At 37.2% G+C, this 72089-nt stretch overlaps 1 protein-coding gene across 1 annotated transcript; it reads right to left on the bottom strand.

The window, feature by feature from the left end:
• Positions 1 to 14451: 14451 nt before the first annotated feature.
• Positions 14452 to 70370, bottom strand: LOC149159149 (ATP synthase subunit d, mitochondrial-like). Its single transcript, XM_089436410.1, has 5 exons — positions 69920 to 70370; positions 55159 to 55240; positions 38939 to 39003; positions 15295 to 15381; positions 14452 to 15133 (listed from the first exon to the last, which is right to left on the bottom strand). The coding sequence occupies exons 1-5, from the start codon at positions 70073 to 70075 to the stop codon at positions 15032 to 15034; spliced, it is 492 nt and encodes a 163-aa protein (XP_089292536.1). The 5' UTR covers positions 70076 to 70370; the 3' UTR covers positions 14452 to 15031.
• Between the last annotated feature and the right edge of the window lie 1719 nt (positions 70371 to 72089).

The following is a 72089-nucleotide window of genomic DNA, read 5'->3' as shown; positions in this document are numbered from 1 at the left end:
TATTCTCATATCAAATTAAATTTTACGCATAAAAAAAATAATGTCTAACTGATCCATATAATTTTTAATTGATTAGAGAATAGCCACAGCATCTCTAATTAAATAATATTATATATTATGATTCATTAGGATCGCATAAAGAATATTTAGACATTAATTGTAATTACTTATACTAAATATAATAACTTTTATCCCACAGGAATTTTTATTATATTTATATAATTAATTAGGATAAAATATCAAATTATTCATAACTTACCCACAAGAATTATGAATTAATAGTTTTATCATAAAGCTTAAATCTAAGATAGAATTTATATCAAATTATAATCATAATATACCCTTTAGAATTATGAATTAAGTGAATAATTTGATAAATTCTATCATAAGGAATAATTGAATCTGCTCGAATTGAAAATTTAGTCCACATACAATTTTTGTGTCATTAGATTCAATTTTAAGCATGGTTTACATTGGTAAAGCATGAACTTTTATTTTTTAGGCCTCAATTTTAATATAAGCATGTGATCTTTAATTTTATGTAGTTGTACAACCTACAAATTTCTCTGATTTTCGTTGTGATATCCCTGAACTTAAGGGAGATAACTATAAGGTCTAGAAGGAGAGATTTCTCCTTCATTTGGGGTGGATGGACATAGACTATGCTATTAGGAAAGATGAACCACTGGCACTCACTAATACCAGCACTGCAACGCACATCACGCTTTATGAACGATGGGAGCGATCTAATCACCAAAGCATGATGTTCATTAAGACTAAAATTTCAGCTGGTATTCGTGGTTCTGTTGATCAGCATGAAAAGGTTTGAGACTTGCTAAAATCCATTGATGATCAATTCGTCACTTCAGACAAGGCACTGGCAAGCACCTTAATCATAAAGTTCTCATCCCTAAGGCTCACGAGTGTAAAAGGTGTACGCAAGCACATCATGCAAATGAGGGACACTATGGCTCAATAGAAGAAACTCGAGGTTGAAATTTCGGAGTCTTTCCTGGTGCACTACATCCTGAACACTCTTCCGCACCAATACGGACCCTTCAAAATCTCATACAACACACATAAGGATAAATTTTCAATTAATGAACTCATGACCATGTGTGTTCAAGAGGAAGGGAGACTGATGATGGAACTGGGAGAAATTGCAATGCTGGCAATGTGTGGAAAGGGAAAATCTCAAGCCAATCAAAAAGAGAAAGGTAAAGTACCTCCCCAAGCCGATATCAAGAAGGATTCCAAGTGTTTCTTCTGTAAAAAGAAGGGACACATGAAGAAGGAATGCGCCAAATTTCATAAATGGCTTGCGAACAAAGGTAATCCAATCTTGTTTGTTTGTTATGAATCTAATATGGTTAATGTCAATTTTAACACATGGGGGATTGATTCTGGATCAACAATTCACATTTTGAATTCCTTGCAAGGTTTGCAAAACCTAAAGAAGCCAGTGGGAAGTGAGCAAAGCATCTTATCAGGAAACAAGATGGGCTCGCATGTGGAAGCTATAGGAACATGCTATTTAACTTTAAGCAGTGGCTTTGTTTTAGAATTAGAAAAGACCTTTTATGATCCAAGTTTTTCTAGAAACTTGATTTCAGTTTCAAGGCTTGTACATTTTGGATATTCCTTTAACTTTTCAGGAAGATCTTTCAGTTTATTTTATAAATCTGATTGTGTTGGGAATGGTATTTTGTCTAATGGTCTTTACTGCGTTAATTTACAAAACAATGTCACTTATGATTCAATGCATGTTCACACTGGCACTAAAAGATGTGTTATTAATGAGGATTCCTCTAAATTATGGCACCAGAGATTAGGTCATATCTTCATAGAAAGAATTAAAAGGTTAGTAAATGAAGGGGTACTTAATACTCTGGATTTTACTGATTTTGAGACGTGTGGACTGCATAAAGGGAAAGCAGACCAACAAGTCAAAGAAAGGTGCCAATAGGAGTTCGGACATATTAGAGATCATACATACTGATATATGTAGTCCAGACATGGACTCACATGGTCAGAGATACTTCATCTCTTTTATAGATGATTACTCACGATATATGTATCTCTACATGCTTCATAAAAAGAACGAAGCATTAGATGTCTTTAATATCTTTAAGGCTGAAGTAGAGAAACAATGCGGCAAGCAAATTAAGATCATGAGAACAGATAGAGGTGGAGAATATTATGGTAGATACACAAAAGATGGACAAGCACCTGGGCCATTCGCAAAATTTCTTCAAGAGCATGGGATTGTTGCCCAATACACCATGCCTGGTTCACCCGACCAAAATGGTGTAACTGAAAGAAGAAACCGAACATTATTGGACATAGTGTGGAGTATGCTTAGCAGCTCCAATCTTCCTAAATCCTTATGGATTGAAGCACTTAAGATGGCAGTGTATATATTGAACCGAGTTCCAACCAAGGTTGTTCCTAAAATGCCATTTGAATTATGGAAAGTTTGGAAACCAAGTTTGCGACATATGCGTGTTTGGGGATGCCTGTCTGAAGTGAGAATTTATAGTCCACAAGAGAAGAAGCTGAACCCAAAGACCATTAGTTGGTATTTCATTGGAAATGCTGAAAGGTCTAAGGTTACAGATTTTATTGTCCATCTCACAGCACTAGGATTGTGGAATCAAGAAATGCAAAGTTTCTTGAAAATGACTTGATCAATGGGAGCGATCAAACCAGGAACATAATTTATGAGAAGGATCATTCAGAATCTCAACCTTCCACCTCAAGTGATAGATTGGTTATTGTTCACAGCACCCCTCAAGTACAAACTAATGTTGAACAACCAATTGTTGAAGTTCCACAAGCTGCTAACGACATTCCAGTAGATCAGGTAGTCCAAGAGTTGCCAAGAACTTTTGAACAACGATTTGAACCACATACTTCTTAGGAAGATGATGGTACAACATTAAGAAGATCTATTAGACTAAAGAGATCATCAATTCCTGATGATTATGTTGTGTATCTGCAAGAATCTGACTATAACATTGGAGCCGAAAATGATCCCGAGTCTTTCACAAGCCATGAGTTGCAAAGAATCAAAATTATGGTACGATGCCATGAAGGAAGAGATGAATTCTATAAAGAGTAACGAAGTCTGGGATCTTGTTGAGTTGCCTAATGGTGCAAAAGCCATTGGATGTAAATGAATCTTTAAGACAAAGAAAGACTCATTGGGCAACATTGAGAGATACAAGGCAAGACTTGTTGCTAAGGGATTCACTCAGAAAGAAGGAATCGACTACACGGAGACTTTCTCTCCTGTATCTAAGAAATATTCTTTGCGCGTTATTATGGCATTAGTAGCCCATTTTGACTTGGAGTTGCAACAAATGGATGTGAAAATGGCATTTCTCAATGGAGATCTAGAGGAGGAGGTTGGCATGAAACAACCTGAAGGGTTCCCCTCTAGTGATGGTGAGCAGTTGGTTTGCAAGCTCAATAAATCCTTAGTACGGTTTAAAACAAGCATCCCACCAATGGTATTTGAAATTCCATGATGTAATTTCTTCATTCAGTTTTGTAGAAAACATTATGGATCAATGTATATACCTGAAAGTCAGTGGGAGTAAAATCTATTTTCTTGTTTTATATGTGGATGACATTTTGCTAGCAACCAATGATAAGGGTTTGTTGCATGAGGTGAAACAATTCCTCTCTAAAAATTTTGATGTGAAGGATATGGGTGAGGCATCTTATGTCATTGGCATTAAGATCCATAGAGACAAATTTCGAGGCATCTTGGGTCTGTCTCAGGGATGAAGGATTGTTCACCAAGTGTAGCTCCCATTGTGAAGGGTGATAGGTTCAATTTGAACCAATGCCCGAAGAACGACTTTGAAAGGGAACAAATGAAGAACATTCCATATGCTTCTGCTATCGAAAGCCTAATGTATGCTCAGGTCTACACAAGACCTGACATTGCATTTGTTGTGGGAATGTTGGGACGATATCAGAGTGATCCAGGTTTAGACCACTGGAGAGCTGCAAAGAAAGTAATGAGGTACCTTCAAGGAACCAAAAACTACATGCTTATGTATAGACAGACGGACAATTTGGAAGTAATTGGCTACTCAGATTCTGACTTTGTTGGATGTGTTGATTCATGAAAATCAACATCAGGATACATTTTTATGATGGCCGATGGAGTTATATCATGAAGGAGTGCCAAGCAAACCTTGATTGCCACTTCCACTATGGAAGCCGAGTCCGTCTCCTGTTTTGAGGCTACTTTACATGGTGTACGGCTTAAAAGTTTCATTTCTGGGCTTAGAATTATGGATTCTATCTCTAAGCCATTGAGAATGTATTGCAACAATTCAGTCATTGTTTTTATGGCTAAAAACAACAAAAGTGGGAGTCGAAATAAACACATCAACATTAAGTATTTAGCTATAAGGGAACGTGTTAAAGAAAAGAAAGTGGTCATTGAGCACGTCAACACTAAGTTGATGATCATTGATCCTTTGACTAAGGGCATGTCATCGTTGAAATTCAAGGATCATGTAATAAATATTGGACTTGGTTCCATTATGTAGTTTCTCATTGTATGGACAATGTTATTTTAATGAAATTCTTAATTATTGTGATGTTTCCTCATATTTATGTGCACCTTAATTTTATTTGAGTGAATTCCTCGGTGTAGGACCAAGAATAAACATAAGGTTTATTCATTAAGAAATTGTTGCCACATAAATTTTAATAGAAATAAATACATAGTAATACATGGAAGATAATACTCGTCATTAGAGGACTTATCGCCGTGATTCATATATCTATTACTTAATACAGATTATCAATGGGTTTTAAGATGAGACATTAAGATTGGAAGTATGGACCAAGTGGGAGAATGTTAGCTCCCTTTACGGCCGTCGATAATTTGGAAAAACGGCTCCTTTTCACAGTGGTTGTTGATTTGGAAACTGTCTGCTGCCAATTACAGAAACCGACTGCTGTTAAATTAATTTCTTGTTGGGAGCTCCTGGAGTGGTCCATTACTCCCTCTGCAGTTCTCTACCATGTTCTGTGAAACACTTGACACATAGCCAACAAAAGCTTGATGGAAGCTTGGCTATATATACTTCTATTTACTTGTTCCCAAGCTCACTATTCAATTCCCTTCAGCCTTACACCATCAAATCAGAGTGAGCAGCGCTTGGAAGATTACATATACCAGAATGTTGTCGTAGTTTGAAAGCCCTTCTATAATTGATACTTGCGCTTAACAGGAAATTCCTGAAGGCTTCAATATTCATATTTCTTCCCATCCTCTTACTAGAGTTATTTTGCTTTATAAAGAGACTGTCATGTATTGTGTATTAGTTTCTGGGCATCGTGGCGTTATGTCATCCTTGGCACCGTAGCCTTGAAAGAAATTGGGTTGAGTTAAATATTTTCCTGTCAAGCCCTTCAAAAGATTCACAGATCATGATTTTCGTTGATGGAAGACTCGGTTTCTTTTAAATCTTTAGAAGCTTTGTAATATTTACCATAAAAAATAAAATTTCAGCAATAGAAATTGAAGCCCATGGAGGGAAAGACCAGTGTTTATTAACTTGAATCAAAAACGCGGTCCTTCTCAAATTTCGTTTCTGCAAGCAGAGCATCTATAAATCAAAAGGGAAGGGACTACCTCAAGCATCGCTAAAAGTCTGGTATCTGAGTGTGAGTAGCATCAATGGCCGGAGGTATGATTTCTTGGGTATTAAAGTTTTTCGATTCTTTTAAGTGTTTATTCCGCATTATAGAATCATTATTTTTCTTTCACAAAGGTCTGCTTAAATTTTGAGGGCTTCAAGAAAACAAAGTATGAAACTTTATTGTCACCGAAGTGACAATATTTATTGCAAGTGAACGCTACCAAAATTCATATACTGATTAATATTACCAATTACGATTTTTCATTTCTTCATCAAACTTTTCTTTTAGGCAGAATTGGAGTGTTACAACTAAAACTGTAGAAGTTCTGCAAGAAAACATTTTGCGGTCTCACTAAAATCTAGTAAAAAAAAGTTGTTGCTTGCGCAGGTGAAAGACAGCGAACTGAGATAAAAGGCATCAATCTAAAGGAGATTGAATTTGAGATCGGCGAGATATTCGAGAATAACACAACTGGCCTTTTTCTGTGATAGATTGAAGCATTTAGAATACAAGCAAAACAAATTTTTGAAAACAGAGAGGCCTCATGGAAATTGAAAAATAGAGCTCCTTAGTTGGAATTACGAGATGAAAATACAAAATATTTTCATAAAACACATTACTACCATTAGGAAATAACAATTGAAGAAAAAGATATTGTTAAGAATTTTAATGACTTTGATGAACAAAGAGGCAACAAGAATCAATATTTCGGAAATTATTAAATTGGCTTCATACTTTCCCCAGAGGTGACCCTGATGGTTGGATACATATGAGGTGATATTCTAAAGAATGAATTATCCTGTCCTTTCCATTTTTGGGAGAGACAAAATTTGTGACCCTAATGAGAGACAAAAGTTGTGACCCTGAAAGCCATTCAAAAAGCCAAAAGAAATAAAGTTATTATAGGGATTAAGATTGGAGGGGATGAACACCTTAGTCATGTTTTGGTTGTAGATGGTGTACTACCTTTAGTGATGGTTCTATGGTTGAAGGGAAAAAGTTGCAAGAGATTATTTATTTGCATTACCAAGGTAAGAGAACGGAAATTTATTTATACAAATCTACAATTAGTTTCAATAATAAAAATAAAAGATGCAAGGTGTTTTGAGGCAATTCATCCCATACATAAATTTGGTTTTCAATGTTGGCCTTAAATACTTGGGCTACATTCTGAAACCAAACAGTGGTAGCAAACATGATTGGCATTGGCTTATTGGAAAAATTGAGAAAAATACGCTTTCAATGTAACAAGTTGTTGTCTTGGGGGGTGGGAAATGGACTCTAGTTAAGGTTTTGTTGGAGGCCATTCCTGTGTATTGGCACTTCTTAGTGCACATTTCCAAAGGGATTATCGATAAGGCAAGTAAAAATAGTTTTTTTTTGGACTCTGGGAGGAAACTCATATTAGGGAGATTATCATCTTGTTAAATGGCAAATTCTTGCTCAACAAAAGTGTGAAAAGGGTGGGGGCCTCAAACATATTCATCTATTTTGAAGCTCTAGTTGACAAAAGTCTTTGAAATATATCTTTCAAATATAGCTTTTGCAAATAATTAGGAGTGATAAAAAGACTATTAAAGATGTCTGTAACAAACAAAAAGCCATGGTTTGTCTTCCATGTTATTGGATGATAATGTAAGGGTTTTGTTGGATTGCATAATCGGAGAATAATCCACATACTCTATTTTGCTGATCAACATTTTGAATCTATAACAAGATTCATCATCAAGACCAATTTGTCGAGAAGAAGCTACATAAGTGAAGGAATAAGTACAAGTTGATAAGAGAAAAAGTTCATGTCTACCAGGGAAATCTAAAAACTTTAAAGAAACCAAGAAAAACAAGGAAAAATATAACCAAATAGAGAAAATATATTGTAATAATATTAAAAATTATATGAAATTACAATAATGTATATAATATACTACCTCATATTAAAGCCAAACCCTAAAGATTTATGCAATCCAATAACAACACTAGTCACAAAAATCTACAAACAACCGTGTATGTTTTATTCATATCTAAGTGATGTCACATTTGATGGTGGGAATGGTATCTTTCTTCAAAAGAATTATTCAACATTTACATGATCATGGTATGCTCACCTTAAATCAAATATTTGATCAGAATTCCACAAATATGTGGCATTATGCCTTCAAGAAATCAAATAGTTGATCAGAATTCCACAAATATGTGGCATTACGCTTTCAAAAACATTTTTCAAATTTGTCAAATTCATATTTGAAATGCAAAAAGTTTCAATGGGTTGCAAAGCTATGGTGATTTGATGTGGCTGAAAAGTAGATAAAGATTAGTGGATTTAAGATATTCCTCTTTTCCCTTTGTAAATTGTAGTTATGGTTGGTCTTCATAAATTACTTATTTTCATTCTATTTGAGAAAAACAAAATTATTATTTTTATTTATAATTTCAAGTGGCTCTGCAAGTGCTAGGTTTTTCTCTTCTAGATGATCATGTTGATTTGCCTTGAAACTCTCTCATTCAAATCACTATGATGGCTAGTTGGCTTGCCATGAAATTTTCTAATTCGAATCACATCATGGCTAGTTCGTTTGCTTAGAAACACACTCATTCGGGTCACATGATGGCTATATAGAGGGGTTAATTCACTTTCCTTGCGATGCAATTCGAACACACATAACTTACTCATCAGCTCTCCCTTGCAAAGTGGTTTGAGATTTGTAGATCTTCCCATTACATTTATGGTCTGAAATTAGTGATTAGAGATATGCTCATTATATTTACGATCTAAAGTCCAAGGTTCAAGATCTATTCATTATACTTAGAATATGAAGTCAAAGGTTCGAGAGTTGTTCAGTACACTTATGATCTAAAGTATGGTGACCAAGATTTGATTATTATACGTGTGATTTAAAGCCCGGTGACCAAGATTTGTTCATTATCAAAAGTGTGTTTTGTTCTTGACTAAGACTAGGCCGAGATCTAAACCTAGATCCATGCTCTAATCTGATTGTGATTTTATTTAAGGTTTGAACTTTAGGAGATCTATTACCCGAGCCTTGTTTTCTGTGGTATGGTGAGAGGATCATCCTCTTGGTGGTGAGCTCGTTGGACACTCTATTGGACAACTTATTGACATTGTGTTGCAGATATTTAAATTGGAGACTTAGCACTTGTGGATGTCATCTTGTGGTTAATATTATCCATGTCTTGATGTATTGTTGAAGGATCTTTGTTATGAAGAATATATACATATATAATGTAAACAACAAAAATAATAAATAATGATTAATTAATTAGTAACTAGTTAATGAAGTATCTTCTTAAGTATATAAGCAAACCCTCACCCTCATTATAATCATCTCATTTGTATTCAAATATTCTTATATAGAATTACTTGTCCTATAATGAATGTCTTTGTCTTCGAAGTATTCTAAATATTACTGCATAAGTACAAACTTTGTTTGTAACATTAGTATCAGAGCATTCATCTAAGTATATGAACTTTGTTCGTTATATTGGTATCAGAGTTGTTTGATCTGTTGGCCACTCAACCGCTGCACAAAAAACTAGTTTGATCCGACCTTTGGTCATTAATCCTTCATCAACCTTGTTGTCATCACAATTGAAGTGTTTCGTTACACAAAGTTGGAATTTCTTTGTTTCACCAATTGTCATTCAAGCCTTGGCAATTTAAAGAAAAAAAAAAAGATTGAATAAAAAAATTATATATAAAAAAATAAAAAAAAAATTAATAAATAATAAATAAAGTAATAAAAAAAAAAGTGCATTACATATATATATACGTATAAAATAAAAATAATAAAATAAAGTAATAAAAAAAATCGCATTACATATATATAATTTGAAACATATTTTATATATATATATATATATAATCCAAACAACGTTGAACCCTCGAGAACATGTGCCACATTGTCGTCGCCGCCACAAGCTGTTGGAGCCATTGAACCTCTGGAATCGTACCACGTAGCCATGCTGGTGTAACATATTGTTTTCTTGATGTTCATGTAGCCACCATTCGGAGAACTGCTAGACAACCATCTACATAGAGGAGCGTGTCGATTGCTAACCACTGTTGCTATCATCCTGATATATGCCAGCGTTCTGTCGCTCACTGCATCCATAATCGACCATTGTTGTGTTTGCACCAATAGTCACAACATTCAATTTCCTCACATGCTAGTGGCACCCCTACCTCCACGGTAATCATGCTCCGTTTCTTTTTCATGCCTAGCCACCCGTTATCCCTTATCGAACCTCTAATTTCTGCTGCCACACCTGTTCACGCTAGTTCATCTCGCGGCCCAATTTCATCTTGGATCTGAGACATGCTCCAAAAAGTACAACATACTGGTGTAATTTTTCATAACAATTTGAAAACAAATTTTTAATGGTTTAATTAATTTTAGAGAGAGGGAAACCACATTCGTTAAATAATTCGCTTAAACTTCTTAATAAGCAATATATCAAGATAAATGTATAATATATTTAATATCCAGTGGAAGAAAAGAAAAAAGGAAAAAAAGCGTATAAAAAAATCAAAATATCTACATAAAAGAAACAGCATATATAAATTTTAAAAAAATGACGAAAGAAGAAAGGTTTTTTTATAACGGTCTTTCAATAGCAGATTGTAGGTCACTTATATTAAATGGAATTAATAAGGGAAAGAAAGTAATATCGTTATCAGCAAAAGTCGCGAGAAAAATTACTCAATATAAATTTGGTGAATCAACTATTAATTTCAGAGTCGAACGTAGAAAAAAGAAAAAATATTTTTGGCAAAAATTAGTATGAAATTAATGATTTATAAGTAGTAAATAACCGTTGTGAATGCATCTCTCAATTGTGTCATAACTATGTTTAACCCAAATAATGACATAATTTTTTATCAACCTTGTTTAAAAGAATTGGGTACATTCATGTTAAACATAGAAAATAAATAAATAAATTTGATGTTTCCTTATAAGAAAAAGATGATCACCTTTCAAGACATGAGAATGAAGTCATCATTGATAATGCCTTCATCGGAAGAATTTAAGAATATTTCAAAATTGATGCTCCAAGAGAATCAAAAAACAATATTAAAGAAGCAAAAAAAGCTTGAAGAAGTCATATTCAACAAAAACAAGGAAAAATCATGTTTCAAAGAACATAATTAGAAAGTACTTGCACAAGTCAGAAAATGTAAAACTAAGGAGCACAATTTAGAACAAGAAAATGAAATTTCTAAAAAAAACTCAACAAAAGTCTATCAAAAAAAGAGGAACTCTTACATCTGAGAAATCATAATCAAAGTCTACTCACTCAAATTAAGAAACTTAAAGATGATAAGAAATCATTGAAAAACAAATGAGAAGAACTTATCACAAAAGAAGTGTTGAAGTCTTCAGTGCAAGTTGAAGAAAGAGGAACGAATACAATCCAATCAACATCACAACTCAAGAAATCAACCAATCAATTGAAGGAAAAACATATTCAGATGTTTAAGTTCAGACAATGGAAATTCCAAGAAATCATTGAAAAACAAATGAGAAGAACTTATCACAAACGAAGTGTTGAAGTCTTCAATCCAAGTTGAAGAAAGAGTAACGAATACCAATCCAATCAACATCACAACTCAAGAAGTCAACCAATCAACTGAAGGAAAAACATATTCAGATGTTTTAAGTTCAAACAACGGAAATTCCAAGTGAAGATTTTGTAACCAATTTAGCAACACTAGTACCAAAAGTAAATCAAGAAATTGCCACACACATGATAAGAGTAAGTCAAAACAGAGGAACTCATTATCGACATCTGAATCACAAGAGCATACTTTTCAATCAATTTATATACAAATATCACTCAGAACATAAACAACAAACTTACATTCCAAGGAACACTGAAGTTTGTACAATCCATCACAAGCTTCCAATCACCACAAGATTCCACAAAAGATTAACTTCGGATGGTGAAACCCCTTCTCAGTTCTGCAATTTTAATAATCACTACAAAGATCTTATCATCTTGTGTCAACAAAGATGACAACCCGAAAAATATCGAAAGATGCAAATAGTCTGCAAGGCAAAAAAATAAAATGACACACCTTGTCAACAATAAAGGACAAAGCTTTTTGAAGGAGCACTAGTAACTAGTTAATGAAAAGTTGTGTTTCTAAGGACATGATCGTTGGTGAAAAGGTATCTGCCTCAGTATATAAGCAAGCCCTCATCTCATTTATATTCAGATATTCTTATATACGATTACTTGTCCTACAATGGATGTATTTGTCTTTGAAGTATTCTGAAAATTATTGCATAAGTACAAACTTTGTTTATAACATTGGTATCAGAGCATTCCTCTTGATATACGAACTTTGTTCGTTACAATCTCTCTGAGGAAGTGTTTGATTGGATTTGCCCCTTATGGGGTTTTTCCCTAGTCTCTGACCTAAACTCTGATGTCTCTTGTTATTATGCTTTGTGCTCTATGATCTATACTTTCTTGTCATTGTTATCTGTTGATTTCTAAAATATAATTATTTGATGAAAAAAAATAAAGCTCTAAATTCACAAATAATTATTAGTAAATCAAAAATATTGTTTGTACATCTTGTACTTGAATTCTCAACATCACTTTTACTCTCATCATAATACACAGAAAACACAACATTATCACTAACACTGGTTTTCGACTATTGGCATAGGTACTTGGAGTCTCAATTGAAACTAAACTTTATATTTAATCAAACAAGTAATTAGATAATTGGGAGTTTTTAAAAAGTTAACTAAGCAGTGGCTTAAGTTTCTCGTTTTTGGTACTTTTGGCCTTGCTAAGTTTTTCGTTTTTGGTACTTCTCGCCTTTTAAAAATTATGGGCATTGTGACTATCCTTGAACATTGAGATGTAATTAGTAATTCTAAAAGTGAGAACAAAAATGGTAAGCATCAAGATATGTAAAAAAAATTAGACTCCGAAAATTGATTAATCCCTTTTTGTTGACCCAAGAGACTTATTCTACAGCCCAGTGTGAAGGCGGTGTATAAGTTAAAATAACATATTCTCTACATAGAAAAGCAATGTCGGCTATAATAAAAATAAAAAAATATATATATATATAATTAGTTGTCCATATAATTTCATTTAAAGTAACTAGAAGTAAATAAAAATGAGTAAGAAAATTGGACTCATAAAATTGGTTAATCCATTTTTTTTGAGCCAAGAGGCTCATTCATTCGTCGTAAAATAAAAATAAAAAATTTTCTAAATAGAAGAGCAATGTTTGCTATAATAATAATTAAAAATAATAATAATAATAATAATAAATTTAAAAAAAAAAAAAAATTGTTATACATATTTAATTAGTTGTCCATATGACCTAATATAATTTCACGTAAAATAATTAGAAGTAAATAAAAAATATGAGTAAGATGTTTAAAACTTCTACTTTTAAAAATATTTTAACACATGTTTTCAACTTCATATGTATCTATATATAAATAAATGTTTAAAGAAAATAATTTAATGCTGTATAGAATAAAATATCCAATGTGAGTTATGAATAAAATATTTTAATATAAATTAATATTGATGTATACTTGAAAATATATTAATAACAAAAAAATCAATTTAATGTACACTGATAAACTGAATGGCTATGTTATGTAATCTTTAACATTCAAAAATACAATTTAAACAATAAAAAATTACAGATTATTTTTTACACTAAAATAAATTTGCACCTAAATAAATTTGATCTCTTTCAACTCATGTTAGATCAGTGGTTGAGATGGATCTATGCTAGTGATATATGTGTTTGGCACATGAAAAATGTTCTCATTAATATAAAAATGTGATATCTTTATTGAAAAAACAAATACATCCCAAATAAATTTAAAATAATAATTAAAATTTCGAACAAAGTCATACCAAATTCAATTTAAAGTGCAGAGTATTTTACAAAATAAAATTACAACTTAATCCAAGTGTTATATATTCGTGATCATTCAGTATTTGAACCCATGCCACTAACCCCCTTAATTTCAAGTTAATACTTAACCAAGTTATCATACATAATTACCCTCTAAAACTGCAAAAACAATGATACCCTCTGTTCAAGGAGTGATGTTCATTCTTCCTTTTTCTAATGAGAAATATTGCCCAGTAAAGTCCTGTTGCAAAACTCTCCATACTAGTACTGCTATATTTGCCGCAAAAACTCATTACCACAAATTGTCATAAAACTAGAGATATATAAATATTTTGTCGTTTCATTCTAAGAATTAGTTGAAGTGGTCATGAATTATATTTAAGATTTATTCCCAGGTTAAAGAGGTTACCAGTTCGACTCTCCTCATCCCTTCAAGATGGTGCTTGAACCCATGCACCAACTATTTACCCTGGTTCCCACCTATCAATGATGGTGAAGTCTCCATAAATATAGAAAAGAATAAATAATAATTATATAAAGCATCTCATTAAAACTCCTGTTGTACTTTCCAACTGCACAATTTGTCGTTCCTCTGCTATTCCACTTTGCCATCTATTTGTACCGACAGTTTTCGCTCTTCGTTTTCGGGCCAGAGGGAACAAACACTTTTATTTCTTTTTGAAAAATTCCACTGCAATCAGTGGAAATAAAGGAAATAATGCCCTCTTTGTTTCCTTGCCTGGCGTCCGTTATCTGTGCGATCTGCGATGCGGTGAAACACAAAAGCAAAACCAAACATTTGAACATTACATATACCCACAGACATTTAAAACGACCCGGCCGTCTGAGAGTCGTTAGGAAAATTTACGAAACGGAACAGTATTCATAAAGATTATTTTGGAATTGTTAGGTCAATTTCCAAAAGTCGGAAAATATTAGCGCGTATGCCAATTTATAAATAATGTCACGCATTTTATCGCTTCCATCACACTTTTTGGTGTTAGGAAAACCTAAAACAATGTCTTCCAGGGCAAAATCGTTCATTTAAAAACCCATGCAAGTTTAACATGCTGTCTAACGTCCAAGCACTAGATGCAGTCTTCAAGAAACCAAGAGAATGTTCTCAACTTTAAATATTTACTCAATTTTAACTTCTCCGGTTATCAGACGAGCTTTAATTTTGCAGCATCTGAGGCATGCTATTTGATTGAAGTCCACATAAATTAGTAACTGGCTTGAAATGTCAAGACACTACAGTATTCTTTGGAGAAGATACTACATTTCACATGGCATTGACCAATCTAAAGAAAGAACAGTCTCCCGGTATAAACACAAAGATCTGCTCAAACTTTTGAGGCTGCGAGAAAACAAAATCTGAATATTAAATGGCACCAACGCGACATTATTTATTGCAAGTGAACGCTACTAAAACTCGTCTCCCGACTAATATCCCCAATAATCATTTTTAATTTCTTCATCAAACTTCGCTTTGAGCTCTGGATACTGCGCAAAATACTCATCCGCAGTCATGGTGGTGATTTTCTTCTGTAGTTAGAACGGGATTCAAAATGATTAATAGCTGAGGTAAAGTAATTAGAACGGCTAAAAATAAACCAAATGACATAAAAGAAAAACTAGGAATTTAAACTAGCCTTGTACAAATCTAAAAATTCAATTTCAATGAGATTACAGCTGAGAATGCTGACCTTCAATTCCTGAATCTTAGCAATTTCCTTCTCCAGCCTTTCCGACTCTTGCAAAGATCTTTGTTCTGCCTCCTTAGCCTCCTTGAGCTACATGAAAATCAAACATTACAGTGGATCGATATAACCAATATCTCCCAGAGTGGGACTAAGAAAAGTGATGATAGGACCAGAATTAAAGAGGCTGTTACTGAAATGAGAACCAAGGAAACGCCAACTAATGTTTCTGAAAATAACACAGAAACAAACTATGCCTATCAATCTCCACCCTTCACAGCGAAGGGTGCAAAAAGCTGCAAAACTCGACAGCGGTTGAAATCGATAAGATGGATAATCTATCTGTTTTAATTATGCATTCATGAAAATCTCACACAAAGGCACACTGAAAATGCGTTCATTAAAATTATTACAAATCATAAATCACATCACAGCATATGTTTAGACAATTGAATTGATTAATCAATATTTACAATTGCTTTGACAGTCTTTGCACAGTCCATGAGCTCGATCCTCAATGACTCAGGCAGACTCGAAACTCTATTTATGTTTTTTGTTCTCCGCGGTTTCACTCCACTTTCTGTTGCTGATCTATGGACATAAAATTGCTTTCTTTGTCCCTGCCGGTGATAAATATTTTTTTGTTTATATTTTGATCATGGAGGCTTTCTGCACCCTAGTCTGTTTGTTTCTGGCAACATGTTGCCTTCATAAAGTGGACTGTTTTCATGAGAGTATTGTGACATGTTGTACTGGTTTATATTATTTGGTTTATATATTAATAATAACCAGCGTTTTTTTCCTTCTGAAAAATTTGAATTGATTAAATCATGAAATAGAAAAACTTGAATTCGTAAATCAAGAGGATTTTCTCACGACGAAAATAAAATCAAATAAAATAATCCGTTGATATATTATTAGAATATAATTGATGATGATAATTATATTCGTGATAAGAAAAATAAAGAACAAGAAAATAAGCAACTCTTGGTCAAGCCTAAATAGCATAGCCATGGCCGTTCATTGCCAGGCATACAATGATTACTCGTCATCATAGGTAACACTGCCACCCACGTTATCATTGTGGGACACACCAGGATCATTAAAGATGCTTAGAGGAAAACCCCAACAATGACTCACAAAATCCTTAATTTCCTAGTGGAGAGTTTTCTCCTTCCAGCATAGGGGATGAGGCTGTAGGTGGAACAGTTCCTCTTAGCAAATAACACTGCAGGCTGAGACAGTAAGTTGTCCTATATCTGAATTTCAACTTCGACCATCCAATCAAGTTATCATTGGATTTGGTCAACCAAACCTCCCACAGGTTCAACATACAGAAGAAGCCACCAAGTTTTGCAGATGATTATAATTTTAACAAAACACCCGATCTTCATCAACAACAAGCATCTTTGCAACAGTAGCACAGAAGCCCTCTTTTACCTTTCAATGATAGTAGGAAGACATTCTCCCAGGCCACACTCTACATACAATCAATGATTAACAGCATATTCATTTTCTCCCACCTGCACCAAATAGTGGATTATATCTGTTTTATCTAGAACTCTAACGTGGGATCCCTCCTTCGAATGAAAAATCTCACATCTACTATTGAGGCAGTCAACACAAAATACTACTAGAGAGGCCTGGAAAAGCCACTCTCCCAAGTCTCTCTACATAACATTTATGATTACAGGTATGGCTCGCCATTTGTAACAGCATGTTCATTCAATCCCACCTGCACTGAGTAATGGATTAGATCTGCCTTTATCTAGAACTCTAATGTGGGATCTGGGTTGTCACTTGTAACAGCATGTTTATTCTATCCCACCTGCACTGTATAATGGATTAGATCTTCCTTATCTAGAACTCTAATGTGGGATCTGGGTTGTCATTTGTAATAACATGTTCATTGTCATTTGTAAGTGTTGCCTTGGTGCAATGATTGTGAAGCTGCTTGTGACCAAGATTCACACCCTTTTGCCAAAGAAATTTTAAGATAATCAAGAGAAGAAAGCAATGAAGAATCGAGCAGGGTTGACACTATGAAATTTGTAGGTGAAGGAATGGATGTCATCAATAATGTCATGGCGAAGGCATATAATGTATCGGAGGGCCAAAAGCAAATTAAAGGAAAAAGCATTAATTCAGGTGTCGTTGCTCTAATGTTTGATGAGAATTCTTCTCAAGAAGAAATAAGAAGGATGCGCACGTAAGAAATTGATCACCTGATAGAGAAGAAATAAACCAAGTCAACGACAGCATGAAGTGGGAAGGCAGATTCTACAAAGGGATCCTATAATGAGTGTTCATAAGCAAGACTTTGACAGAGTACATATAGAGAACAACATTGGTTTAACGAAATACTTGAAGGCAGATGTATCCATTTCTTTTCTCAAACTGCTAAAGATCCCAGCACAGAAAGAACACAGCTTATGAAATATTTAGGCTTTGACTGAGTTATTGAAGTTGCTGAGGGTGATCCTGTAATATTGCAGACAATGAACCAAGGAAGAATAGTAGTCACAGCCCTTTCTTTCCTTTCCTGCATGACATGTTGCACAATTGCATGATAGATCTAGGGACATCAATTAATGTCATAACACTCAAGGTGATGAACCAATTGGGCCTCACGACTACGGGGCCATAATAATGATGTTGACGACAATGATAATAACAAGAAAAGGAAGAGAGAAATTTAACACATACAACTCATCAAAATTTCCACAGTAGAACACCAATGCTTAATCCCCTTATCGTTCCAACCTACTGACTGAATAGTTTTAACATTTTAGAGGATTCCAGAAATTAGTAGTCACAGCCCTTTCTTTCCTTTCCTGCATGACATGTTGCACAATTGCATGATAGATCTAGGGACATCAACTAATGTCGTAACACTCAAGGTGATGAACCAATTGGGCCTCAAGACTACGGGGCCATAATAATGATTAATGATGTTGACGACGGTGATAATAAGAAGAAAAGGAAGAGATAGAAATTTAACACATACAACTCATCAAAAATTCCACAGTAGAACACCAATGCTTAATCCATTTAGCGTTCCAACCTATTGACTGAATAGTTTTAACATTTTAGAGGATTCCGGAAATTATTGCCGAAACATCTACAGATATATCCATGTAACAAAAGAGAACACATAATAATAATAAAAGAAGTACGACACACATACAATGCATACAACATGCCACAAAATAGCACCAATGCTTAATCCCGGTTATTCCAGTCTACTGACTAAATATTTTTAATATTTTAGAACATTTGTATAGATGGTTCTATTAAGATAAAGCTTCAGAACTTTCTATGGCTTCATGTGCAGCCTTCCTAGGCATAACTCTAACCTTTCTAGCCTTTCATGTGCAGTTTAACACATAAAATTTAATATATATATATATATATATATAATTTCAAAAATGAATGATGATTGTTTACAATGAAGGCCCTGGCTTAAATATAGCCTCGGGTGCCTCTTTACAAGGGGTCATGATTTTTTATCATGCCCACTCTACGTAATTAATATGTAATTATAGTTATTCTATTTTTTATAAATAACATGGTCTTTCCCTCAAAGAAATTCTTTGTCCTTAAAGCATACATAATAAGGGATGTTGTCAACGAAAATCTTGTGTTTCTCAAGAAGCATCTTCTTCCAATAGGCCCTTCCACTCGATGAAGTATTATTTAATTACTCAGGAATGTAATCGCTTTTCTTTGTTGGCAATGATAGCTTCCAGTTCTAATACAACTTCTTCCTTGCCATTCTGTGTAGGAAGTGTTGTTTGTGCTGTTTGATGTTTCCCAAACACCCTTTTTAGACTAAAAACATGGAAAACGTTTTGGATACAGCTTTTTTAAGGTAATTTTAAAATGTAAGCTACTTGATTGATTTGTTTGACAACTTGATATGGCCCGTAGAACTTAAGGGCTAGCTTGTTTTTTCCCTGTTGTTTTAATGATAACCATTTCTATGATTGAAGTTTCACATATACCCAATCTCCTTCATTCAATTCTCATTCTGACCTACGTTGGTCAACTTGCTACTTCATAGGGTTTCTTGTGATATTTAGGTTTTCCATTAGTGTTTGAACAACTTTTTAGTTCTCTTCCAAATAATCATTTATTGCTGGAAATTTTACATCATTTATGGCTAGCTCCTTCCATTTAGGGGGTTCACAACCATAGAGAGCTTAAAATGGCGTCATAATTGATGAAGTGTGATAAGTGGAATTGTACTACCATTCTGCTAGATGTAACCATTCGAAACATTTGTTTTGCTTGCCTGTTACAAAACAACGAAGATATGCTTCCGAATATTTATTGACAATTTCAGTTTGGCCATTCTATTTGGGGGTGGTAGGCTAAGCTCATGTTGAGGGATGTCCCAATTTGTTTGAAAAACACCTTCCAAAAGTTTCCCTTAAATTTGGCGTCTCTGTCACTAACAATGATTTTGGGAAACCCATGCAAATTGGAAATATTCTTGCAGAATATTTCCACAATTTGTTTCGCCAAGTCCGATCTCTTTACACCCATGAAGTGTGTGCAATTAGTGAGTCTAGCTACCACCACAAAGACTTTGTCCTTCCAGTTCGACATGGGTAGCCCATCAATGAAGTCCATCAATATTTCTTCCCACTTCTGGTTTTGGGATATGCAGGGTGGAGGAATCTCGGTGTCGTAATATTTTCATTTTTGTTTCTCTGGCATTGATTGCATTCTGCCACATTTTTTTGAATGTTCCTATCCATTCCTTTCAAGAAAAATGATCGACGTGCATTATAGTTGGTTTTGAAAAATCCTACATGTCCAGTGGTTGCAGAGTTGTGACACTCCTTGAGAACTTTGGATTTGAATTTGGAAGTTGGACTTAGATAGATTTTTTATTTGAATTTGGAAGTTGGACTTAGATAGATTTGTCCTTTATACCAAAGGATTCTTCCATTCGGATTTTTGAGTTATAAACAAGATTCTTGATTAGGTTACATGTCTTTGGATTCTTTGCATACTTCAAACTTCGTCTAACCATTATGGAACTACAGTTGAGATTGCAAATAATAATGGATCTTCGTCTTTTCAAGAGAGAGCATCGACTACAACATTGTATTTACCCTTCTCATGTAGAATTTCTAAATCAAAGGCAATTATTTTCTCCAACCATTTGTGTTGTTCTGTTGAAAGTGTTTTCTATTATAGAAGGTATTGCAAGCTATTGTGATCTATGCATATAAAGAATTTGCTTTCTAGAAGATATTGTCGCCATTTGGTTAGGGCATGTATAAGAGCATCTCTTTATCATATGTTGATTTCAAGCACTCCCTTTTATTTAGCTTCCTGCTCTCACAAGCTATAGGATGGCCATCTTGCATTAATATGGCTCCTATTCCGAACCAAGAAGCATCACATTCAATTACAAAAGGTTTTGAAAAATCAAGAGTTGATTATACTGATGTTGACAAAATTTCCTTTAATACTTCAAAACATTTTTATGTTTTATCATCCCACAGTAACTAATTTTTATTTAAAAAATTTGTCAAAGGAGCAGTTATGTGGGCATTATTTCAAATAAATCTTCAGTAGTATCCGGTCTATTGAATTTTGCAGCTATGGTCGGTCTTCATAATTAATATTTAAGCCCTTGAAATATGTAATGATAAAAATAAGACAAGTTCTTCATGTCGATTTCAAAAGTGAAAAAAAAAATTAATTTGGAATTTTTGGCTCCAAAATGATCAAGTTCTCTCCATCAAGTCAAGTTGGCCCCAATTAAAGTGGCATGCATTCGACCTCTCAAAGGGCTAAATAAGGCACTTGACCTCCTCCTCCTGACACACAATTCGAATCACTCATTATCTATTACTCTGTTTATCTATGCAAAGGAGAGAGAGAACAAGAAGTGCGCATGAGTCACAAGAACTATGCATCAATAACAGGAATTACGCACGAGTCACAGGAAGTGTGCATGAGTAATAGGGAGTGGCATGAGTAACAAGTAGTTCACATGACTTGCTAGAAGTTTGACCAGGTTTGACCAAGATTATATTGTTGGTCAATTCGACTTTGTATTTGACTAGAAGAATTAGATGGATCTTTTGTCCAACTGAAGAATTTCTCTAAGGAAAAGGTTGTTGGGCTTTTCCCCAAAGCGGTTTTTCCTAGGGTAAGTAAATCTCGTGTTATCTTTGTGCATTGTGATTGCTACTATCCTACTGCTTTTATGGTTGAGTTTCTGAAATGTAATTTCTTAATGATAAATTGAAAGTGCTAAAGAATATCTACATCATTGGAAGTCGGAAATTAGTGCTTGTGTCTATTGCACTTGAAAAATCAACATGGTATCAGAGCTTTGGTGAAGAAAAGGGTATTGAGATCACTCTTGAAGAGACCTACATCCGCACTCTGATTATTTATCTACGACCATAGGTTCCTTTATGAAATCCAAGAACAAGTTGGAAGGAGCTATAAATTTCAGGGCCTGGAAGACAAGGATTGACCTCGTTCTTGCAAAGAATGATGTTTTGGATTTTGTGAAGGGCAAAGTTAGTGTACCACGAGATGATGAAGGGAAAGTAAAATACAAGAAGGATGACATCAAAGCCATGAGTATTATTGTGGATTTGATCAATGATCATTTGACTCCACATGTCTCAAAACTTGACACTTCAGAGAAGATGCGTGATACTTAAAGGTTTGCCTAACCCATAGAACTCATTTGCATCAAGTATTTGTGGCAGAGAAAAGATTCCATGTTTTAAGGAACTATGGATTTCATGTACACAAGAAGAATCTAGGCTTATATCAAAAGGAAGGATTCAGAGAACTGAAGAAGGTGACTCAAGCATTTGCAACACATTCCAAGAAGGTTGGAGGAAGAAAGAAGTTTGGCTTCCAAAGAAGAAATGAAGGTAGAAGACCTACTCTTCAAGGGACGAAAGATATGCCAAAGATTCAATGCCATTGTTGTAACAAATTTGATCATTATAGAAACCAATGTCCTGGAGGATCAAATGATAGAAAGAGAAAGGGAGAGTAGCATGCTACCATAGTAGACATTGATGAACATCCAAAGAAATCCAAGTGATAAATATTTCTTCTATTTTTCTAATCTTACAAATTTTGTTGCATATAGCAATGACATGTTTGTAGATAGTGTTACCTCAAGACATATGGCAGGAGCTCGTAACAATCTCATAAATCTGATGGAAAAGAGATCATCACATAAGGTATAACTTGGAGATAACAACATCTACCGCAGTCAAACACGTTGGATCATCATCCATTGAGCTAGAATCAAGTGAAAATGTTCATCTTAGTAACATACCATATGTACCAGGTGTTGCACCCTCTAAAAAGAGAGTTCCAGATGTACAAAATTTGTTTTTTAAACTCTAGCCGCGGTGACCCATTTTCAACTCTAGCCGAAATCCCTTTGTATTTCCAACTCTAGCCATGTTTCCCCATTCCCCTTTGAAATATCTTTAAAAAAATCATTCATAAAACATATTGAAGGCCTTTTAAAGGCTTAGGACCTGCAAAATTTTATCACTATCGGAACATTTTCCTTTGTTATACATGTCTGCTCATCTCCCTTTTCCTTTTGCAATTGCAATATCGCATATCACAAAGTTTCCCGCTTACCACAATAAAGTTTTGCCTCCCCTCGTCGATTGCGATAACTCCTCCCCAGACTGATTGCAATATCATAAATCATAAATCCCTCCTCTACCGATACCGCAAATTCATCCTGCTGATTGTGATATCGTAAGTTCTATCTCCCCTCGTCGATTACGATCGTTCTCTCCCCGCTGATTGCGATATCACAATCGAGGATCGCTCAAGTCACAAATTCCTCCTCTGCCAAAGCCCCTTCCAACTTGTAATTGCGATGGATGCGATATTGAAATATTGCAGTTTGTTACAGTTTCAGGTCCAACCAATCGGAAAAACATTATGGAATATGGTAAAAATCCCTCCCCTGTATTGCGATTGTGATACCAACAGGCCCGAATCAACGACCCAGATCAACAGACATTAAAATGTCTATTTCGCTTCCGCTAAGTGGGACGGCGAGGGTATTTTTCGGCATATAGGTCAACAGTTGAGGTATTAAATGAAGGCATGGAGCAGTTGGAGAGCGATATGGGCTAATCCTGTGGAAACCTCCGCAACAAGAAACCCAGGACAACAATGGCCTCAAAAATGAATTCGACTGTTTCGTTGCATGTCTTCGGAGAGTAAATGAAGGTATGGGGACTCAGGAAGATTAATGGCTCAACATGGGGCTCCACTCAAATACATAGCGAAGAACTACCAAGACATTCTCCACTTCTAGTCGATAACAGGCAACTCACAGTTGACCCACTCCCTGCTTTGGAGAACGAGCGATCCAGGCAGTTAAGGCGAAAGCAACAAAAACCGACCAAGCAACAAGAGCGATACATTGTGGTAGAGACATGGCCTGATCAAGGGCATTCACAAGAACCGCGAGACAATATTTTCCTCCATCATCATTCAGTTTCCACTTTTCTATTTTTCTGTAATTTCTTTTATTCTGTAACTTCTGTTTGTTTTCAAGAAAGGAATCAAATCCTTGGAAATCATTTTGGGCAGCAGAGCTATCGTAGGCCTTGACAGCGAGTCAATCTGACAGTTGGTCTTGCGCTAAGATATTTTGTAAATGTTGATTCAAGGCCCCCCTATTCTGTATAAATAAGGGGGAGAAACACTTAACACAAGCTCTGGAATTTTGCACCAGAGTGGTCCTAATTCTTGGGTTCCATTTTGGTTCTAATTGAGAGCAACGCATGTTGAATGTAATGGACTGGTTATTTGAACCCTTCAAGTATTAATGAAACTCCCTGGTGAGTCCAAGCAGATCAATGTGCAGTATGTTTTCCCCTCTGTAATCTCATTCCATATATGTTTTTTTGTCTGTCTCTAAAATAGTGTGATGAAGTTGTCGGTTTCTCCCTTGTTCATGATAGTATATTTGTTACCAGGTAGCAATAGTACCTGTGTTAGCTACAAATTTACTTAAGTACCTGTAATGTGCACATATTTGCTTAAGCTTTTTGATACAAATGTTCCCGTGAATATATGGTACTGGAACCCTCACTAGCGCTCCACTCTTTCATCTCCTCCCTCTTCCATATTTTTGCTAGAACATTGTTGCTTAGGATTCTGTTGGCAGCCCTATGCATCGAATTCCCTCCTTTCTCTCCTTCTCTTCACCTATACTATAACTGCAATATTAAGTTGCCTGTTGTTGTGTGTCAGCCACCAGAACCAGACTTTTCTCCTTGAGGTTGGCCCAATTTACCCCCCAAGCATTCGGACCCATGCATTGGCCTGAGTTTACCTTCATGAAGGCCTATTGAACCAAGCCCCCTTTATTCTCTTTTTAAAAACTTTGTGAAAATTGGAGTGCAACTCATCCCTCAGATAATCTCAAAAGCACTCCTCTATCTACAATGTCCTAGGCATTGGTCTACAATCAACCCAAAGGCTGTCTCTAGGAAGCTTTCTATGTCTCCCGAAGCACTCATGCAGGTGCCATTAAAAGCGACAACATTTTTCTAGCGTCGTTGCCAGGGAACGGATTAGAATATTTTTCCCTAGGTACGACAAAATTTTTACATTCCCTTTGTTAGGTGAGCAAGGGAAGTGTGGGTTGAAGATCTCTCACCTTGGCAACTCCACTATTTCAATTTTATGGTAAACATCTTGGCGACTCCACTGTCCATATCTCTATTTGATCGTCCTGGCTTTCAAGCAACCTCATACTCACTCTGATGCTAAAGCAGCCGAAAACTTTCCCTACCTTTGAAACTGAAATCACTCACCTATGGGGTTTTCAAAATGGTCATTCCTGCATTCCTGGCCAACCAATTTGCCCCACTGAATTTTTCTTCTATTACTAGTTATCCCAATCATGTCCCTTTGTTTCATGAATGGAATACCTATTTGCCTAGATTCAATGGAAACACAGATAGAAGGTCGGACCAGCACCTTAAGGATTTTCATGAATGCATGGAACAAGGTATTATTTTTGAAGATGCGCGAATGAAATTGTTCATGTACTCTTTAGAAGACGATTTTAGAATTTGGTACAGAACAATACCTCGTGGCAACATATCTTCATATATAGCATTCCATCTTTATTGCAAAAGATTATATCCACCGAATGCTCTGTTTGAAGATTGTTGCGCACATTTTAATGTCGAAAATATCCCTGAGGGTAATGATCTCGTTGAAGATGTTTGTGAGACTACATTCCAAGGAGATATACTCACATCAAGAAGCACTGCCCAATGGTCAAGAAAGCAAAGAAGGAAACATCATCAAGTTGCAAATAAACCCTCAAATATCTTATTCAACCGAATTCGATAATTCTCCTTCTTGTGATGAGTATGACTCTAATGGGAAGTCAAGCGACATTGAACTACAACAGTCCCAGTCATGGGAAGATGCATAGAAAGAAGAGGCTTCGCTGCATGTCTTCTGAGAGTAAATGAAGGTATGGGGACTCAGGAAATTAATGGCTCAGCATGGGGCTCCACTCAGATACACAGCAAAGGACTGTCAGGACATTCTCCACTTCTAGTCGGTAACAGGCAACTCACAATCGACCCACTCCCTACGCTGGAGATAATCCAGTTTTCCATGACAAATCGAAGCACATCAAGATCAAATACCAATATATTTGTGACATGGTGCACAAGGGAGGAGTGAGGCTTCAGTACATCTCCACTGATGAGAAGATGGTTGATATTCTCACAAAGCCTCTAACCAGAGAAAAGTTTGTATATTTCACGGACAAGCTTGGAATTGTTGAGAATGCTTCCCTCAATGAGAAGGGGTGTTGATGTGATAGCATCAAGGACAAACATTCTCCCTAGGTCAAGCATGTTGACTAGGATTAGGGAGAATGGTCTGGCAAAGGACAAACATTCTTCCTAGGTCAAATATGTTGAGCAGGATTAGGAAGAATGGTCTTAGAGGCCCAAAATTACTCTGTCGTAGAATTAAGTGGTTACCTTTTAGCATCATGCTCAAGATTACTGTCTATATAGGTTGAGGGAGCCCATTTAGTATCATGGTGTAGAAGTACTCATGTAAAGTGAGAACTTCGAATTTGGGACAAGGATTACTCAAATGGATTGAGTGTGTCCCTAGGGTTTCACCATAGATCAAAGAGATTGACCAAGATGATAGTGAACCAAGACCAGTCTGTACACCATGGGTCAGAGGGGCCGACCAGAATCATGGTGACTAGTTGATGCTAATGACGTACCATGTGTCAGAGATGCTGACTAGAATTATGGTACCTTGTTGATATTGTTGATTTACCACGGGTCAAAGTTGTTGACCATGGTTATGGTAATCAAATGATGTTGATATTGATGATGAATTGTTGTAACCTTAGAGATATTTGTTAACAAGAGAACATATGGATAGTCATTATGAAACCTCCCAAGCTAAGAGGGAGTGTTGAATTTTGTGGCTATGGTCGGTCTTCATAATTAATATTTTAGCTTTTGAAATATATATAAATATAACATATGTTCTTCATTTTGCTTTCAAAACAAATATATATATATATATATAGAATTTTGAATTTTTGGCTCCAAGATGATAAAGTCGGCTCTCCATTAGGTCAAGTCGACCCCAATCGAAGTGGCACCAATTCGACCTCTCAGAAGACTATAAAGAAGGCACTTGACGACCTCCTCTTGACACACAATTTAGATCACTCATTAGCTATTCTTATGTTTATCTATGCGGAGGAAAGAGAGAACAAGAAGTGCACGAGTCATATAAAGTACGCATGAGTCAAAGAAGTGCACATGAGTAACAGAAAATGCACTTGACTAACAGGAAGTTTGCATGACTTGGTAGTGCCAAGATTTGTGGGCAGTTTGACCAAGGTTATATTGTTGCTCAATTTGACTTTGTATTTGACTAGAAGAATTAGATGTATCTCATGTTTAACTAAATAATTTCTCTAAGGAAAAGGTTGTTGCGTTTTCCCCCAAGTGGGTTTTCCGAGGGTAAATCTTGTGTTATCTTTGTGCATTGTGATCTCTACTGCCCTACTGCTTTTACGGTTGAATTTCTAAAGTGTAATTGCTTAATGGCTGTTAAGATATTCTGACACATAGGAAATAGTTAAGTATAACTTGGTCTAGTGTAGAGTTAGGTCAAGTGTGTGTCTTTACTATGTACTTTCGTAACTTACAATCTGACGGTCACGATATGTTCTAAACATGAAGTGATCTGACGGTTCATTCTCTCCTCGGTATTACCGACACTTGATCCGTGGCTTAACACTCGATTGGTCCATGATCTCTATTTAAAGAGCATGGAGGGTCATTTGTAGGGTAACCATCATGAGAGAAGCTTATGTAAATTTTCATTCTTTTATTAATAAATTCCCTGAAGTGTCCGTGTTCGCTGAGGCCGTGGACTGTTTCCCTCTTTGAGAGTTTTAACCACGTCAAGAATATTGGTGTATTGATCTGTGATTTGTTTGTGAGCGGTGTCCTTTGGTGTTCTATCTGAGGAACCTACCCTGTAAATTCCTACATGGTATTAGAGTTATTTCAAGGGCGCATCCGTTGGGGATCCAAATCTGAAACCGGTACAACTGCATCCGACTGTTGTTTCCTAGATCTACTGTTTCTGAATGCTTTCGGGCCGAGGACTGCTCTATTGCGTTAGGAGCATTTGTTCCAATGAGGAACACCTTTCGTTTCACACGAAAAGGTTTCCGGTATCCCTACCTACGTCATTTTAAAAATCTGGAGGTATGCAGTCTTTATTTGCAAAATCTAGGTATTCATCTCTCTGTTTATTTTGGTTTATTTAGCTCTGTGCTTTTTATTACCGGATCTATATATTTCATTTCTGCGTATGCTCTTTGCCCCACGACTCTGTGCGATCTGGGCAAATCAGAAACAGAAAAGAAGGATGTTTCTCATGCGTATGCTCTTTTCCGCCGCGCCTTAGTGTGATCTCAGAAAATCAGAAACATTGAGGAAAATATTTAGTTTCCGACTAAAGCTAACTTCAAGCCGTAAGGTTTGTTTTTTTTGTATGTCCGTGTTGGGTTTTGTGGTTTTTGTTTTGTAGGGAAAAAAAAAGCTTTTTCAAGTAAGCACGCACCCCAAAGCTTCAATGACTAAAAAAACCTTCCTCTTTTCCAAAAATTACTAACATTTTAAACTAGCTCACTTGGTCCAAAGTTACTTTATGAGAATAGAGGTCTTGAGTTCAAGTCTTTCTTTTTGTTGAGTTACTTTTTTCAAAAAGCACATGTAACTTATGTTTTAAAGTTACTTTATGTAAAAATGTTCTCACCCATTATAAAAAGTGAGTCACTTATAATTCTAAAGTCTCTTTATCTTTTATTTAAGTTACAATTTAGTGGTTAGCTCATAAAGTACCATTGTAAAAGTGATTTTCACTTATTTATAAAAGTGAGTCACATAAAAGCATCTTCAACAACTTTTTTTCAAAAAGCCATAACTTCTTCATTCGGAAGCCGTTTTTTATTAATCAACCTAATTTTTCGAGATCATTCCATTGGAACACTTAGTTTCAGCATCTACAGCTTCAATTTCTGTTAAAATGGAAAGTTCATGCCAAGTTATTCTTGAAGCACCAACTACTTCCAATGGTGGTCCTACATTGTGGATTTACTTAGAAGTAAAGGTCTTTACAAAATAGACTCAGGCCAAGAAACCAAACCTCAAGATGAAGATAAGGAAGCCAAAAGAGAAAATAGGCAAGATCAAGCACGTGGTTGATAGGGATGTCTATTTCTCCAGACCTTAGATTCCATATCGCAGAACTTGATACTCCTAATGAAACAATGAAACAGCTCACCAAAGTTTTTGGAATTAAAAACAAAATTAGAGCCCATCAACTCGAAAATGAGTTGCTTACATTGGACGCCAATAATTTTTCTTCCATTGAAGACTTTTTGTCCAAGTTCAAGACCCTTAGACTTCTATGGGAAGGTGTTAAGGTTAAGAAAGAAGATGGTAGCCTTATCTATTGCATTCTTACTAAGTTGGGACCAGCCTACTCTCTGTTTGTTTCCACCTTCCATTCTACTAGAGATGCCTTTATTTCTCAAGGACAAGACTACAAGTCCTCCTCTTTTGATGCCTTCTGTGATTCTTTAATAAGTGAACTAGAAAAGCTCTTATATCTTGGTCTTATTAATCTTGGAAACGCTTCTAAGAAAGCCTTAGCCACCCAGCAACAACCAAATTCAAAGAATCCTAAAAAGCAGTATCCTAAAAAGAATGGTCCTAAACCAAAGAAAGACCCTAAGCAATTTCAGTCTCAAAATTAAAAATCATTTCAAAAAAATGATAAGGCAAATAAAAACAAAGGGAAGAAGACTGATAGACATTGCCACTTTTGTAATCGAGATGGCCACTTAGAATCCAAATGCTTTAAAAAGATGGAAGCCTTGGAAGCAACAATGAAGAAGCATAACATCCATTTGGAGCACTCTTCAACTTCAACTTCATCTTCAAGAATAGCACCTTTTGCATGTGCTTGTCAAGCATCTTAGTCTGGTTATACACTAAATGTATCTTCTTCTTCTCCATCTCATGAGTGGCTCATTGATTCTGGAGCTTATTTTCACATGGCCAAAAACAAAGCCATGTTTTCTTCTTTAAATGATTGTAACACCAAAAATATATATGTTGGCGATGATAGATCTCTTAGTGTTGTAGGGACTAGAACTGTTCATCTAGACAATGGTCAATTTAATGATGTATTATGTGTTCCAACCTTATCTTGCAACCTTCTATTTGTATATCAGATAACTCATTCAGGTGAAGCTAAAATCGTTGAATTTTCACCTCACGATGTTGTAATTAAGGACCTAAGAGATCCTAGACAGATTTTAGCCACTGGCATTGTTGATGATTCTAAAAGGTTGTATAAGTTTAACAACTTTGGGTCATCAAATCTTGCCTCGGTATTTGTTGTTCATAATGATGAAGTGAGCAAACTTTGGCATGAGCGATTTGGTCAATTAAACTACCGCTCCCTTCAAAATCTATGTAAAGAAAATATGGTGACAGGTCTTCCAATGGTATCTTACAGAGATGGTGTTTGTTCCGGATGTGTACTCAAAAAATATCATCGCCTCAGCCCCTTTACAGCTTGTGCATAGTGATTTATGTGGTCCAGTTCCAGTTGTTTCATTCTCTAGCTACAAGTATTTCTTAACCTTCATTGATGATTTCTCCAGACGCACTTGGGTATACTTCTTAAAACTCAAGAGTGAAGTATTTAACATGTTCTTGGCCTTTAAGGCCTTTATTGAAAAACAATCTGGACAACAAATTCTTAAGCTAAGATCTGATAATGGCAGAGAATATGTTAACAACAAATTCATCAACTTTTGCACTAAGAATGGAATTCAAATGCAACATATTGTTCCATATACTCCACAACAAAATGGTGTAGCTAAAAGGAAGAATCGCACCTTAAAGGAAATGGCTAATTGTATGCTTCAATCTAAAGGACTTAGTCTTAATTTTTGGGCAGAAGCAATTAACTGTGCAAATTACATAGTAAATCGCACTCCTACTAAGGTTTTAAAGAATATCACTCCAGAAGAAGCATGGAGCTCAATTAAAGCAGATGTAAGTCACTTTCGTGTTTTTGGAAGTGAAGCATAGGCCCATACTCTGGATGAGAAACATAAAGCTTTAGAACCTAAGAGTGAAAAATGTATTTTTGTTGAATATTATGAAGATGTCAAAGGATATAGACTTATTCCACTTAAGTCCAAAAATGTTATCATTAGAAGAGATGTAAAGTTTGTTGAAAATATATCGACCTACGAGCCTAGTTCGGCAGATGTGCCACCTCTCTCTATCCCTCTACTTCTGAAAATATTTCTTCTTCAAATGATGACAGCGAGGATGCTAATCCTCCCCCACCTTCTCAGGATCCTCCTTCAGCTCCTCGACTTCCAAAATGGGTCCGTGCTACTCGAGATGCATCAGGTGCTCCTGTCGGTGATCCTACAGATCAGCGACGTACACGTTCTCAGTTCAATAGAGCCTCTTCTTTACTGGCTCAAGCTTCATCAAATTATGATCCTGACACCTTTGCAGAAGCTTCAAGCCATCCAGATTGGGACGCAGCTATGAATGAAGAATATCATTCATTATTGGCAAATGATACATAAGATCTTGTTCCTCTTCCAAAGGGACGAAAACTGGTTAGATGCAAATGTGTTACAGAACCAAGTATGGACCAGATGGAAAAGTTGATAAACATAAAGCTCGTCTTGTTGCTAAGGGTTTCTCACAAGTTGAAGGCACTGACTATACTGAAACCTTCTCCCCTGTTGCCAAAATGAACTCTATCTGCCTTGTTCTCTCCCTTGCTGCCTCTTTCAAAAGAGAAGTCCATCAGATGGATGGCAAATCTGCCTTCTTGCATGGGGAGTTGCATGAAAAAATCTATATGGAACAACCTATTGGCTTTATACAAACAGACTCCAGCCTTGTATGTCGGCTTAAGAAATCCCTTTATGGTCTCAAGCAAGCCCGTCGAGCTTGGTATGCCAAAATGGAAACTTTCTTTTAGAAATTGGCTTTTCTAAGTGTCATTCTGACAACACTATCTACACCAAGAAAGTGGGCAAGTCTCTTATCATTCTTGTTCTTTATGTTGATGATCTTATCCTTACTGATAGTGATCCCAACCTTATAAACCATGTGAAGTACAGCCTTAAAGAGAAGTTTGAAATGACAGACTTAGGACACTTGCATTATTTTCTTGGTCTTCAAGTCTTGCAATCCAAGGAAGGTATTTCCCTTTCCCAGTCCAACTATGTATGTGATCTTCTACGCCATTTTCACCTGGAAGATTGTAAGCTAGCCCCTTCTCCCTTTCAGTCTGGAGGCAAATTTTCAATCACTTGTACTTCCCCTGAAGTTGATGCTACCTTATACCGTCAACTTGTAGGAAAACTTTTGTATCTGACCCATACTCGTCCTCACCTTTCCTTTGTTGTTGGCCTTATTGCTCAGTTTATGCAAAACCCACATGAAAGTCATTGGAAAGCAGCTAAAAGAATACTTCATTATGTTCAAGGTACAATTCAGTTTGGGATTCATTACAGTGCAAAAGCATCTCCTCTATTGGTTGGTTTCATGATTCTGATTGGGCTGGTGACCCTGATGATCGAAAGTCTACTGCTGGTTATGTGTTCACTCTTGGTTCAGGACCTATTACATGGGCTTGCAAGAAACAAAGTGCAGTTTCTCTTTCTTCAACAAAAACAGAGTACCGTGGTGTCATAGAAGCTAGTAAGGACGCCTTGTGGCTGCATCAGATCATGTCATAGTTTGGCTTTCAGCAGAAACATCCGACTACACTTTGGTGTGATAATCAAAGTGCCATTCAACTATGCAAGGATCCAGTCCAACATCAGCAAAACAAACACATTGAACTGCACATGCACTTCATCAGAAAGCTCATTCATGACCATGTTCTTGAAGTGCAATATTGTTCAACAGATGATCAAGTTACAGACATCTTTACAAAGGCTCTCACAGAAGCGAAGTTTACTTAACTTCGATTTATGGTTGGAGTTCAGGAAGTTGTCACTAAGGGGAGATATGCTCTAAAGTGTGTTTCTTCACTATGTACTTTTGTAACTTAGAATCCGACAATCACGATATGTTCTAGACATGAAGTGATCTGACGGTTCATTCTCTCCTCGATATTACTGACACTTGATCCGTGGCTTAACACCCGATTGGACCATGATCTCTATTTTTAAAGCATGGAGGATCATTTGTAGGGTAACCATTCATGAGAGAAGCTTATGTAAATTTTCATTCTTTTATTAATAAATTGCCTGAAGTTGTCGTGTTGGCTCAGGCCGTGCACTGTTTCCCTCTTTGAGGGTTTTAACCACGTCAAGAATACTGGTGTATTGATCTGTGATCTGTTTGTGAGCGGTGTCCTTTGGTGTTCTGTCTGAGGAACTTACCTTGTAAATTCCTACAATGACAAATTGAAAGTGCTAAAAGAATATCCACATCATTGGAAGTAATTATCAGTTTTCAGAAATTAGTGCTTGTATCTAAGGAACTTGAAAAATCAACATGATCAACCCTAAAAATACTCTTGATTTGCATATGTTAACTTGGTTTAAGTCATTCTTTAACTGCCTTGATCTTATTGGGATCTACCTTTACTCCTCCTTAGGATATTTTATGGGTATGAGGTATTCTACTTCTTTTCCAAAGGTGAATTTGAAAATCTTTGCATAAAACTGATTTTTTTAGTATAATAAGAACATGTTGCAGGTGTTGTAGATGTCCTTTCCATGTCTTATTATATACAAGAATATCATTTAAAAAACTAGCACAAATTTACTCAAGTATGATTAGAATACCTCATTCATTATAGCCTGGAAAATTGTTGGAGCATTATTTAAACCAAAAGGCATTACTTTCAACTCATAATGACCATCATGAGTTTGGAAAGCAGTTTTTGCAGTATCATCTAATCTTACTCTAATTTGGTAGTATTCGGATATCAGGTCTAATTTTTAAAAATATTTAGCTCCATGAAATTTAACTAACATTTCATCCATGAAGGAATAAGGAAAATTGTTCTTATATGTTATCTAGTTTAGTCCTCTATAATCTATGCATAGTTTGCATGATTTGTTTTTCTTCTAAACTAGAATCACATGAACAACATAAGAGCTTTTATTTTTGTAATTATACCACATTTTAAGAAGTCTTGGAATATGCTTTCAATTTTTGTTTATGCTGATGTGAATATCTATATGGCTTAATGTTGATAGGGTTTGACCCTACCTTGACTTCGATTATGTGCTCAATTTCCCTTTTGAGAGGCATCTGAAGGGGAATATATTGGAACACCTTGTGTTTTTTAATCAATTCCTGAATACCAATTTGTTCATTACCAACTAATCCTAAGGACAGTGATTCCATCTAACAACATTGAATCGTATAGGCTAGTGCTCCTTTCCAAATTAACTTCATCATCCACTGAGAAGATACCATTTGACTTTGTGGTGGGTCGAATCCAAATAATTTGCACCTTTGCCCTTACCATTTGAACTTTAAAAAGTGCTTTTGATTGTTTGCGAAATAAGTGCCTAATTGTTATAGCCATTGTATTCCTAAGACTACAACTACTCCTTTGAGAGGCACAGTGTAAACTGAGACTCTGAATTGTAGCTTTGAATTTGTGATTCAACCTTATGGCACTTTCCCATATTTTCGATCTTCTTTCGATCTGTTACCATGACTTTCATATGGCGCATCGGATATATGAAAAGATTAAGTCCTATTGCCATGTTCATGTTGACGAAATTATGGGTACTTCCAGTATCTATTAAGACCATTACATTATTCTTTTCGATATGTCCTTTTAATGTTAATGCTTGTGGTTGGGCTATCTTTGTGATAGCCGCAAGTGATATTCGTGATGATTCTTCATTTTTGAAATATGGGGAAAGGTTATGAAGAGTCCCGTCTTCTTCATATGACTCTTCAATATCTAAATCGTTTTTTGGTTCTCACTTATATAGGTTTTTGATGATGTTTCTTTTAAGACATTTGTGTTTGTGGTCCCATTTTTCTCCACAGTATTTACACTTTTCACTCCTTTAATCTTTGACCTTATAGACTAGGCTTTCAGTGTTCTCTTAAAAGAGGTGGAAGGTATTTTGAATTTTTTGTATTTGTAGGTTGTACAAGCTTTCGTCTTCAATAAACTTTATCAAATCTTGGCAATGGAGATAATTCAATTTTTTTCTTAGTTGCTTTTGCTTTACGAATTGCTTCTTCCATAGTTGTACAGTTTGAGGTATAGTAATATATGATTGAATAAGACGTCATACTAATAATCCAAGTACTCTTGTAGCCAATGTTTCCCATTCTCGAGTATATTCATCCACACTTCCTTTTTGTTGTAGTCTAGTGAGTTTCGCTAAGAATTCTTCTCCCTTGATACCTTGGAATCGTTTAAAGAAGTCATTTGAATTTATTACACCACGTATACCAGTTATATGTGTCGCCTTCAAGTTGCATGGATGCATACTTAATTTTTTCATCGTTGCTATAAATGTTGTAAATTTCAAAATACTCATCTACTTTGTTGAACCATGCCACACTGTGCTTCTCATTGCCATCAAATTTTGACAATTCAAGCTTTGCCCTTCATTGGTATGTGACAATCGATTGGTTCGGGTATGGTGGAAATTGGTTAGGAATCATTATATTATGAGGATTCAATATATTGATTTGTGGATCTAGTATGGTAGATGAATGCAGAGACTTTGGGCATGTGAAGCCAATTTTGACATATTCAAAGAGTCTTCTTGTTGGGTCATTGTGCCATTCCCTAAATGCATGAGCCAACTTAAAGTATTCATCACTTGATTATGGTTTTGATTGACCATATTCATTAGATAATAAGAATACTCTCTCTTTCTCTCTCTCCCTCTCTCTCTCTCTCTCTCTCTCTATATATATATATATCCTCATGGGTTAACTCAATTGGTCGAGTTCCCATCGCTAAAGCACCTCGCTAATGGGAGGTCACGGGGTCAATTCTCCATTATGCCCTTGGGGTTAGGCTCTACTAATAAGCTGGTGGGATGTGATCCCTTTGGGTGGATCTGCCTAGATATTTCCTTGGAAAAACTCCGGAAAATATATAAGTCAATTGGGGTTATCTCGAGTGGTTGGGAACGGAACGAAATCCTCCACACCAAGGTTCAATTCCCACAAGTGACATGGTGGATGTTGACAGCATAAGTATATTCCTCACAGGTACAATGTTGTATATTCCATGAGGAATATAGTCATATTGTCAATATTGTCAACATCCATCACATCACTTGTGGGAATATATATTATTGTGCTGAGAGGCGCTCTCTAACCCAGTGTGATAGAGATGTTGTGATGTCTTGTAAACATTTTGACTCTGTCAAAATAAAAGTAAAATTAAATTAATAATTAATAATTATAATTAACAATAAAACATTTTCACTGGGACAAATTACATAAAACTTGAAATAAAAATAAAAATAAAAAATAAAAAAACAATAAATTAATACTTACATTTACAATTATAATTATTAATAATTATAATTAATAATTAAACCAACCTAGATGCAGCCTAACTCTGAATCTACCCAGTGCCAAGAGGCTCCCTTGATATTCAAACCTCTTTTAGAGTGAAAATAGATTTGATCCCTCAGTGCTTCGTAGATACGGAGTTAAAATGGATCTAGGCTACTTACAGTTTTTATTATTATTATTATTATAATATATTCCTAACTTTATTATAAGACTTACATAACTCTAATTTCCAAAAAAAATACCTACACAGTACAAACATGACCTTTCCACTAATTCGAATTTTTATAAGTTTACGATGCGACGCATGATCAATCAGGGCTGTCATATGTGATAATGACAGCAGCAGGTCTGAGAGCTGTTGCAGGGGCAGTAAGTATGGCAATGGGTAGCTATGGCGAACAGTGAACAAAGTATACATCAGTTTGTGGAGAATCGTAACACAGACGACTGGGATTATCGTTGTTGGACGAAAGTGATGGGGCGGCTAGAGAATCTTAGCACAGATGACAGAGACCATGGCAGTTGCACGACAGGGACGCAGCAACTAAAGAATCTTAGCACAGATGACAGGGTGGTGTGCAGATGACAGGGTGGCTACAATAGAATAGCATGGCAGATTGTAGAACTTATGGCAGCGACGCAAACCGGATGTAAGGTGCAAATAGGGAACAAAGGGCAGTACTGTGGCGAAATTGGGTTGACATGGCATCGTACGACAGTGTCGTGGGCGAAACATCGAAACATTTCGGAGTTTCCAAAACGGGTAGGTTTAGAATCGTTACCTCCCAAAAATGGAAAAGTCAGCCGAAACATTGGCTGAAACGCCATATGTGTTTATATATATAAAAAGAAATCTATAAATATGTGAATAACACATTATCTTGCAAGAAAAAAGGGAATAAGACCCATAGATGACAATTTAGAAGGAAAACCAAGTCAATATTAACTCTCATAGATGATTACATAATGGTAGAGTTTCGGTCAAGTTTTGACCGAGTTTCAGAGTTTCGGGTACGGTTACGTCCCGAAACATCATGTTCTTAGAAGTTTCGTGCAACATATATATTTTTACACTTATATATATATATGTATGTTTATTGTTTACAATGAAGGGCCTGGCTTAAATATAGCCTCAGGTGGTTATTTTAATTTTTATGCATAACATGCAGCCTTTCAACTGTCAAAGAGTGAAGCAAACTAAAATTGCTGCATCTAACTCAAAGCTGGCAAAGAATTAATATACTATATACAAATGATGTAGTAAGCATGGGTTAGAAAAATGCAAATACAGGCACAATAAACACAGTGAAACACAGGCCAAATTTGTAAAAGCAAAGAACAATTGAAGAAAAATGTTAGTAAAGAAACCCGTCCAAAGATGAAGCACTTTCCAAATACAATAACATTGACTATAATTTTCGCAAATTAAAAACCAAATATTGAGCAACAGAGAATTCTCAGCATTCTATTGCCATAAGTAATATTACACTCAGAATAATTACAAGCTGTCACATCATCTAGAGTTCAGAAATCCGATTAAATATACATTTGTTCATAAAATATCAATTAGAGATTTTTGGCGAAAATTTTAAAAACGAAGTCCTTATTTAGATATTTATAGATAATTAGCAAGGTTTATTAACAAACACCAAACTTTTTTAGAAAAATACTAGCCATTAAAATTTTCGAGGAGAGGGCTTCTAATCTAATCCAAATCGGTAGGCTTTGTTTAGGATGACAAAATAAGTCTTTAGAGCATGCAAATTGCTAAAATCGGAAGAAAGTCTCATAAATCCTTGTGATGGGAATGCTTAAGAAAATATGATAATATCCCAGGCAGAAATGAGAAACAAAAGAAAACCACACAATTTGAAAAGTGACGAGGTGATTTATTACACCTGAAAGAATTATACATAGAAAGCAGCAAATAATCACAGAAATCTAAAAGATGTTTCATATGCCCAGAAACCGGGATCAGTTAAAGTGTTTTCAGTGCCTAGTCCCAGGATTAACCCCTTCCTCACCCCACCGCCCCCCCACCAAAGACACATTGCCACATTCGTGCAACTGAAATAGTTAATTACCCCATCCAAAACCAGGTGAAATTCCCAGTGACCTCAATGGCCCATAGGTGCAAATGTATAAATTTTACAAGTGCAGTTGAAAGTCCTGGATAGATTTGACAGGATAGATAGCCCTTGATCATGGTACTTATGCCAAAGAAAGAGCCCACTTCATTAACAAAGGACCAGTACCAACCAAATGAAAACTACAGAAAACAGAAAATAACTGGAGACTTCCTACCATGGACTGATACATGGGCATCATGTTAAGAACTTGTCAAACTAGTTCAGCTTTTTCCTAATATAAACAAGCATGAGAGCAACCTGACATGATTTACTTTATGCAAACTTAATCAATCACTGATTGTAAAAGGTACTAATTCTACTGGTGCTCACCAGTGCTTCAAACTTTGGCTTATATTCAGGAGTAACTTTGTCCACATATTTTGGGATTTTAACACCTGGAAAAAAACAAGAAAATGAAATATTACAGTTTTATGGAACCCAAATTTTGCTGTCTTTAACAATAAATAGATTATAGCAGTTAAATAGAAGAATATAATGTTTATTTCCACTTTTTATGCCAATGCTTGATATTGTATCCGCCTTAGCTTTTTTCTAATGGTTATAATACATTCAATAAGCCTAAAAACACCGTTTGTGCTTGACTAAAGATGAAAATATCATGAAATGCAATAACAATTTATATCAAGGCAAAAGTAGGTAACCATAACATGCTTCTGATATTACATATCGTTATAAATCAGATTGTAACCCATGGAGCATAGAACAGTCGGTAATGGATGCACTGTTAAGGCACTCCTTGCATAATGGTCACCATTTCAAAACCCCATAGGTGTCCCACCTGCCTGAACTCCAACTAGTGGGAATCGACCCCATGTCATGTGAGTATGAGACCCACCTAGTTGCCAATTCCTCTAGTCAAAAAAAAAAAGCCAGGTCCCTGGTCAGACTGCAAAAAAGCACCTTCAAAAACTCTGTTGATTTTGTATGGTAGCTACAACCAAGTCCTTACAGTAACAGAAGCACTGCCAAAGGTACAGTTCTTCAAGGACACTGAAAGCATAGCTAATGCAATTGTCACTTTCTACTCATTCTTGTTATGCTTCTTATGAGATTCCTTATAAATGTGTGTTTATTCTTCCAACCAATAATTCCCTCTTACCCTTTGTTATAATGAGTAAAAAAAAATCCTTCATTCTTCTGACTTTCACCTCTTATAATTCCTTGAAACTTGAAACTTTGTATTTTTAAGAAACGCTTAGGAATGTTTTTAAGTGGCCTAGTTAATGAAAAGGTGGCTATACGAATAAAGGTGACTCTACTAATGAATGGGAAATTAATGTATACAATTGAGGCAGAAAGAGTAAAAACGTCTGTGGAAATAATATCAATGGCTGATTTTTCACAGTAAAGCTATTCCAATGTAGACACAATGGAGTGGCAGCGCACGATTTCTCCCCAGTTGCAAACAGTCTGGGAAAAGAATGATAGCTTCTCTTACTGGCATGAATATTGGTGGCAGTTAACCTTTTATATTATAATTTGAAAGGACATTGTTAACTGGTCATAACCTCCCCAGTAGATACGAATGGCAATGGTGTGATTTCAAAACAGGTGTTATTTAATAGCTCAACAGTGGGACTTTCAATCAAATTGCCCTACCCAGGAATTCACGTACAATCAATTGCAATAATTAATCTGTTCCAAACACAATTTAAAATGTACTCAACACCCCCAGTTGGGTATTTCAAGCTACAGTGACTAGGTTATAAATTTGGAAGTGTGCCACAGGTTTGTGGTTATTTATGGCATCACTATTATTATGCCCCAATTCAGTGTTCTAAGTTCCAAGTTCCCCCAACAGTAGTTTTAGTTTCTTTTAATATTGTAAGGGAAGGATCTTTAGTATATTTACGATTTTGGATGCCAGCCTTCAAAGAATTCACTTCAACCATATGTTGAACATGTTGATTTTTGTGTAGCATCGGGAGGTAATGTCGTATGGCTAAATGGTTTTCAAAGTCAGCCCAGAAGAATTATGAAAAATTTAATATGTGAAGTGACAAGTCAGCCCAGGAAAGTCAAGTTGGCCCAGCCTATGAAAGGGTGTGTCCCTTGGGTTGTTTCACCTCATTCGACAAGTATAAATAGAGAGTGTGATGTCTCATTTTCTCCATCAAGCAAGAGCAAAAAATTTTCTCTCTCTTCATCATTTCTCTTATCCCTCGTGGACAGGGGCAGATGTGGAGCAGGAAGCCACAGGAAAGCTGCAGGAGCCACATGAAGGCCGCAGAAGCAGCAGGAAGGCCGCAGGAAGAACGCTAGCTGTAGGTGAAACAGGGATAAAGAAGGGCTAACAGGGCTGACCTCAAAGGAAAGCAGGTTGGCCAAGTTTGACTTGTATTCTATACAAATATCTAATTCATAAACCTTGTTGAAGAATAATTTCTCCTAAGAAAATTTGTTGGGTTTTCTCCCAAGGTTCGGGTTCCTAGGGTAAAATTATTGTCTCTATTGTGCATGGATGTCTTTCTATGATCTTTACTGTTCCCACTGCATTTACTGATGAGATTTTATGAAATGTAACTATTTAATGATAGTAGAGGCATAAAATCACAAGGAAATAATTATCTGGCAGAAAATTGTATCCAATGCACTCTTGCATAGAAAATTCAACATGGTATCAGAGATCTTTTGAAATAGCAGCCATTGAATTGAATTCAGCCTAAGAGACAATATTTAGCAGCTTGATTGGATCTCTTGTCAAAAATGATGCCAAGTCTCATAGTAGAAGACAGCTTGGAAGGTGCCACCAATTTCGGATCTTGAAAGACTAGGATACTCCTTGTGTTGGAAGAAAATGAGATTCAAGATCATGTGGAGAAAGTTATTCCAAGTCAGAGGGTGTTGAGGAAAAAGCCAAGCATAAAAAGAATGAATCCAACGCTAAAAGAATCTTGATAGATTCCATAAAGGATCACTTGATCCCTCATATTGTTGGTTTGAAGACTGCCAAAGAAGTGTATGATGCTTTGGTGGGATCATACAAGAGTAGCAACACTAGGAGAAAGCTAACCTTGAGTCATCAACCTCAGACTCTCAGAAGGTTATGATGTCTAGATCAGATTTTGTTATTTCTCATCTTATGAGAATTTCTCAAATGAGAGATGAACTTAGAGCCATTGGAGATAACATTGATGATACAAAGCTTGTTACAGTGACTCTCATGTTGATTTTTCAAGGTATCCTCTCTACTGGATATTACTTCTTATGATTTACTTAAATTTATATTTTATTGCGTTCATTATTCATCATCTTGTATTTATTGTTCATCATAAAGTAATTACATAGAAGATATCAATAGTATTTGAAAAAAAAGTGCCAATAGGATCATGAGGAGACAGCCACACAAGAATACAAGCATTTACCCTGGGAAAACCCACATGGGGTAAATACTAAAAACCCAACAATCCTTTCCTTAGAGGATCAATTCAACAAGAGACCTCAAAGCCATACATAAACTGACCAGCAAGATGATGAGTCACATTTGCATCAAGAAGTCAAGTCAACCTTCCAAGATATCTGCCCACAAAATTAGGTCTTCTCGTCCTTCCATAAAATTCGGTTCCCTTTACAGAGGTTTAGTCCAGTGCAGAGGTTCAGCCTTCAACAAAGATCACAGAGATTCAATCCTTTCCTTGAGAGAGATTCATCTTATACAAGCCTTGAATTCGTCCTTCTTCCTTGACATCATTGCTGGCCTAAGGGATATAAAAACAGATGATCCGAATAGCACTTTAGAAGAGAGAAAGAATGCATATATATATATATATATATAGTCCTTTTGGGGGGCGAATAGGTGCCTCTTTGGGGCTGAGCCGACTTGACAAGGAGGAGGGCCGACTTGGCCTTCTTGTGGAGTCATAAACCGAAATTCCAAAATTCAATTTTTCCTTTAGTGAAGGTCATGAAGAACATGCCTTCTAATTTTTCTTTTGACAAATACATAAGGAATATAATTTCTTTTGAGCATGTAGAACATGCTTTACAAGTACATCAATAAATATTAATTATGAAGACTGACCATAGCTACAAAATTCAACAATGGGACCCATTTGTTCAGGGAATTTGTGCACACGAAAAGCTTGCTTGTGACTGAGTGTTTCCAAGAGGAGGCCAAATTGTTGTCCAAGGGCACTTTGCAAAGACCTCAAGAGGAAGAAACTCAAGCACTTGCAGCTCATGCAAAGATAGGAAAAGGAAGAAGTTTTGGAAAGTTCAATAAGATGATTACAGGTAGAAGACCCCCGCTTCAATTCAGGATCAGAATGAGGATTTTTCGTAGGTCAGGTGCTTCAATTGTCATGATTTTGGACACTATGCTTCCTGGTGTCCTCAAAAGAAAAAGGAAGGAAGGGAAAGGTAGCATGCATCAACAGCCGATGTTGATGATGATGAACATGAACCTCAAAAGAAGACAAAGGAATCTAAACTTGATAAGATTGCAGATGGACTTCAGAAAGAATACTTCTTTTGACATTCAATAATGACTTTTTCCCATGAAGGCCAAGGATGAGGTCTTCAACAAGTTCCAGAAGTTTAGGGCTCAGGTAGAAATCTTGACAAGGAAGAAGATCAAGGTTTTGAGGTTAGAGAAGGAGAGTATACTTCCAAGGACTTCAATGATTTTTTGTTGGGAGGCAAGGATCAAGAGGGAGTCAACAGTTCCATACAACCCTCAACAACTTCTTCCTCGATCAAGAGATAAGTACTTAACTCCTTTGAATCTTTGGTCAACATCTTGTTCTTCTATTTTGTATGGTATGCTTTGGATATCAAAAAATGATTGCTTGGCTATGATTTTTTTCCTTTTTACATGGCCTCCTGAATGGGACTTGCGGAAAGGAAGAACAGGCCCATTGCAAAGGCTACCCAAGCAATGATTCATGCAACAGATGGCAGCATCAAGAAGTACCAAGCGAGGTTTGTGGCAAGAGGGTTTTCCCAAAAAGAGGGAGTGGACTACGAGGAGGCTTTTTCTCCAGTCACCAAATGGTCAGGTTCTTGTATGGCCTAAGGGCTCCAGTATAGACTCAACAAGAGTGATTAGTGTTCGAGAGGGAAGATTGTACAAATTGTTACGATGCCCTGTGAAAAAATTTCAACCCCCACTCCGGTTATCAGTTTTCCTTATCACTCCATGCATTTAGTTTCAATCCAAACATAATAAAAATTCTAAAATCTGGAAATGACAATAATTTTCTGAAAACACAAATTTAGAGATTTCACAACTGCTGAAATTGCAGCAATAAAACACAGCAAAATTATGACAGCCACACACAAAAAATAACACAGTGATTTTTTGTCAATGTGACCCTAGAAAAACCCCTACAACTCTTGCGGAAAACCAGTTTGAGAGCTCTTCTTTATTTCTGAAAATGCTTTTACAGAGACTGAAATACACAATAAAAATTCCAACAAACACAAATTACAACTTATCTCGATTTTCGTGCTTGAACTCCGCCTCGAAAATCATGCCAATCAGCAAATAGCCCAAACAAAAATTTTCCAGCAATAAAACAACATTGAATGTTGTACAGCCAGCCTCGAAAAATTTGCCCAGAACTTGTTGTACATACTGTACAGACCATATGGATTTCAACAGCACGCCTACCTCAAAATTCATTCCCAAATCTGTCTTGAAATTCATGCCCTTGTTGTTGTCCCTCTTCCTTGATTTCTATGATGTCCCTCTTCCACAATATCTGTGCCTTTCTCATGTTGTACAGTTTTGCCTTGATATGCATGCAAATAAATGTTGTTGCCCAAATTTGCTGAAACGTCTTCTTACTGCTCTCCTTCACTTCCTCACTACTCAAAAATTTTCTCCTTGCTATCTCTTCTCTTTCTCTCAAATGCTCATGAAAGAATAAATTAATCTTTTCCTATTCTCTTCTCCTTTTATTCTCTAAATGCCCTTTTGGTTTGCCCGAAGATCTAATGGCTGAGATTCATTTAGATCTAGGGATGAGAATAAATGTGCATTTAATTCTCACTTTCTATTTTTTAACTCACCCACTTAAATAAAGACCCACTTAGCCTTTTATTTCCATAGTCACTTTTTCACTTTCTAATTCATCATTGACTTTAATAAAGTCACCTTTAAATTAGAATGTAATTTTACCACTTATAAAGTCACTTTTAAATTAGAATGTAACTTTACCACTTATAAAGTCACTTTTAAATTAAATTGACTTTACCACTTATAAAGTCACTTTAGGAGAAAAGTAAAAGATAAATTTTGACACTTTTCCCTAGGCCAAAGATCAAAAGCCTTAGGGAACGACTTGTCCTCTGGTACCCAAATTTTAATACTCACTCTTACCGAGGAAAGTGCTCCTCACCACTCCCATCTTGTCTCTAAAGTAGACATGCTTGCCCCGTGGTAAGGCTTTGGTGAAAATGTTTGCTACCTTCTCATTTGTGGAAATGCACTCAAGCTTGACAGCTCCCTTTTGGACATAGTCTCTAATGAAGTGATACTTGATCTCAATATGCTTTGACCTGTCATGAAAAACTAGATTCTCCGTGAGTTTTATGCAACTCTGATTATCATAGTAAATTACTGAAGGTCTCAATGCCTGACCAAATAGACCAAACAACATCTTGCGAAGCCATATGGCCTCACAACTAGCCAAACTAGCAACCATATACTCTACCTCAGCTGAACTCAATGCAACTGACTTTCGTTTCCAGCTGATCCACGACACAACTGTCGAACCCAACCCAAAACAACACTCAAAAGTACTCTTCCTATCTGAAGCACAACCTGCCCAATCTGAATCCGTGTACCCTACCAGTCTCACTCCATCACCTTGTCTATAATCCAGACCAAAATCCACAACCCCTGCAAGTAACGAAGAATGTGTTTTGCAGCCACCCAGTGCACATTCCTGGGCTCACACATGAACTGACTCATAGTGTTAACTGCAAAACATATATCTAGTCGAGTGTTGACCAAATACATCAAACAACCAATCAACTGTCTGTATAGAGTAGGATCCACCAACTCGGAATTAAAAGTGCGAAGCTTCTTCCAGTTAGTGATCATAGGTGTAGACATGTGTTTGCAGTCCTCCATGTGAAATCTGATAAGAAAATCCACAATGTACTTCCCTTGTCCCGAGAAGAAATGCCCCTCCTCCTGCCACACCTCCAATCCCAGAAAATAATGCATCAAGCCAATATCCTTCATCTCAAACTCTGAAGCAAGATCTCTTTTGCAGCCCTCAATGAGTCTCTCTGCACCAGTGATGATCAAGCCGTCAACATACAACACCAGAATGAGAGGCTCCTCACCCACCACAATGAAGTATAGGTTCGGATCAACCTCACTCTTTGTGAAACCCAACTGCTGCAAGTATGATCCTAAAGTACCAAGCTCTGGGAGCTTGCTTCAGGCTATAGAGTGCCTTTTTCAACTTGCATACATGGGCCTCCTTCCCATGCAGCTCAAAGCCCTACGGCTGCTCAATCTAAACCTCCTCTTAAATGAAGCCACTAAGAAATGCAGTCTTCACATCCATCTGGTGGATCTTCCAACCCATCTCTGCTGCAATCGATATAATGGAGCGAATAGATGTATACCGAGCTACGGGAGCGAAGGTCTCCTCATAGTCAACTCCCTCTACTTGTGAGAACCCTCTCACCACAAATCGAGCCTTGAACTTCTCGATGTTGCCATCTGCAGCATGCTTTATCTTGTAGAGCCATCTGGAAGTAACAATTGATTTACCTTCAGGCCTCGGCACTACCTCCCAAACATCGTTCTTCATAATAGAAGAATACTCCTCCATCATGGCCTCTCTCCAGACCTGCTGGCTGGCTGCCTCCTCATAACTAGAAGGCTCGGAGTCAACAATGCTTGTTACCAATGCCATGTAACTACAGAACCGCTCAGGTGGTTTACTCTCTCTAACCTGTCTCTTTGGCCCAGCAATTGATGTGGCCGTGCAATGTATCTTGAAGCCACTTGGGCTTCCTCTTACCTAAGCATACTTCTCCCACCGGAGCGAAAGAATCCTCATCGTCATCAAAATCCTGAACTCCTGAAGGCCTGTCAACTGACCTCACGCCTGAATCTCTGCTTGTAGACGCTGAAGTATCATGCGAACTGTCCATTAGTGGACTACCCTGTAAACTGCTCTGCGAACTGCCCTGCATGCTACCAGAGGAACCACGCACCTGAATCTGAGACCCACTGCTCACTGATGGACATGACACTATAATCGATGTACCCCTTGATCCCTGACCACTCGAACCCTGTCACTGACTCAATTGCTCCCGAGGGTCTGGTGACTCTGGATACTCTACCCTGTGACCTCTTGAAAGCTCTCTCCTCCTCGAACTCCACATCCCACCTGACAACCACTTTCCTCTATGCAGGAATATAAATCCAATAAGCTTTCGAGGTCTCGCTATAACCCACAAAGATTCCCTTGTCTGCAGTGGGCTCTATCTTGGTCTTGTTCTCCTTGGGGACATAGGAAATATGTAAGGCACCCAAAGATACGAAAGTGCCCAACATCAGGTTCTTCCCAGAAAAAGCTTCCTCCGGAGTCACATTCCCCAAGGCACGATGTGGACTCCTGTTCTGCAACTACACAACAGTGTTGCAGGCCTCTGCCCACAAAAATAAAGGTAACCCCTGATCATGAAGCATGGCTTTAGCAACCCCTGCAATGGATCTGTTCTTCCTCTCTGCAACCCCACTTTGTTGGGGGTTGTAAGGAACTGTGACCCTTCTAATGCCTGCCTCAGCACAAAAATCAACAAACTCACCAAGGGTATACTCCCCTCCATTGTCCGACTTGAGGACCTTGATCTTCCTACATGTCTGGGTCTCCACAAGAGCTTTGAACTCTTGAAATCGCTTGAAGACCTCACTCTTGGTCTTCAAGAAATAAATCCAGGTCTTCTTGGAGTGGTCATATGAATAAAACATAGTACTCATAGCCACTCAAGGACACATGAGACATTCGACCACTCACATCAATATGAATCAAGTCAAGGATCCTGGTCGCTCTGTTGTCACTGCTGGGAAAAGGGGATCTGGCAAGCTTCCCCATAACACATCCTCTGCATACATCAAGGTGAAAAGAATTGAAATCTAGCACATTAGTGGTGATCTCCCGCAATGTACTCAAGGCCCCATGATACATGTGCCACATCCTGCGGTGCCAAATCTCACACAACTCTGAACTGCTAGATTTGTTGTCGGTCCTGTCTTCGGTGCTGCTACTCAATGCCATCAGGAGCTGGAATGAGAACTTGTACACCTTGGCATGGCGCTCAGTAATCTCTCTAGCTGAAGAAGCTAGAGTTCCCCTAGGATATATAAGCACATGCCCTCTCCTAAACAACACATCATACCCTTTATCCTCAAGTGTTGAGAAAGATATCAAGTTCTTCTTCATTCTAGGCACATATAAAACATCTGACACTTTCAAGGGAGGTTTGGGTCCCCTAGCAAATGTCAATGTCCTCACACCAACTGCTTTAACAATGATGTCATCACCAAGTACTACCTACATATCAGTATCACCCTCTGAAAACTTTGAGAAGTACTCTCTAACTCCTGTCATGTGGCAGGAGTCGAAGCACCACTATCAACATACCAAATGCTAGAAGATGCTCTGCTAGTAGCGGGGAATACACACTCCCTCTGAACCTATATGGCAGGTGATCCTGCACTAGTGACCTCACAAGCTATGAACCCAAACTCCCGATCAAAGCTCTCTGAGAAGCTCTCTATCTCTGCAGAAGCTGCCATGGGTTTGCCTTTCCCTTTCTTGTTCTTCTTCTCCAGACACACAACAGCATAATGTCCCAACTTTTGACAAATTCCAACATTTGACTTTGGAATAGTCCTTCTCCTTGTTCTGTTGCTTGCCTTTACCTTTTCTTTGCCTCCACTGTTGGAAGCTTGCTTCTTTGCTCTCCCTTCTTGCCTCTTGCTAACAATGCCACATTGTCATCCTCCACAACTCGTTTGGTTGCCCGAAGATGGTTCTTTCTTATCTCATTCTGGATGCAATCATCCCACAACCTCTCCCAATTGGGAAGGTTTCCCCGTGCAACAATGCCATCTACAAAATTCTCCCAAGTCTTGGGAAGACCATTCAAAGCAATCCTCACCAACTCAGTGGGTGCAATGATCTCACCTACGGTTGCCAACTCATCTCTCATTGAAGTGATCTTTGTGAGGTATGTTGTAGCACTATCAGTCTTAGCCATTTTAATGGCCTTCAGTTTCTCCTTGAGGACCATTTTTCTGTTTTCATTTGAGCTCTGGTAAAGACTGTTCACATCTCATGTTCACAAGTCTTTCCTCTCACATGAGGAATGACATGGTCTTTGATTCCTTCCAAAATCAATCTTTTTGCCTTAGCATTCTTTTTGTTAAACTGTACCAACTGTACAAGGTCAGCAGGTACTACTATTGGGTTCTGTGTGGTATTTGTATTTAAGAAGTTTCAAGAATTCAAGAAAGAAGTAGAAAATCTGACAGAAAGGTAGATAAAGATCCCAAGGTTTGATAATGGTGGAGAGTATACCTCCAAAGAGCTTAAAGCATTTTGCAAGGAAGCAGGAATAAAGAGGGAGCTAATTGTTCCTTATAACCCTGAACAAAATGGTGTGGCTGAAAGGAAGAACAAATCAATCGAAGAATGTGTTAGAGCCATGCTTCATGACCAAGATCTCCCTAAATTCTTATGGGGAGAAGCATCTGTAACAACAGTCTACTTACAAAATCGAAGTCCTCATAAAATTCTCAATAATATGACTCCAGAAGAAGCATTTACAGGAAAGAAGCCTAGTGTGGATCATCTCTGAATATTTGGATGTCCAATTTACATGCACATTCCAAAGGACAAGAGGAAGAAATTGGATCCTACAAGTACAAAAGGCATCTTTGTTGGTTATAGTGCTTCATCAAAAGCATACAGAATCTACATTAAAGAGGATCATCGTATTGAAGTAAGCAGAGATGTCATATTTGATGAAAATGTAGCTTACAAGAGATCCATAGATATTCCGATTGGTTCTGCTGAAGAGGCGCCCATTTTTTAGGATATCTCAAGGGATGACAATGTTCAAGATCCTACATCTATTCATGAAGATGTTGAAGGACCTAGTGAACCTATGCAGCATGTTGTTATTCCATAAACTCGTAAGAGACCTGCTTGGTTGAGGACAACTCTAAAAGAGGTTGTGGGACATGCAGCAACTAAGGGAACTTTTGGACAAAATAAGAGACCTAAAAGGTATTCTGGTTATGTAACTTATATGAGTAAGCTCATTGAGGTTGAACCTTCCTCCTATGAAGATGAAGCTGAACATCAAGAATGGAGGAATGCAATGCAAGAAGAAAACCAGTCGATTATGAAGAATGATGTCTAGGAAATTGTTCCTAGACCAAGTGACAAATTTGTTGTCACTTCCAAATAGATATACAAAATCAAACATGTAGTGTATGGGAGCATTGAGAAGTATAAAGCTACATTTGTGGCAAGAGGCTTTTCACAAAAGGAAGGTATCAATTATGAAGAAACATTCGCTCCTATAGCAAGATATACAACTATTAGATCGCTTGTCTCTTTGGCTACCACTATGGGATGGAACATTCATCAAATGGATGTTAAAACAACTTTTCTTAATGGGACCATTGATGAAGAAGTTTATATTGAGCAACCTCAGAGATTCGAAGTCCATAAGAGGGAGACACGCATCTGCAGATTGAAGATGGAACATTCATCAAATGGATGTTAAAACAGCTTTTCTTAATGGGACCACTGATGAAGAAGTTTATATTGAGCAACCTCAGAGATTCAAAGTCCATAAGAGGGAGACACGCATCTGCAGATTGAAGAAGGCTCTATATGGCTTGAAACAAGCACCTAGAACATGGTATGCCAGGATGGGATGCATACCTATAGAAACTTAGTTTTGTCAAGGGATCTGCAAATCCTAACCTCTACATCAAAGTGGTCAAGGATGAACCTGTGATAATACTTTTATATGTGGATGACTTGTCACAAGTGTGGAAAATTAGATACAAAATGCAAGAGGCAATTTGTAGCTGAATTTAATATGAAAGATCTTCGACTTATGAACTACTATTTGGGACTAGACGTTTAGCAGAAACCTGGTGAAATATATCTTGGTCAACGAACATATGTGATCAAGATATTACAGAAATTTTCGCATGATGGATAGTAAGCCAATGACAACTCCTATTATTACAAATCTAAAGAAGTTGAGGAGTTCAGAATCTTGCCTGGTAAATCCTACATGCTATAAACAATTGATAGGCTCCCTAATGTATCTTGTGAATACTAGACCTGACATTTGTTTGGAAGTATATACCCTCAGTGAATTTCAGATGGAGCCAAGGCATGACCATTGGATAGTAGCCAAACACATCCTGAGATATCTTCATGGGACAATGCATCATTGCCTTAGATATGCTAGTAATGAAATTCAGCTATTGGGATATACAAACTCTTATTGGGGTGGCAGTGAGACAGATGGTAGAAGCACTACAAGTGGATGCTTCAGTTTGGGATCTTCCAAGATCTCATGGATGAGCAAAAAGCAAGACATTGTTGCTTTGAGTAGTGTTGAAGTCGAGTACATTGTTGCAAGTGAAGTTTACAGAGGGGTTGTTTGGCTTAGGAAGTTGTTATCAAATTTATTTGAAAGACCATCGAGCCCTACTATTATATATTGTGACAACCAAAGTTGAATAAGGTTGATGAGGACCCAGTGTTTCATGCTAGGACAAAGCATATTAACAATAAGTACCACTATATCAGAAGCTTGGTATGAGATAAGGTCGTGAAGCTACATTATATTTCTACATATGAAGAGGTATCTAATATTCTGATAAAAGAACTTCCAAACAAGAAGCTTGAGTGCTTAAGTAGCAAATTTGTTTTGGTGGATATTTCCTCCCTGATTGAGAGGGAGTGATGATGGACTTTATTTTCTCTTATTTATGTGTCATGCACTAGGCCAGGACTAACAACCATATGTCTAAGTGAAGACCATAAAGGGAGAATGGGGTCCAAAGAATTGGATAAGCATTTGAGATTAGTACTTCTTGAGGATTAGGAGATCCAAGATAGAAGTAGTCCCATAAACCAATACTCTTTGAGGATGAGGTTGGGCATCCAAGATATGAGTAGTCAAAGAGCATTGATATTCTTTGAGAATTAGGCATCCAAGATAAGAAGACATACCTAGTGAACATCCGGATGGGGTATGTTCCTTAAGAGGTAGTGTGGTGTCTCACGTAAAGCATTCCAGCATTATGCTCTAATATAAGTAGAGCTTCTTAGTTAAGGCCTTGTGACGTTAACAATGTTGGTTATGATGCTTTAAAATGGTTTATCAATGTGACTTTTCTTATGAGAATACTTCAATTTGAGAATCCTTGTACCTCATGATGGATTATGAATACCTCCTTAGTTAAGAGGGAGTGTTGGAGAATGTAACTAGATTCAGTCTTCAAGCATAGGTTTCATGTTCAAAGTCTAGGTCAAAGCATGTTCTTCATGTTTTTGGGGCTTGTTGAGTCAAAGAAGAATGTTTGTCATGTAATGTAGTCCTATTTGGACTTGTAACAAAAGAAAATCATTATTTTTTAGTCTAGAAAGTCAATTTGTCCGCCAAAACCAAGTCGGCCCTGCCAAGGAGAAGTCGGCCTAGAAGAGAGGCCTACTTGACCTCTTGAGAAGTGTATATATAGAAGGGCTTTAGCTCATTTGGGGGACACTTCATAAGTTCAATTTGAAGTAAGACAAGAAGGCATTTCAAGAGCGAAAGTCAAGGAAGAAAAAGAAGAAGATTCGTCTTTTCTACCCATTTCTGCTCACATGTGCGAGAAAATCTAGGCTTTTTGTAGTTGTTGTGGGCCGAAAGTTGTAAGTCGAATTGCAAACATGAAGTTGCAGGACCGAAACTTTGATTGGGGTAGATTTTGGAAAGTTTGACCTTCATTGGCTTTGGAAGACTTTGACTTGTTTTGGGTTTTCCCCTTGGAGGGCTTATTCCCTGGCTTGGAGCCTATATCTTGTGTACTTTGTATCTTTGTGATCTTCATTGTTTTGGTAATTACTTGATGAAGAAGAAAAATAAGTAATAAAAGGCCAACTAATATCACAAGTTATTATCGAGTAAGGAAACTCAACTCTAATCTACAAATACCTGGATTTTCCAACAAGGCACTCATGCCAAAACTTGGTGGAGATGGATCAAAAATTCAATAGCTCCCCGTTGTAAGATATGGAGACACAAATATACACCAAACATCCAAGAATCACAACTTGTCCAACTGAAGGATATCAAAGGATCACATATTTGGAATGCTTCTTGGGAACACAAAAATTTCATCAAGGAACACTTCTTCTGGGAGATCAAAAATAGCCAAAGTGCACTATTTTGGGAAGATTCCTAGCATCAATGGCCCAAGTTGTCGCAACAAAACCAATTAAACTCCATCAAAGATACTCTCCTAGCTCAAGGTCTCACATCTATCGTGCATCACTGAAGCTCCTCCCCTTCCCACTCCTCTCAATGGCGCAATTGGATTGATTGGACTCATGGAACAAACTTGGAATACATTAGCAAACTTTAGCAAACTGGAAAATTACAATTCAAAAAGGAGTTGAGATCCTTTGTTGGGGGCACCCACCTCAAGGTAATTCCAATATGTGAGAAGCCTGTAGCCTCCTAACCCCTCATATCCCTAATGAAGACAACGATATCTAGGAAAAATTATGGCAACTCAAACACTGGCCTAAAATTGCCCTCTTCTTATGGCTCTTATTATGGAACATAACTCTAACTTGGGACAAGCTTCAATGTAGGGAATTCCTTGGACCATCAATTTGCCCTCTCTACCTCCTCTAACTCTGAATTTTGTATTCATCTCTTCCTCAATTGCAATTATACTACCTCTCTCTGGGAAAATCTTGCCATTTTGTTCCGCCAATCTGAACGTAAGCCTACCAACATCACCTCCACCTTCCACTCTTGGCAGACTTCTCCTTTCATCAACCCCATCATCAATAAAGCTTGGAATTTTCTCCCTGGTTTTCTCCTCTAGAACACCTGGAAAGACAAAAATAGAGGATCTTTTAAAATATTTCCATTGCAACCATCAATGTCTAGCATCTTACTCCTAGCAACCTAAGGGAATCCATTCTTTCACTCTTCTGGACTAATAAGGACTGGGATCGTAACCCTATCGAACAACTCTTTCTCTCCTCCCTTAAGCTCTCATCCTTCCTCTCCTCTCATACCCCTTCAACCCCCCCCCCTTCTTTCTCCGGCCCCTCCTCTTGGTCCCCCTCCCTCAGACTTCATTAAGCTCAATTTGGATGGTGCCTTGAAGGGGAATCCAGGCATTACCAGTTACGAAGGTGTCTTCCATGATACAAATGGTCAAATTTTGAAATTACCCACATTTATGCGGGATCAATAAACAAACAATGTGGCAGAAATATGTACCTACAAACAAGGTCTTCTCATTGCCATCTGTAACTGCTACCACAAGCTCATAATAGAGGGGGATTCGAAAACTATAATCATCATCTTTTGAAGAATTCAATGTGGCTTTGATCCATCCAAAGCAACAAACAATTGGAGACTAGAATCATAAGTTTCAAACACAGCAATACTCTTAACTCTGATTCCAGCCCTCAACCTTTCTCATGTCCACAAAGATGTCAACAAGCTAGAGGACCTTTTAGCCAACCATGGCTTCACTCTAAGATCTTGAAGCTAAATCTCTAGTCTGGTTTCCTGTTGGGCAAGCCAGAGGCTGACATTTTTGGACTATGTAATCTTTTCCCACAATAATCTGAAGTGTCTTGCTCAAAAAAAAATTGATTCAAACTTCCGCTTAGATTTAAGTGGCAACATGATATATTATGAATGAATTGGTTCATAAAAGAAAGAGTGCTTGTCATATGCTGAAATAATATTTGTCAATGCATGCAAAACATAGAAATTATTATTACTTGAACTTACAATAGATGTGAGTTTATGAACCCTCTATAAAGTGAGGACATGGCCAAGCCACCTCTTGCAAATGCCATGTGGAGGTGCTGTACCATGTTAAATGCATGAAGTTATATATTTGACTATCATAAATTCAGTCATAAAATGGCTCAAATGCCTTTTTATACATGTTGATTAATAATGTCATAACAACTATACTGTGAACAAAAATAGAATTGTAAGAAGATAATGAGGACAAAATGTCAAACACGATAAAATGCAAGAAAAATGCCATAGAACAATTCAAATAAGCAAAAAGCATGTGTATCTGTTTTGCAAATTTGTTTGGCCCATTTAAAAGGCTTGGAAAAGCAATATTTTTGGTTTATTACGAATTGCAGCACTAGGATTTGCAGAAAGGTAAATAATATATATATGTATATATATAGAGAGAGAGAGAGATGCATGTCTAACATTGTTTTTGTTATTTGATGATTCTTTTTCAATTTAAGAAATGAACTTACCTTCGTATGCTTCTTTGTACATGTCAACTAGACGAGAACCTATACCCTTTCTATAGTATTCCCAATCAATTGGTTGTGGTTCCTGCAAAAAGGAAAAATGGAATGGTTTAATTAGTAAAGCATAAATCAAGTCAGAAAGTATATAAATGGTAAGAAGCTAATGACATTTTCAAACATGAAAATCTCTTCTCTGAACTAAATATCTACTACTTTTTATATAATGATTCATATTTCTCTTAAAATACAGACAAAGTATATTTCACAATAAAAGGGCTGCATAGCAGCTACCACAAGATACAGACAAAAGGTACAAAGACCGGAAACGTCCAAATGTGGTGTTCCAGATATCTATTATTTTTTAAAACAATGATAAAGAATATTTATCTTTATCTATTACACAAGAATGTTCAGGAATATACCCTATAATTATGAGAATGGAATCTGGAATCTACCCTTTCAAGTTGGGAAATTTTCCACTGTGATTTAAAAGTTAAGACAGTTTTGGTTCAGAGATGGATTGCACTTAGTTCTATTTTAGTTATATGCACCCTTGCTATATACATGAGAAACTTTGCATATTTGTGTATAATCGTTTAGATTCATAGGGATGCACATGGATATATATGTTTTTCTTTCAAAATTTGAATATTTTATGTATTTTTTAGTCGACCAATTTTTTTGTCTGATTCTTTCATTTTTTGTTGATTCTGGTCGCATTCATATTTTTCGGGTCTCAACCAATTCAATGATCAATCTGTTGATGTTTTATAGCATTGAAAAGTCTTCTACATAGGCTTGGTGTCTTAGCATGTAGAAGATATTTGATTGCCTCTTTAAATGCTTCCTCGATTTTATGATTTCTTTCCTAGGTTAAAATAATTAATCTAATTAATTATTGTGGACTATTGTGCCAAAGTTTTAAGGATAAATAATAAAATTATTTACATATAATTCCAACCGTTGATCTCAAGTGAGGCTTCGAATTTAATCCTAGACATTGATCCCTTAGGAGATTAGGGTTAGGGATGTTAGCTTAATGAAATTATAAAATAAGCCTAAGGGAGAGATCAAGACACACAGTTGTGGAGGAAGTAATTTTCCCTAGAGTGACAGGCTCAACTAGAATAAATAGAAGTGAGAAGAAGTGCAGAAAAGAATTTCAAGGAGGCTGAGTTCAGGAAAGAGCGAGGTCGAGTTGTTGAAGAAAAGGGTCGAATTGTGGAGGACGTCAAATTCTCTAGTGCAGATGTGTTGTACGAGACAGGGAGAAAGGGAGGCCAATTTGTTGGTGAGACAAGTTAATTCTCCAAGGCCAATTTGCTTCAAGTAGTTCGATTTCCAGAGGCTGAATTCTTTGAGGCCATTTTTCCCAGTGGAGTCAAGTGCCCAACAATTGTATTTTCCATGTATTATCTGTGGGTCTAACCCAAATTTTGCCAAGAAAATTAATGAAGGAAGAATTTGTTGGATGTAAGTTTGTTGTTGGGGTGTAATTGATCTCTTCATTTTATTTCCGCTGCATTTTAAGTTAATATACTAGTGTATTTATTTTTTGGCAAATTCAAAAATATTTGGGATAAATATTTTCCAAGGTTTTAGTAATTTGTTCGAGTAAAATAATCGAATCTGGTATGAGAAAAATTAACACGGTGTCATAGCAATAGAAACTCTATGGGAGAGATGAGAGATCACAAGGGTTTTATGGTAGCAAAATTTGTTATTTTGCAGTAAGGGTTTTGTGGTTGAAGTCAATCTAGTAATATGGCATCGTCAGTCCATGGAAGGAATGAATCACTCTTGTCTTAATGGCAAATGGTTTGTGGGAAATTGCAAGCCAAGCAATTCAAGATCCTCAAGATGCTACCCAATTGGTTGAATATAAGTTGAAAGATATAAGAGCCAAAAGCATCATTTTGGATGGTGTGAAGGATCACATAACCAAGAAAGATTCATCCTATCAAATGTGGTCAGCCTTGACTACACTATACCAGAGTGATAACTAGAATAAAAAGATGGTGCTAAGATGGTGAAGCTGAATAGCATCAAGATGAGCAGATTTGACATTGTGGCCTCATACTTCACAAGGATTCAACAAATTCATGATGAACTTTCAACTATTGGGGAAGAGGCAGCTAAGGTGGATCTTGTCAAAGTAGCACTGAAAGGGCATACTGAGCAATGCGCTACATTTGTAACAAGCATCCTAGGCAAAGATAAGCTTCCTGAATGGGCCAAATTGTGAGACTATTTCACCCGAAAGGAGATTTGGGAGGAATCCACAACTAGTAAATAACGCAAGGGTGGAGATGAGAACCTTGCTCTTATTGTGCAAGCAAAGAAGGGCAAGGGTAAAGCCAAGCACAACCAAAGTGGAGGAGTATCTTCACAACGAAAGAAAGACATGAGCAAAGTCAAGTGCTTTACATCACATGTTCGGTCATTATGCCAGACAAAGTCCAAACAGGAAGAAAGGCAAGGGGAAGACAACAACAGACGCATTTGCACAGATGGATGGGTTGGCTGACAAATTGAAGAAGGAATTTGCTATAGTATCATGTCTTTTTAACACCATTACAAGAGAGGTGTGGTTTGTGGACAATGGAGCATCTTGCCACATGACATGATCTCCCAATATCTTCACCAGTATGGACAAGGAAAAAGAGATCTAATGTGGATCTTGGTGACAACACTAGGTATGCAATGGAGGGCATTGGCAACATACATTTCCAACTAGACTCGGGAAGTCTTACGGAGGTGAAGGAGGTAATGTATGTACCTGGGTTGGAGAAGAATTTACTCTCAGTTTTGTCCATGGAGGACAGAGGACTTGAGGTCAGTTTCATGAGAAGTGAGTTAGTTTTCAAGCCAAAAGGAGTTGATCCTAGCATGAGGTTGGTCATAGGCAACAGGGAGAATAATTTGTATCTCTTGAAAGGACAACTAGTGAGAGCCCTATCATAGCAGTGACTTTACCACTGTTATGAGAGATGCCACTGGCTTTCCAAAGTTTAATATAGAACATGATGGTGTGTAAGGGATGTGCACTTAACAAGCAGGCCAAGGCAGCATATCCTAGCAGTGAGACTAGGTGCAAGGGTGTGTTGGATTTGCTACATTTCGACATATGTGGTCCTATCTCAGTGGAGTCTATCTCAGGAAGCAGTTATTTTGTGACACTCATAAATGACTATTCTAGGAGGACACATATTTACTTCCTGAAGGCCAAGGATAAGGGCTTCGATCAATTTCAAGAGTTCAAACCTCTTGTGTAGAACTAGACCAAGAAGAAGATCAATGCCCTAAGATTAGACAAAGAGGGAGAGTATACCTCCAACGCATTTAAGGATGTCTAAAGGGAAGCAAGAACCAAGAAAGATCTAACAATGCCCTACAACCCACAGCAAAATGGAGTCGTCAAGAGAAAGAACAAGAGTATAGTCAGAGTAGACAAGGCCATGATCCATGATCAGGATTTGTCTATGTTCTTATGGGCATAGGCATGAAATACAATTGTATACCTGCAGAACAGGAGTCCTCGCAGGGCAGTGGAGGACATGACTCCTTGGGAGGCTTTTACGAGAGTGAAACCGAAGGTGAGCCATCTGCTTATCTTCAGTAGTCCAGTCTATATCCACATTCCTTCAAAGAAGAGAATTAAACTGAATCCCTCATCAGAGAGGGATTTTTTATTAAATATAGTGAGACTAGTCCTCTGATCAGGAGGAGGAGCAGGATGTTCCTTCAAGCTCTACCAGGAGAAGACCGAGATGGACCGAACAAACCTTGAGGGATGCAGAGCAGCATGTGGAGGCTCTTAGCAACACTTCAGGGAAAGTAGACCGTTAGCTAGATTTTCCAGTTATTTGGCCTTGATGAGCAACAATAGTGAATTTGATCCTTCTACTATTGAGGAGGCAATAAATCAATAAGTTTGAAAGGATGCCACAGTGGAATGGTATAGTTCCATCATGAGGAATGATGTTTGGAACATAGTATCGAGTCTTGAGGGGAAGTTAGTGGTCACTTCTCAATGGATCTCTAAAATCAGGCATGGAGGTGATGCCAGTGTCGAGAAATACAAAGTGAGGTTCATGGCAAAAGGGTTCTCCTAGAGGGAGGGTGTAGACTATGAGGAGACATTTGCACCTATCGCGAGATATGCATCTATCAAGCAATCGTATCTATTGCTTCAAAGATGGGGTGGAGGATACATCAAATGATTGCCTTCCTCGATGGGGTGATTGATGAAGAGGTGAATATTGAGCAAACTCAAGGCTTTGAGGTACATTGGAGGGAATCCCATGTATGCAAATTGAAGAAGGCCTTATACGAACTTAAGCAAGCACCTTGCACATGGTACTCCAAGATTGATGGGTACCTACTTAGATTGGGCTTCACAAAGAGTAAGGCGGACTCAAACTTGTACTTTGTACTTGTTGAGGGTGAGTCACTCATATTGGTACTCTATGTTGATGATTTTTTCTTGACGGGACCAAAGAAACTCATAGGAATGTGCAAGGATCTTGATTTGGAGTTCGAGATGAAGGACATTGGATTGATGCACTACTTCTTGGGATTAGGTGTGGCAGTAGCCAAGAGAGATTTTCATAGGGTAGGGCAAACACACAATTGAAACTTGAGATTCTTAAAAGGTTCAAGATGGCAGGTTGCAGGTCGATGTCTGAGGATGAGTTGGTGGATCCCAATTTGTACAGATAGTTGATCGGGTCCTTGATGTATTTAGTCAACATTAGGTCGAATATTTGTTTTGTTGTGAACACACTAAGCCAATTTATGGTGGATCTGAGAAGGGTTCATTGGATAGCAGCGAAGCATGCGTTGAGGTAACTTTGTGGTAGAGTGGAGTATGGACTGAGATATGTTAGAGTTAGTGGAGTGCAGTTACATGGCTACACAACTTTTGATTGGGTAGGGAGTGCAGTGGACTAGAAATCTACTTCTAGATATTGTTTCACATTGGGATCAACTATGATCTTGTGGTATGGCAGGAAGCAGCACCCAGTGGCCCTTAGATTAGCAGAGGCGGAGTACATGGCAACAAGCCTAGTGAGTTGTGAGGCCGTATGGCTCTATAAGATGCTCACATAATGGTCTTGAGATGTGGCCCACTGTGATTCATTGTGACAAATAGAGTTGCATTAAGCTCTCTGAAAATTCAATGTTTCCTGATAGATCCAAGCACATAGAGATCAGATACCACCTCATCAAAGACAAAGTTTAGAGAGGTGCTATAAGATTGCAGTACATCTCCACAGATGAGCAAGTAGCAAATATTCTCACCAAACTTCTAGTAAAGGGGAAGTTAGTGTTTTACAAAGACAAGCTAGGGGTGGTAGAGAATCCCTTCATTGCTAGGAGGGAGTGTTGAAGTTATTATAGCATCAAAAGGTCTTATACATAAGTTTGGTGTCTTAGCATGTAGAAGATATTCAATTTCATCTTTAGGTGCTTGCTTGGTGGAGTAAGTGATTTTATGATTTCTTTCCTAACAATAATTTAGGAAAACTACAATAATTAATATAATTAACTATTGTGGACTATTAGGCCAAAGTTTTGAGAATAAATAATAAAATTATTTAAGTGACTTATATAATATCAAATATTGATCTCATGTGAGGCTTAGGATTTAATCCTAGGCATAGATCACCTAGCAAATTAGGGTTAGTTGTTTAAATCCCCATAGTTGAAATATGAATTTGCAGATCTTCAAAACATGGCACTAATATGTCGGTTTAATGGTTTCTAGCCAAAAACAAAAGATTTATATGCTTGGATTTATTCTTCTTAGACAACGAAGTGTGATATCTATTTATGCTCAAAAGGTTTCTTCATAGTACAATTTCAGACACAACAAGAAAGGGACAAATCTCTCAATGAAGGTTTGTGGTTCTGGGGTAGAGTTAGACTCTTTGTAACCCCATGGTTTCCAAGCTTTGATGCAATGAATATGGTTGTAACAACGACTCCAGTTTCGGTAAGGTTACTAAACCTTCCCCTCCCCTTCTGGCACTCCATGGTTTTAGAGGCCATTGGAAACATCCTTGGAAAGTTCACGGCAATAGACTCATATAAACATCAAAGGGCATCTTTACTTTTGTCAGGATGTGTTGAGATGGACCTCAGTAATAGTCTTCCAGATCATCTCCTATTAAAACATGAAAATTTTGAGTGGACATAGGTTCTCGATTATGAGAACACGACTTTCGAATGTCATTATTGTTTCCAAACAAGGCATTTGCAGAATTCTTGCCCTCAAGCAAAAAAGGCTCCAAAAAAAGAAAAAGTGGGCAGGCCCAAAGCAAAGGGGATGGCAGTTCCCAAATTGCACAGAAGAGGAAGAAGAAGAGCTAGAGGAAGATCATCAGAACCCAGAAGAATAGACTCAAGCTAATGGACGTGAAGAGATCAATAATGGAAAAAGAGAAGACATCCAAAGGCGAGTGGTTTCCAAGGAGATCATAGTTTTCGAGAAGTAGGTTTCAAGAGGGGCAAAGCAAATACACATATCTGAAATCTCGGACTTGAACAAAGAAGTCCCACCCCAAGTGGAAGAAAATCATATGGCAATTGTTACATCCACCTCCAATCATGAAGTTTGGAGAAAGGTGGAAAGGAAAAAAGGGAGAAGGGGAAATTAAGTGATTATTATCACACAACCCCGAAATTTTATGTTTTTTTATAATGGTATTATCTTTATAGTGGGCATCAGCAACAAGGTTGTTGTTGATTGAATGCCTTTAGGCGTCTGCAGAATGTCACTTTGTCCTTGTTTTTTCTCAAGTTGAATAAAGTTACGATTTTTTCCTCGGAAAAAAGGAGAAAGAGGTGAGGACATACAATTTTTGGAGGAAGCGACATTTCTAGAGCAAGAGGCTCAAATAACTTAAAGAGAAGTGAGAAGAAGTGCAGTAAGGAATTTCGAGAGAATTTCATGGAGGCCAAGTTTAGGAAAGAGGGAGGTCGAGTTGTTGAAGAAGAGGGTTGAATTGTGAAGTGGGTCACATTATTCAGGGAGGTCGATTTCTCTAGTGTACAAGGGTGGTACGAGACAAGGAGAAAAGGAGGCCAATTCACTGATGAGTCAGGTTAATTCTCTACTGCCAATTAGCTTTAGGTGGTTCAATTTCCAAACTCCAAATTCTTTGAGGTTATTTTTCCTAGTGGGGTCGTGCCCAACGACCATATTTTTCTATGTATTCTCTATGGATCTAAGCCAAAACTTTGCCAAGAACTTTAACGAAGAAAGTGTCAGGTGTAAATTTGTTGTTGTGGTGTGATTGATCTCTTCATTTTATTTCCGTTGAATTCTAAGTTAATATACCAACGTATTTATTTTTTAGCAAATTCAAAAATATTCGAGACAAATATTTTTTGAGGTTTTAATAATTTGTTGAAGTAAAATATGTTAGAATTTACACAAACCCAATAGCCAATATTTAATTCAAAGCAATTAATTATTGAACAAATACACAGCTAAGTTCCTAACACAATATTCAGCAAAAGCAAATAATGATCTGAATCACGTGAATCACAAACAAATTTATGCCCAACAAAAGAGTTTTTCATTAATAAAAACTCAAAACTTACTTGGGCTCTCGTCATAGGATAATGGCCCAAATAAGAAATTACAGATGACAATCCTCGTGATTTGATCCAACAGATCTGCTCTCTTGCAGATCTCAATCTCCAACCCCTCTGCACTCTCTCAGACCCAGCACACGCTCATTGAGATGTTACTCTTAACTTTGTGTTGTTGTTGTGTCTTCTCCTCTCCTTAGTCTTGCTTTTATAATTTTACATTGAGCTAAAACCCTAACCCTAATCTCAAAGTAGTTGACGACAAAGACTCACCTCACTTGAGATTGATGGCTTGTCAAAAATTAGCGAGAAAAGTGATTCCTTGATTTATGCCCTAATTCAAGGAATCTAAGTCGAGTTCCTTTTTTTGTGCATGGTTGGTAGAGGGCAACAAAGATCAACAGTGTTGCAGGTGTTTCAAGCTTAGTTCTAGTAGAGAAATTAGATTGGTTTCTATTGAGACAGTTATTTTGTAAAAGAGTTTTGCCATCAATAAAATTCTCATCAAGCAAAGGGTTTTCTCATATGGGTTCCCTAGTAATTAAAAAAAATGTCTTGAATTGTATGATTGTGTTTTATTTCTGTTCGTAATTCTTATCAGCAGAATAGAATTTCGTGGAAATTCTACATGGCTAAGATTAAAACTTTTTTTTTGTTGATAAGTGGGTGAATCCTGAAAATCACTCTTACCCTGTGGCTGAGAGGCCACTACTCAGGGGCATCTAAGCCGTCAAAGTCACCCGGGGATCGCACCCGACCTGAGCCGCACCAGCGGAAACCATGCTGGATTTTTTGGTATCGGCGAGACTAAAACCGGTGACCTTTGCATACGGAGCGCCTTAACAGCGCGCTCCTTCACCAACTGTTCTATATCTCTTTGATGGCTAAGATTAAAACTTATTAACTTGAGTAATTTACTTTAGTTTTCCCAAGTTTTATTTTAGCTCAATAAGCCAACATATTAATATTAATACATGTTTTTCCAAAGTTAAACTTCGGCTAAGTTACATCAGCAACTTGCTCAACATAGAGCAATTATTCTCAGGAGATGTGGGCAACTTTTGCATGCCTAAACACAAGGCATGTGTAGAAGTACCTGCCCAAGCTACAAACTCCAACACTCCCTCTTAACGAGGGAGCTACTTCTAAAAGAACCTCCTCCACCTAGATCTATCTCCAAGCCCATATTAGTACCTATAGTTGCTCCCTCTAACCCTAAAACCTATCTTACTACCTAACCTAAAACTTGTGCTAAGAACCTATCACAACCAACCATGCTAAGAACCTAACACTCCGGAGCATCTATCAATGACATATCATACAAACTAAGTCTCCTAGCAGTACCTAAAGAATCACTCTTCTTAGTCACTTGTCCCCTTAGATACACCCACATATTGTCCTAACAACCTGTATGACTGCCGTTATCTGATGACAAGCACTATTGTTGCATCCAAGGTCTCTCCCTCTGAACATAGAAGCATCTGTCCATCCCGAAACAAAACTCTATATCCATCATCCTCCAAGGTCAATACTAAGAGCAAGTGTACCATCAACCCTAGAACAAATAACATCCTTGCCACCTCCAAAAATCCTCCTGACTCTAACTAGAATCTAATACGTCCAACAGCCTTTATTGCATGCATGGTGCTAGCTCGACAACTCACATGGCAATGTGAGCCTGTCTCTGAAATACTACAGAACACTGACCTCATCCCCCTCATGTGACTAGATGTTCTATTGTCCACTGGCCATTTTTACAAACTATCTCTACCCTTACTATGCCCAACAACACCTTGTTGACAAGGGCACCACTCTGCCTATGACCAAGTCTTGTTGCACAAACCCTTATCTCAGCTTGTCTTAGCATGTCAATACTTTCTATAGCTACAATTGTTTGATCCTACAGCCTTGGTGATTTTCTTGACTATCCAATGGTTGTTGTCTCACAACAACTACTCCCACATGAACTATAATCAACCCTTGGCAGTTGCTTTTCTGCATGCCTATGAACCATTGATTTACCTGTCGACTCTGGCATCTATGTGCAGCCACTCTAGAAACTGCCGCAACACCCAAGCTCTTTATTGCCACATTGACCGTCTTCACGCTATTATTCATCAACAGTCAGCCATGTCTCTGCTGTAACTTCACTATGTTGGCCAATTTCCTCCTTTCTAGCGACTTGATGCCCCACGACTTGCTCAATTCCCGCAGCACCTTGTCTATTGAATTTTAGCCCCTAGCATGTCATGCTCGGTCACTTCAATCTATAGCTATCGTTGTTCTTGCCAACCAACTCCACGCTCACCTGCACCTGTCCAACCACGATATTTTGCAACTAGTCCCTGCCAAACCAACAATGCCCAAACTGCCCAACATCTTAACACTGACGCTTCTAATCTTGTCAGCCCTAACTCAATTTGTTAGTTGTCAAATCACATCCACCTGCGCAACTTCACTACGAGCCCACAGACAGACCTGCACTCCTACAGTAGCTAAATTCACCGCCCTGACTGACTATGGCAGCTAGGTCAAGCCAGTCATTCCCCCACCCTTATTCTTCTTCTTTTTATTTTTATTTTTAAATTTCCATGCCCACTAAAAAAATTGACCTAGATAAAAAATTGCTCTTGGTCGTTTAAAAATAAATAAATAATTGAATTGTACAATCCCAACCACACCTAACTTCAGCAATATGATACAAACCCAAAACCTATGATTCCAAGATCGATTCAAAGTTGAAGCTTTGATACCATTTTAGAATTTACATGAACCCAGCACCTAGTATTTAATCCAAGCAATTAATTATTGAACAAAAACACAGCTAAGTTCCTAACACATAATATTCAGCAAAAGCAAATTATGACTTGAACCACAAACAAATTTTTTCCCAATAAAAGAGTCCTTCAATAATAAAAACTCAAAACTCACTTAGGCTCCCATCCTAGGATAATGGCCAAACTAAATAATTACATAATACTATACTTCGGATCTTATCCAACAAATCTTCTCTCTCACAAATATGGATCTCCAGCCCCTTTGCACTCTCTTGGACCCAACACATGCTCACTAAGATATCACTCTCAACTTTGTGTTGTTGTTGTGTGCCTTCTCCTCACTTTAACCTTGGTTTTATAACTTTACATTGAGCCAAAACCCTAACCCTAATCTCAAAGTGATTGATGACCAAGATTAGATCTTGCCTCGCTTGAGATCGATGGCTAAGATTTAAACTTATTCACTAAAGTAATTTACTTTAATTTTCCCAAGTTTTATTTTCGCTCAATAAGCCAACATATTAATGTGTTTTTCCTAAGTTAAACTTAGGCTAAGTTACATCAATCTAGTGCAAGTGTTCAAAGAAGATGTGGGCGACTTCTACATACCTAAACACAAGGCTTGTGCAGAAGCACATACTCGAGCTACAAACCTCAACAAAATAAATCAAACTTGGTATGAGAAAAAATTAATATGGTCTAGTTCTGCTAACTAGGAAGTTCAACACTTGAAACTCAAAGTATTCCTCATCCAAACTTTATTTGCCCAATTTTCCCTTGAGTTGTATTTTACATAGTTAAGGCCTTGTGTGATAAGTGTTGTGGCAAATGATCTAATAGACTCATGTTGAACTCATATGCGAATCCCCAATAACTACAACCATTTGATATACAATTACTCTCACAAGTAGCCAATTCCTCGACATATGAGAGGAAATGGATTACATACACTATTATTCATTAAGTGAAGAGAAACTAATTGGAATCTAAAGACACATACCCAGTTGCACTTGAAAAAAAATCATTCACTCATAGTTCCTTCCATACTATTGCTCCAAAAAACCCACCGTACAAATAAGTCCCTCTCTCTCTCTCTCTCTCTCTCTCTCTCTAAATCACCACATCCACGCCCTTTCTCATTACACAAGGATTTCAAGATTGGTGCACCCACACCCTCCCCCCTCACACACAAATTTCAAAATTGGTGGACCCGCAACCATGACACAAAGATCAAACCAAACTTATTATATACCATATCTAACATTCTCAAACTAACAAAAATTAGATGTTAGAATTGAAATTATTATACTAATAATGATAATCTAATTTTAAGGTCACGGCCAAGCCAAACACCACATTGGTGTATGAGACCCCCTTGTTTATGGGACAAAAGACCCACCTCCACACTGCAATTTGAATGCTAAAGTCTACAAAACAGTGGTATGTACTCCACCCCCCCCCAGATTTGAACTTGTGACCTCTTACAAGGAAGCACATGTTCTAAGAGATAAAGGTATAAAATTACATACAACAAGCATATAGGTATCTTGGATATAACCTTTTGCCTAACATAGATTGAAAACATTTCACAATAAATAATTGTTGAATATCCTAGTACCAAGTATAATTATCTCTATATTATACATATGGGATAAGAGCCATTTGGAACACAAAATATTGAAGATGCGGAAGAGATTCATGGCCAATGCATCAAGAGACAAAAATAGAAAAAGTTAGTGCCCCCCACTCAAAACAAAAGTGATGACCAAACTTAAAACATAAAGACACCAATCAAGTAGATTGGAAAATACAAATATTACTAATAGTTACCTAACAAGCTAGACGAAGACTCCAACACCTTAAATTAAACCAATAATTACATTGATTTTGATTTAGAGATGACAAAGATTGGGGCTAAATGTAACTCCGTGCTTATTAGACACCCATCTTCTCGTTGTGGCCATGGAGATTCACACCAACCACATATAAAGATTACACAAGCTAGAAAATAAGTGAGATTTGAAATCAAAATGCCTAGAATAAGGGAAAACTTGAACAATTCCATTCTCAAAATAGAGGATAGAAAACGTCAACATAGGTACCTAATGAGAACAAGACAAAGCCATCATGCTACAAAGAGTATCACCAGAAGCTAGTTGCAACCACCCAAATGCCTTCAGTATTAACAATAGAAAACATATGTAGAGAATATTGCATGTAATCAAACAAAACCCATTTGCTACACACATAAAAATAAAAATAGAAAAAAATTGGACAAAGTATAAGCCTTGAACCACAAATGCATGGTCATTCCTGACATGAGTTAAAAATACATCAAGCTTGCTATATTGGCATTGTTGCAGCTTGCCATAATATTTAAAATCGGAACCGATCCACTTATCAAACCAGTTTTTGAACCGAAATGAGAAAAACCAGACTAGCCAAATCTAATCTCAATGAACTGATCTTTACAAAAATACATGAAATAAGCAATTCTTAATGAAAAAACTATTTTTAGGATTTAAAACCATGATTCCAAACCAATAGAGACAAAATATGCAAAGTTTGTTCATCTATTTACCATGTAAAGGTGAATAAATCAAAATGACATTGAGTGCAATACATATCAGTGGCAAAATACATAATCAATGAGGCTTTAAATGGCCTTTGAAGTCCAAAAACAATGCTACAAACTATGGCGCCACTAGCCTACTACAAGTCTACATATCAATAATCAACATGATCACTTACCATCATGATCAAACTCATCACCACTACTAGACACGGGATCATCAGCACTCTCCGAGCTTACAATGAAGCTCACAAAAACTCCAAATGAGATGTGTGAGGCAAATGAGAGGGGATGAATGCTTTTAAAGGCTTGAACGGGTTGTTTTAGGAGAGAAAGAACCCCCAAATTCCCTCAAAACCACTCACAGATGCCCAAAACAACTGCACGTGGGGTTCGTGGCCGCCACAGCAATGACCCGGCCAATTTATGACAGAATCGGCTGGTTTATGACCGGATTGGTACGAAATCGGGGTCTGCCTCAACCCAAACTAGGTTCATTGAATGGGTTGACTTCTGAGCCTAATGAATCCGCTAGTTTGACCGAGTAGCGGATCGACCAAGACAGTTTTAAATACCATGATTGTTGCCACGTGGGCATTGAGACTACGTTGGCAAATCAAGTCTTCAAAAACAGTTTCGAAGGAAACAGAATGGAAGTTTTAATTCTTGATTAGTTTATTTTACGGTTTTGTGCTTTTATTCTACTAAAGGAGAATAAGAATGGCAAGGAAGACGCTGCAGTCGCAGGGGACGCAGACCCAAATGATGAATGTGAATCGTTTTTTCTCTAATCAAGGTGCAAGGACCGCAAATCTGTGAACCCACTTTGTACTGTTCCTCTTAATGAACTGATCATTATTCTTTTTATTCTATTCGTACCGAGAATTTTCTGTACAATCGATATCACTGTTAGTGTTTGATTTGCATTTCCTTATTGCTGTGGCATAGTATATTTGAATATCCAGGCCTATATAAACAGACTGTTAGACCCTGTTTCTGTGCACTTCATAAACCTGTTTGTTATTTGGATCTTGGGAGGTTATCTGCACTTATAGATTCATCAGAGCATCATATTAAGCATGTTTATTAGCTATGCTGTTACAAACCCCGAATTAGCAGCAAGGTTCCAAAGCTGTTAATTATGTTGGTCTCCTGTTGATCAGGAGATTCATGAACAGATCAAAGGGCTGCCATGGCACGCTACGAACATTTGCATATCACACATGTACTTCAAGGGCCGATGAACCAAACGGTTTGAGGGGTAAATATTTTTGTTCATTTATTCATTCAATGTAAAACAATCAGAAGCTTTTGGTCAACCCAGACAAAATTTTAAAGGCATTCAAAGTCTACCATAATCTGAGAAATAGGGCGCCCTAGCAACTCGTGTACACCACACATATACTTCAAACCAATCAACCGCTTTGGGAGACAAATACTTATGCACTTATTCAATGTGACACGACCAGCTGCTTCAAGTCAACACTTAAAACTTTATTAGCGAACTCGTATTCAGCCCACTGCAACAGTATCACGAATAAAGCAAATGTTCTTTACAATACATAACAACTGTTTCACGAAAATGTCAGATCCGAACGGATAAAATAAAACCCTTGCACTAACATCCATCCAAACCCTAACCCTAGGATTTAATTCAGGCATTCCCCACTTCGATGAAAAGAGAAGTTTAACAATGATTATGACCTAATCATGATCAACAGCCATAAACAATCCAAAATTCAAGAAAATGTAGCAAAATAGGGGTAACTAAATTAAATGATATATGGGAGAAGATATCAGGCGAGGCAATTACCTGGCTGAACTTGGTATCGAGAGTTCGCTTAACCTCTTCATAAGCTCGACGGAGGTTGAAGAACTCCCTGCGGGCGTTGTCCGAAATGAGGAGCTTCGACATGCCATCCCAGTCGATCGTCTTAGCAGCCTTCTCCACGATCTTCTTTCCGCTCATTTTTACCGTGCGATTGGATCCTGCGACCTACGTTTCAATTTTCTGAGACTTTCTCGCACCCTTGGCCCGCTCTATCCTCCGATAAATAAATGGAAGGATTCTATTCCAGAGGCCGCGTATAAAAATGATATTAATAATAATTTGTTTCCCTTCGAGCTTGCCTGGTCGTGCGCATCTTTCCGCATGCAAGAAGCAGTCGGTCGGCAGGGTTAATCCTTCCGGTGACTGTAATATTCCTGCGGATAATAGTTATAACCTATTTGATACTAACGATAACAGATTTGGTAGTATGAATAATAACGATTTATCGAACAGTGGTAGCGTAAATAGATATGGTAGTATGAATAATAACGGTTTATCGAATAGTGGTAGCGTAAATATGAATAATTCTATGAGCATGGATGATAGGAATATTAACATTAGTATGATAGGAATATTAACATTAGTATAGGGGTTAAGAATAATGACCCATATAGTTATAGCGTTAACAATAATATGAAACATTTATATAATGATAATAATGAGGTATTGAATCGTAACATTAATGATTATAATAACATTATTAATGGTAATTGTAATATCATTCATGAGGATATTAAGGTGGATCTTATTAACAATAACAATAAAAATGTTATTAATTATTCATATAAGGTTAATAACAATAAAAATGTTATTAACTATTCATATAAGGATAATATCAATAAGAATATTATTAATTATTCATATAAGGATAATACCAATAAAAATATTATTAATTATTCATATAAGGATAATAACAATAAGAATAATAATAGTAGGAATTATAATAGTTGTAATGTTATACATGAGAATAATAATAATAGTATGAATAATATTGGTTCGGATAACAGTTTTAGTGATTCTAATAATAATATTTTATTCCATGATGATAAATATTTTCTTAACAATATCAAGGATAAGGTCTCGGTTATTCCTCCCCCTTCTTCTCGGAATAATAAGGTTGTTAACCTTTCTAGTTTTTCTTTCTCCCCTTCTGTTTTTAGCCTTTTAAGCAAGGGTTTAAATTTTGCCCTTGCCCCTAGAAGCATCCCGGTGGATGACATTATTTGCGACGTAGAATACGGGATTAGGGATCTTCCGGATAATATCAAGGACACTATTAGGCAGGATTGTGCTGTCGTCCTTAGAAAGGCTAAGCCCCCTCGGAAGAACCTCAGCAATGAGGAATTCTCTGCCCTGAAATCCTTAAATCAGAACGAAGATATTGTCGTTCTAAAGGCTGATAAAGGAGGGGCTACGGTTATCCTTAACAAGGATGATTACCGTAAGAAGATGTTAGATCATCTTCACAATAGTGGCAGTTATAAAAAACTGCCCAAGAACCCTCTGAAGAAGATTTCTAGGACAGTGGCTCTCGCCATCAAGTCTAGTAGCTCGGTGAGTTCCCTGTGCCACAAACTCATTGAGAGCAGTCCCATTGCTCCTAGGATCTATGGGTTACCTAAGATCCACAAGGAAGGGGCCCCTCTGAGGCCTATCGTCAACACCATTGGTGGTCCAACCTACCTTCTTGCTAAGTTCCTTGCTCTCAAACTTAAGCCCCTTGTCGGCCGCACTGAGTCCTTCGTTAAAGACTCTGCTTCCTTCATTAAGGAGCTTAAGGATATTAGGCTGGACCCTGAGGACATTCTTGTCAGCTTTGATGTGGTCTCTCTTTATACTTGCATCCCTATAAAGGAGGCCTTGGAAGTGATCTATCGCCTAACAGATCCCGATACCGCGCATCTGGTTGAGATCTGTCTCACTTCCACTTTCTTCTGTTTCGAGGGTGAATTCTTTGAACAGACTTGTGGTGTTGCCATGGGCTTCCCCCTTTCCCTGATTGTTGCGAATCTTTTTATGGAAGATTTCGAAGCCAAAGCTTTAGCCTCTGCTCGTCTCCTTCCGAAGCTTTGGAAAAGGCATGTGGATGACACTAACGTCATCTGGTCCCATGGCCAAGAGGAGTTGGATCACTTCTTCAATCACCTCAACA

The sequence above is a fragment of the Pinus tabuliformis genome, chromosome 5_2 (assembly GCF_031772625.1).
Source record: "Pinus tabuliformis cultivar Carrire ecotype Pingquan chromosome 5_2, CPIR1, whole genome shotgun sequence".
In the NCBI taxonomy this organism is placed as follows: domain Eukaryota; kingdom Viridiplantae; phylum Streptophyta; class Pinopsida; order Pinales; family Pinaceae; genus Pinus; species Pinus tabuliformis.
The sequence above is the reverse complement of the archived record's forward strand: the minus strand, read 5'-3'. Positions and strand labels throughout refer to the sequence as shown.

Coding starts and splice junctions, on each gene's coding strand:
- LOC149159149 (XM_089436410.1), bottom strand. CDS start 70,075: ATGAGCGGAAAGAAGATCGTGGAGAAGGCTGCTAAGACGATCGACTGG. Junction 55,241..69,919: donor TCGATACCAAGTTCAGCCAG/GTAATTGCCTCG, acceptor TCCTTTTTGCAG/GAACCACAACCAATTGATTG. Junction 15,382..38,938: donor AGCCAAAGTTTGAAGCACTG/GTGAGCACCAGT, acceptor ATTTTCATGTAG/CTCAAGGAGGCTAAGGAGGC.